The sequence below is a fragment of the Taudactylus pleione genome, unplaced genomic scaffold (assembly GCF_031769625.1).
Source record: "Taudactylus pleione unplaced genomic scaffold, aTauple2 ptg000758l, whole genome shotgun sequence".
NCBI lineage: Eukaryota > Metazoa > Chordata > Amphibia > Anura > Myobatrachidae > Taudactylus > Taudactylus pleione.
Window position 1 is genome coordinate 4,007,368 of NW_028285160.1, and position 72,089 is coordinate 4,079,456.

The window sequence follows — 72,089 nt, forward strand, 5'->3', positions numbered from 1 at the left end:
CCTTATATATCTTTTTTAATTTACCCCCAACCCTTTCCCTTATATATTTTATGAATTTTACTCCCAACCTCCCCCCCTATATTTATTATATGAATTTGTCATCTTCCCCCTTCCCTAATTTCTCTTTGTCTTACCTCCTGGGACTGTGCTCAGGCTGTCCAGGACATTCACTTGGCTCTTTAACACTCCTCTTCTTGGGAAGAGATGATTTCCTTTATAGGAGGGCTAGAGGTACCAGCAGGCCCTTAATGCCCCATATTCTGGTACTTGTGGTTCTCCAAGTACCAGCATGCAGGGGAGGCTTGCTGGGACCTATTGTCTCCATGTACAAGCCAATATTAGTTTAATTTATTTTTACACCTATCAATCCTGCAGCCACCTCCCAGGGGTGTGGGAGATAACCCTGAGCTTCAACCCTTTTATTGTGGGTCCCCACCTCCCCAGGAATCCCTGGCCTGCACTGACTAGTTGGTGGTGAGAATGTTTTGGCTGGGGGACCCTGTCAACTGTGTCCCCTGGCTGCAGCATTACACCCCCGCAAGTAGAGGCTGGTGCAGGTTGTAAATATACAGGGGACCCCTACGCAAAATTTTCCCAGTATTTTTAGAACCAGTTCTGGCTCACGAAGCCCGCTACTGGTTCATTAAATACAGGGGACCTCTACACACTTTCTTCTGCATATTTTTTGAACCAGGGCCGGCTAAAAGAGCCCAGGGCTGGTTATGCTTTTGGGAGGGACCCCACTTCATTTTTTAGTTAATTTTAATACTTTAATGGCTTTATTACAGTCAGAAACATGCACGGATCACACTTATCTGTGTATGTTTCTACTAAACATGCCTAGAGGTAGTCTATTTAAAACTTCTATTTTGGACTGAGTTCGCTTAATTTACACCTGTGATTGCAATCAGGATTCTTGGTAAATTTTTGTGTTGTATTCCTGTTATGGAAAGTACTTGTGAATTTGGCCAATGGCGCATTCATTTCTATTTGTGCGTTCAGCCGTGTTTTGCAGAGTCAAATGATTTTACACCTGTGTTTGCCTTTAGTTAATCTCCGTGTTTGAAAAAATTGCCAAACACACCCGGATGCATTTCTTGGACCAACACTATTCTTAGTAAATTTACCCCTAAGATTAACATCGAACTTCACCAGGAATCCCCACAAGTGAATATGGGCTTCATTCAGTGAAGACCCAGGTCACAGCCCAGTGTAGTTGGCTCCCACCATGAAAGCAACAGAGTACTTAGCTAGTATGAAAACTCTGCCTGGAAACACCACAAATAGAAATTAGGGTATATATGTGCTGCTATTGAGGAAACTAAATACTGGAGTTTAAACAACACTGGAAGAAAACTATATGGGAGAGTTCAGTTCTGGAGCAGGAGTACCTGTGTAGACACAATTGATACTCAGGCAAATGGAGGAGTGCATTGAGCAGGTTCTTATAGTGGCTGGCTGATGGGATATTCCCCGCATGAATTATCAGTGTTGGAAGCTAGTGGTTACACCTGAGAGAGGTGTTATGTCATCGCTAAACTGAGGCTAAGCTCAGCTGGGTTCTGTTAAGGATTCAACTGTACTTGGGAAAGCCAGCAATCAGTGGCCTGCTGAGTGTTGAAGGCAGACCAGTTGGGTGTATATATCCCAATACTGACAGTAACAATTAAAATATTACTTTTATTCACTTATTTAAAAATATTTATACATATAGACAGCAAAATATTTGTTAAAACATAGTAGTAATAGAGAAGTGTAATGGTTAGAAATACATGTGAAATAAAATGTAATCCAATTTAATTGTATGTCCATATCTGGTCTTCTTTTAGAACACAATACATGTTTGTATATGTTTGAAATATCAGAGTTCAATTATGTACACAAAAAATTGTGCTTGAGTACCTGGATCTTACCACAGAGTTAAGGCAACCTCAGTAAGATTGAATTAATAAATGGACATATTATTTTAAGCTGATTTAGCCATTAATAGGTTCTATCTATCCATCTATATATATATATATATATATATATATTTATATACATACCCGCTCATTATAATTACAGAATATCTCTCTAAACATGAGAACTGGCATACTAGCCGTAATATAATAGCAACGATAACCCTCTTACTGTTAATGGTCATATATATCCCCCTAAACTAGATTTGCTATTCATTTGATTAGAACTGACAATTTATCAATTAAAAACTAAAGTTTGTTGTTTGTTCAATGGTATATCTATGTGAGTGCAACACAATACTACAATTAATATATGGGCATACATTAATATCAGTTTAGAAATTTAAACATAGTATTTGGTTTTGTTGGTATTCAATAAAATAAATACTGAAACTCAGCATCCAGTAATAAATGATCAGTGGGCCTGATTCAGACCCGGACGCTATATGCGGACGGTTGTTCAAAAAGAGGGGCCGGCTATTTAAATTGTGCGCTCGCTCATTGCGGTTTGTTGACGCCTCTATGTCTGAGCGAGCAAACAAAAAATGCGCTCGCTATTTTGTAAAGACGCCCCTTTACCGTTCGCATCACACGTCATCTCCTGTATTTATTTGATTAATCGGGTACATCGAAAGGCATCTGAACTGCTCGCAGTGCTTGTGGTAAGTTTGTCCTACCTCAATCACTGCGAGCAGTTCAGGCTAAAAGACAACCAAGTGACGTGGTCGATGACGTTCCTTTACTAATTATGCACTCCCATTAAACGCCCTATTTACCGGTTGGCATGCCTGCGTTCGGATCTCCACTCCCCCGTTTTCAAGCACCTTCCCCTGTTACCACCCACAAACGGTACATTCTGTCAATCAAATTAGCAGCCCCTCGCTGTTTTGCGAGCGCTCGATTTCCGACCGCAATGATTGGTTTGCGCATGCGCATTACGACCCATACGCATGCGCAGTTGTGTGAACATCGCTCAGAGCGAACGAGCGGCCGCTTACGAGTGGCTCTGAATCAGGCCCAGAGTTCAGTATCATGAATGTTCAGAAAGTAGAAACCATCTCTTGTCTATTAGATCTGTAACATCAGACAACCAATTAAAACACAAGTTACAGTGTATACAGAATTTGTAACATTTGTTTGATACAGTAAATTCTTCAGCAAACTGATGCTACAAACACGCTTTGATAATCAGCAAATCTGCTTTTTTTTATAATGTTATAAGAATTTTGGCTAGATACAAAGATTTCTCATATAGATGAATATATATGGACATAAAAATATATAAATTACCATATTCTATTACTATTATTGGTATACATACAACCCACTTGATCTATGCCATTTGGTCTGGTAGTCTTATTAGAAGGAGTGTCTCACTCTGGACTATGGGGTCTGTAACACATTAAATAGAGGGAACCTCACCTGTGTTAAAATATTCAATGACCACTAATTACATATTTGGTCCTTCTCCACAGGGCTGCCATCAGGACCAGGGCCGCCATCAGGGGAGAGAGAGGGGGCCCGGATGTCAGCGGTGGGGATCAATCATTTAAATTTACTGGCAGTCAGGGAGAAGAAACATCGTGCAGGCAGCATTCCATAAGTTGCTGGTCACAAGCCAAAGACAGTTCGCGGACCGGCAGCCAATCAGGAGCATCCTCTCCTGATTGGCTGCCGGTCCGCGAGCTGTGATTGGCTAATGACCAATGTCGTATTTGAAATGATGCCGACGCTGTTTCTTCTCCCTGGCTGTCGATGCAATTCACAACACTGACATCCTGCCCGGTTTCCTCCATGCCTGACTGGCTGCCAGTGACAGGTAAGCATACTGACCCTTCCCTGCACTCGCTTTTTAGTCCACCCAGCCTTCCCTGCACACCCTTCCCAGTCCAGCCATCCTTATCTGTCCTTTCCCCCCTCTACTCCAGCCAGCCTTCCCTGTCCTGTGCCCATCCTAGTCCAGCCATTCTTCCCAGCCCTGTGCCCCCCTAGTACAGCCAGCCTTTCCTGCCCTGTGCCCCCCCTTTTCCAGCCAGCCTTCCCAGCCCTGTGTCCCCCCTTTTCCAGCCAGCCTTCCCAGCCCTGTGCCCCCCCTAGTCCAGCCAATCTTCCCTGCCCTGTGCCCTCGCCTAATCCAGCCAGCCCTGTGTCCCCCCTCTAGTCCAGCCAGCCTTCCCAGCTCTGTCCCCCCATCCCCGGGAGGGGGGCCCTGCCTATTTTGTCAGTACCGGGCCCCATCATTTCTGATGGCAGCCCTGATCAGGAGGATACAATCAGTACTCCCGTACCGGTCCTGGACAGTCGAGGAGGCCCAGCCATCAGCAAAGTTATTGATTTATCAATAGAACACATGGTGAGTAGCTGATGCATCATTAATACCACTTTCATAAATACGACCCAGGAATTTCCCTGCTCAGATCTGGGTGTTTGCTTGAGACCCCCTTTCACATTACACCTGAGCCCGGGAAATTCCAGGGTTCACACTAAACCTGGGTCTGCCCTGGAATTTGGTGTGGATTTAAAGGGGATACATTTTTTTTTGTTCACAGTAATGACATAATATAGAAATTAGCATTTTTAGAGTAAATACCACAAAGTTTGTTTATTTTCAATGTTTTTTTTAATTGAAAACTAATAAATGTTTACATTACAATATAAGAAAATTATGAATATAGCCTCCAGAAAGTTGCGGTCTATGCAAAGACAAAACTTTCACATAAAAAAGTTAAGCTAAAAATAATACACACTTAGGGCCTGATTCAGAGCCGGACGCAATTAGCGCTCGCTCGTCCAAAAAATAGGGGTGGCTATTCAAATCAACCGTTCGCTCTTTGCGGTCTGTTCACGCCTCTAGGTCTGAACGAGCGAACAAAACTTGCGGTCGTTTTTTGGGAAACTACGCTCGCATCCTACGTCATGTCCGCTATTTATTAGATTAATCGAGTACATCGACCAGGGTATGAACTGCTCGCTATTCTTGTGGTTGGTTTTTGCTACCACAATTTTGTGAGCAGTTCTGGCTATTAAATAACCCAGTGACGTGGTCAATGACGCTGCTGATTTAATTATGCACACCCATAAAACGCCCGTTTTGACCTTTAAGCACGCCTGCGATCGGATCTCCACTCCCCGTTTTCAAGCACCTTCCCGTTACCACCCACATACGCCTCATTCTGTCGCTCAAATTATCATTCGCTATTTTGCGAGCACATGAATTTCGGCCGCACTGACTGGTTCGCGCATGCGTATAACGATCCGTACGCATGCGCAGTTGGGCAAACATCGCTCGGAGCGAACGAGAGGCCGCTTACGAGTGGCTCTGAATCAGGCCCTTAAATTTGTTTGCTCCCCTGTCATGTGGTCTGCGTGACTGCAGTTGATGTCATCTGCAGCCAATGAGAAAGTTTTCTAAAAACCCAGGTCTAAAACCTGGGTTGGATGCATTCACACTAGAGGCTACCTGGGTTGCACCCTGGAAAACCCTAATATAAAGCAGGGTCATGGACCCGGGACTTTGTCCTGGGTCGTTTCTGTTCACACATAGCAAAATCCCGGGTTGATGCACGTTCACGACCAAAAACCCAGGTTTTTGCTGTATATCTGAAAGGGGTATAATTAACACTGCCATCCAATGCCAGTGTCACATGACCGCTGTCATATGTGTAATCAGAGGTGCTGCTGAATTTATATGGGGGACGGGGTTTGTGTGTGTTTCTCTACTTCCATCCATTATATGTGCCCCTTGTCCCCCTCACTTTATGTCCCCCTTCCCCCTCTGTGCTTCTACACCCTTCCTCATCTGTGCCTCTACACCACCTCTCCTCCACCACTATCTGTGCCTCTGTGGCTTCCTGCCCATAACTGGTAGCTGGCAATCAGAAGAGGCGCAGATGAATGGAGACAAAATCATTTCAACCTGCTTCATTGAACTGAAGTATGTCAGGTAAGCACAATTTACCTTTAATAAATAATTTTTTAATTTTTTTTCTTATTTCAAAGGATTAAAATATATACTGTATATATTTTTTTGAATACAGCTTTTTTAAAACTTTACAATTCTTTTTAAAGAATACTTTAATTTTTATATTTTTAATTTATTACTTTTTAAACATTTTTATACAGCAGTGCTGAGCCCTGTTTCATCAAGAAAATGTATTCCTTTCTCCAGCAGTGTCCTTGATTAGTATTAAGGTGCCCATACACGGTGCGATGCACCGTGTAGAGCTATTGCCGATCCGTCGGCAGATGGATCATGCTTTCCCAGTGCGATCCCCACTGACCAAACGATATGCCGGCTCCCCCCTCCTCCACCTGAATTGTACATCGCATCCCAGATCTGATGTACCTGCGGGAAGACCTGGGGATGCGATGTACGATCCCGCAGGAGTGCGCAACACGATATCAGGTACGATATCGTGCCCATACACGGCATGATATCGTGCCGTGTAGGGCCATGTTTAGAATCGCGTACCCATACACTAGAATGGGGAGAGCGATTAAGAGAATAGAAACTTCTCAATTTAATTTCACCATCTAGAGATGGCGAAATGAGCTGTATCGTTTTTCTGTAGATGGAGAGGAGTAGTAAAGATTACTGCTCCTTCCCCGTCACTCCACATCCTGTGCCCAGCACCTGCCTTGTCACATGAGTGAACGCTCGAGTGCAAGGCACTACCGCTACAGTGAGGAGAAAACATATCGGACTTCCAGTATATCACATGGAAAAATAGCAGTGCTAGAACAATGTATAATTGGATGCACAACACTGTATCTTCACCAATAAATTTGCATTTAATACATAAAAATGAAAGGGTTAAAATCAGTTAATACATCAACTGGTTGATACTAGAACTGATACATACAGAAACACTTGTTCCTATTCAAGTAGCTGGACTCTAATATGGCTGATCAATTATGGGAGCTTATTTGCACGAGAGCATAATCGATATAAAAAGTCCACCACTGACGCGTTTCGCTGCTGTTCTGATGCAGCTTTGATAAATTTTTATATACAAAGAACCTTTATACCTCAATGGGAAACGCTTAAACCAGGACTGGACTCCTTATTACACATGGCTAATATCCTATTATACATGGACTTATGTTCATCTACTAACAACAAAAGGCTCCACGAACAAGACATCGCACCCTGGTGAGAAATCTACAATCCCCCTTTTTCTATTTGGAATATTATTACCACATATTACGGGACTGTTTCTCCAGCAGTGTCTATATGGATACCTATTATATAGATTATGCCCTCATGTGCAAATAAGCGCCCATGCTTATTCAATTCCAACTTGTTATCGGAAGAACAGCACCGGACAGGTAGGGTTTCCTGAATGGCTACAAAATATTACCATATATCACATTGATATGATGAGAAATATAGTGATAGTTTCTGATAGCCATTTCATTATATACATAAATAGAGCCCTTATACTGGGTAGGCACCACATGATGTGTGTACCCAGCGACGGTACGATATATAGCGCTGTCTGTACACACTGCAGCGGACGCCGGTGCGATGTGTAATTCCATGCTGCATATAGTAGCATGGCATCGTTTATTGCATTGTCCCATCTGGCACGATACATTGCGCTGTCCATACACACTGCACGATGCAGCGGACGACGGTGCTATGTGTAGTTCCAAACTGCATTTAGTAGCATGGCGTCGTAAATTGCATTGTCCCATCTGACACGATACATTGCGCTGTCCGTACACACTGCACGATGCAGCGGACGCCGGTGCAATGTGTAATTCCATGCTGCATTTAGTAGCATGGCGTCGTTCATTGCATCGTCACATCTGCGGTGCGATTAACGACCCACAGGTACACGGAACTGGGTGTACACACTGGGCCTGATTAGAGATGGACGCTAATGCGATTGCAGATGCGATTTTGCACGGAACACAGCTGCGAAAATATGTTAATAGTTCCAAAGCTTAGCCGAGCATAAGGACGCCCACCTCTGCTTTTTCATCTGAGTACGAAGTCGCTTACATACATAAATATGGTAACATCGACGCACATCGAGCAGCCATCTTGGCCTTGCGGCAGGTCTGACCAACCGCAAACACTGCAGCTCTGCTGACACACAGAGGGCTCGCATGCTAATTTATGCATGCCCATGTAACGGTGTTTAAACTGTAAGGCACACCTTCATTTTTCTGACCACCCCCTCGGTACCTTCCCCCAACGCAGACTACCTGTCACTCAATTTGCAAATGGGTTCTCTGTGCCTGCGGAATCGCAATACAATCGCATTGTGGCTTATACAAATGCACAATGGCAAACAATCACTAAATCTGCGTAAAAATCGCCCTTGCGAATCAGGCCCACTATACGATCCGCTCGATATATCGACGGATTAGTGGCTGGCTGTAATTTAAATGAAATCAAATCAAATGAGTGAAGACGAGACGATTTGGTCTTCGAAAAAATGGCCGCGGTGACGTCCTTCAGCGGAGAAATAGTGAATGTGGCAGTTTTCCCACTAGTGTCCCGTGTGTAGGGCAGAGTACGTCAGCAGCAGTCGCCTGTGTGTAAGAGCCATGTGCCCGGTTCGGCAGCAGCATGGCTGAGCCGGACACTCCGGCGGACCCTGCCGTAATAGGGGCCGGACAGAAGCCCGTGGCCCTATCCTGCTTAGAGCGGCCGTCCTTCTCGGACGCCTGTGCCCTGGTGAGCAGCCGCTACTCCTGCCTGGAGATTCGGACACACAGCCGGCACCTGGCGCTGTCTCCCCGGTTCCTGCAGAGGAAGCGGAGCGGGATCAAGGAGCAGCTGGATGCCGAACTACTGCGGTACAGCCCGGTGTAAGTGTCGCAGCATGGGGGGGCGTGGTATGTACAGCTGCCTGGCACAGGGCATGCTGAGACTTGTAGTTGCCGGCTGCTGGGGAACACGTTGCCCTCCTACCATTTAAATGTTTGTTATACATTAGTTTGGGTATCGGGATAATAATTAACGTGTCCTCAATTGTACAGAAAACCACAGTTCCTAATGTGAAAGTCTGTATTAAGTAGCTGTGTGAATTGCCTAATTATGTCTGTTCCCCTTTGCCGTGTTATCTACTAGACCAGTGGTTCTCAAACTGCGCCGTGGCACCCTGGGGTGTATCGGGACACTTGCAAGGGTGTCTCAGGTTGGTGGTCCAGCACCAAATAAAATTATGGTCAAAGTAATGTAAATATGTGAACAAACAGCAGTGCAAACCTGTCCATCACCACATAACTGAACCTAAGGATGAGAGGTCAGCCCAACTTACTGCACTTTACTATCTTACTAGATTTTTTTTCTTAATATCACAATAACAAACTTAAACTTAGGGGTACAGTGAAAACAATGCTGATACTCTAGGGCACCATGATTCAAAAAAGTTTGGGAACCACTGTACTAGACCAATGGTTCCCAGACTCGGCCCTCAAGGCCAGGTTATAAGGTTATCCATGCTTAAACACAGGTGACTTGATTAGTACCCCATTCATTTTCATTGAGCTGTCTGTGCTCAAACATGGATATCCATAAAACTATTAGGGTGCCTGGCGGGCTGAGTTTGGGAACCGCTGCAAGCAAGAGTGTGATGTTGGCAGTCAAAGCAGTTTATTAAAAATAGTTAATTACATAATTGGATTTTTCTAATTCATGGATTGTACGATCTAAGTTGCCCATGTGCATCTAAAGGTACCCATCCACTAGGTGATTAAATTGAACGATGATATTATTGTTCAACAATTGTTTGCTTATTGTTTAAAAAATGTCTAAAACGGCCAGTGACGCACGCTCCCGCTGGTTGTTTAGACATCTATCATCGGGCAAACATGCTGGACAACCTGACGTTAATGTCAGGTTCAGCATGTTTGCAGATGATTGTGCCTACACTGAACGACTGCTCGTTCAGTGTAGGCACATTACAGACTGACAAACGACTGCATGATTACAATGTCGTAATCTTGCAGTCGTTTTGAGGTCTGCTATTGGATGGGCACCTTAAGTTTTAAATGTTTACCATGACAAGCCCACTGTCTGTAATCATTTACTATTACTTGGCCATTATGATGGTGCTAGCCCCTAGACATCTATTTTTTAATAGTATCCAACCTACTAAGTATGTTATATCTTATTGTGTGTATCCACTTGCTGACTAGGAAAGACAGTACGACATTGTAATCATACAGTCGTTCCCCATCCCCTGTAGTGCCTACACTGAACCATATGTTGTTCAGTGCAGGCAACCTTCCCTTATCTCTGAACATCGCCAATCTGTCGTTATCGGCAGACTGACCGGCATTTTCAGGCGAAGAGTGATGTCGGAAACGACCACAGGGAGCGCGCATCGCTGGTTGTTTCCGACATTAAACTGCCTGATTTATGCACGATTAATGGACGACTGAATGGTAACGATGTCATTGTCGTTCAGTCTTCCATTAATATCAGCATGTGGATACGCGGCTTTACACTTCACGTTAACATACAGCGCATTGTACTTCAGTATATTCTTGGAGCGAAGTCCCCTGCAATTTGCCTGAGAACAGGTTGGAAAGGGTTGGGATGCCGGCACTCAGGCTCCTGGCGGTCAGAATCCAGACGCCGTCATCCAAACTGGATTTAGGTTACCGACACCTGCAGGTAAGTATCCCCCCTCCCCCCCGTAATGCTGCAACATTACAATAGCCCCAGACACTTTCTCCATAAGCTACAATTGTTATTCCACTACCTCATGTATCAATGGTTCTGTACACCTCTTCAGCTGGGTACACACCATACGATGATGCCACAGTGTGATGTAATAATACATCACCAGGGTTTGCAAAATACCCGCTATAGCGCGTTTTTACGTGCTACAGCAAGATGGGGACCCGGTTTTTAAATCTCTGCGGGTCCCGCAAGAAGTGCTGGCTGAGTGTGCTGCCTGTGTTTGTGTGTATGCAGTGCTGCAGCAGCCTATCGCCGGCAGCGGCGTTTTCTCCACCCATCGCCAGATGACTCTACATCCAGGGACAGTGGTCAGGAGGACTCGGGTAAGGAGGTGCTGGGACGACTCTCAGCATGTACAGGGGGATGTGCTGCTCTGACGGCTGGTGACAGAGAAAAGACTCTGAACTCAGACAGGTCAGTCACTTACAGCCATCACTGTGCAGAGCCACTGACTCCTACTGTGTGACCATGTGCATCCCCTATAACCCTCCCTGACTGTGTAACTGTGGCCACCCCCACCCCCCACCCCTTAACCCTGACTGTGTAACTGTGTGCAGCCCCCTTAACCCTGACTGTGTAACTGTGTGCAGCCCCCTTAACCCTGACTGTGTAACTGTGTGCAGCCCCCCTAACCCTGACTGTGTAACTGTGTGCATTCCTTCCCTAGCCCCGACTGTGTAGCCGTGTGTATTTCCCATTTGCCCTGACTGTTAACTGTGTGCACCGCCCACCTTACCCCAACACTGCCTGTCCCTAACCTCCTCCTTGACCCCAATACTACCCAAGCTATCTACCCTAACTGCCTCCCTACCCTTAGCACTGCCTGTCCCTAACCTCCTCCTTGACCCCAATACTACCCAAGCTATCTACCCTAACTGCCTCCCTACCCTTAGTACTGCCTGTCCCTAACCTCTTCCTTGGCCCCAGCACTGCTGCAACTGCTGTCTGCACTTACCCCTCCCTATCCCCAGCTCTGCCTGCCCCCTGGCTCCAGCTCTAACCCAACTTCTCCCTGCTCTTCCCCAACTGCTGCTTGCCCTTAACCCCCATAATATGTGATGGGACCCAAAAATAGTGGAGCAGGACACCAATTTTACAAATTTTATCGCTGATTGTGATCACACAAGCTGTATACTCTGCATGATCCGAAGCATGATGCCGCAATGTACTGTTACATGCTGCATGTAACAGCACTGTGTCGTTGATTGCATTGTCCCATCTTTCATGCAGAACAGCAGGTGGGACGATGCAATGAAAGGCCATCATGAACCACGGATCGGGTGTACACACTACACATTGTGTACGATATATCGGTTCCAAACCTTCTGTTTTGTGTCCTTGTAAATTTATATGTATCCTGATCTGCTCGGTGTACAGTGCTGCATAACATGTTGCTCTATAAACAATGATAATCAAGGTGTTCTGTATGCTGCAAAATGTTCTCACTGTGTTGTATCTTGCTATTTTCTTTAGATACCTTATCCAGGCTATGGTGTAAATTGTGTGAAAGACAGAAATACTGACTAGTTAAACAGTGACTATACAGATGTTCTCTCTTGTCTTTGCTGCAGTTACGTGAAACAGCCCCTCTTGGGGCGCCTAGTCCCGTAAGACGCTGCTAGCGCCGGGCATCTTTTTTTTTTTTTTTTGCTTATCTTTGCTGAAAATGCAGATGACTTTGAATAATTTGATGTGTAACACTTGTATATCTATGTGCGACTTCATCAAAGTGCTGCGATGCAGAGGACACAGTTTTTTTTTCCACGCCAAGTTCTGTTTACAGTCTAAGTCGCACACTGATATACAAGTGTCACATATCAAATTAATCAGCTGTCCTGCTGTGTCTTAGGCGTATCGCATTGCTAGACGATAGCAGGATTGCACGGGACCTGATGGCTCCGTCACACCAGGCATATCGTGTTGCATGACGTATTGAGGCTAGATGAGCAAGGACACATCTGTAGGTTTGCAGGAGAATGGATTTTGGAGGATCCAATTTATTCGGAAACTAGAGCTTTGAACAATTCTTCATTTTGGAATCTTTCTCTTGGGAGCTGTGGAGTTTTTCATTTGTGGTATAATTTTTTACTCCTTGGGAATAAATAAAATTCTTTAGAGGCGATTCAATTCAAAGGAAGTTGAATAGCGCCAGGAGGGAGCTTCCTAAGCTATAAAATTTTCCGCGATGCTTACTCCTTCGGGTAGTAAAGACTGAGAATGCCGATTCCTGCGACTTAACCAGGTTGTATAGTCGCGAGAGCCGGCCTTCCCTGACTAAAGTGCCGGCTGCGAGGCCGTCAACGCCATTTTAAGCTGCTGGCACTTCAGTCGGATTTCTTCTCGCGCCCTCAGCGGAGGGTGCAAGAAGAACTCATTAGTCAGACTAAACAATGCGCTGAATTGTATAGCTCCTCGAGCTCCCTCTCGGCGCTATTCAATTCCTGCTGAATTGAATCGCCCCCTTTGACTGTTTACTTTTAATGTCTGTTCTCCAAATGGTAATTTTTTTTTTTTTCTTTCTTTCCCTTTCATTTTTAAAAGGTTGGAAGGAGTTCCAGTAGCTTATGATAACATAAAACTGATTGGTGAATTGGGTGATATATATGATGATCTTGGATACATACATATAAATATTCAAGCAGACTTTGTTGTATTCCAGCCTAAGTGCGGACAGAAACTTGTGGTAAGCAATAATGTTTAATTTCTAACCTTTACTGAATATAACAGTATGGAAGTAACTGCAGTTATTCATGTCGTGTAATGTGATGTTCTTGACAAATATTACTGCATTTGACAGTGGGGTTAAAAAATAATTAAACCATCTTTATATATTTAAACCCAGTTCATTGTCTGGTACAATTCCCAATATGGCTGTTAGTTTGAAGGGAATTGTGTTCTATGACTATTTTGAGAAATACCTTTTAAAAGTTGATTCTCATAAAAATAACTCCATTTCTCCATCGTGTGTCTGATATTTCTCAGCATTAACTCACACATGCCGACTATCTGGCTACCCCTTCCGGGAGGGAGCAGCCAGATCGGCATTACTGGGGGGCGTGGCCAGCAGACGGGGGCGGGGCCGGCAAGATAAGTTTTTGCGGGCGGGGCCACGCGAGCACGTCATTTTGGCCCCGCCCCCGCTACACACTGCCGATATTACAGGCAGTGTGAAGCGGGGGGCGGTGCCAAAATGACGGGAATCGCGTCACCGCTCCCCTTCACTGACGGGAGACTTGTGGTGGGACAGGAGGGGTCAGCGGCAGCCGGGAGACTTGCCTGCCATCCCGGGAGGTCGGGAGCGGCACCCGATTTTCGTGAGGCTCCCGACCAAATTGGGAGGGTAGGCAAGTATGCATTAACTAGAAAATGACAAAAATTATACAAAACAACTAAATTTATTGTAATGGTTTCCATGCTGTTAACTCTAGAAGCTAGTCAAACCTTTTAAAAGTTCAGTCAATTTAAAATCTAAATGTATCCAACTTAGAAAGGTTATGGTCATGTGTCCTGGTGGAACCCAATATAGTTATCATGGTTGTTTACACATTTGTTTAGGAGCTGTTTGAGTCTTTTATGCAGGTCTTTTTATACATGGAAGTCATTGCGTGAATGTACTCAGCTGAGATTCAAATAGAAATGCCAATTTGCCTGACTCGCTGTAAGGTTGCGTGACGTCTACATAAAGCAACCTGTGATAGCGTTCCCGCTAGGTTGTTCTAGTAGGGTGGATGCCATCCCAACCCGGGGGCCCGCAGTGGTGCAGCGATCACCGCTGGTGATGCTGTGGGCATGCGCACGGCATCTATTCATGTAGAGAGGAGCTTGGGGGCAGCCCGGCATGTCTGTAAGTGCCAGACACACCCACAAGAGTGATGAAAAGGTGGTGTGTCTTAATGACACACCCCCTTTCTCGTGGTCACTCCCCCTTTTTGGGGTGCACCCTTTCTAGGTTCGGTGCTTTGCCCAGCACCAGACCTAGAGTGATCACTACTGTGAGAAGTGCATGGAAAAGTGGGGGATCATCCTGGGAAAAAGTTGGAAAAAACTTTAGCTCTCACCTGCAAGTTGTAAGACCCCTCTCCCATCAATATGACGCCTTTACCCATGTCATGAAACCCATTATTGAGCTTTTTTAGAGAGATTCACCTGAAAACTAACATGTCTATATTGGCTAAATCATGGTATTTCTACATCAATCAAGGAGTAGATTTACTAAAGCTTATAAAACAGGCAAGTGGCGGTTTTGCCCATAGCAACCAATAAAATTTTCTAGGATGCAATGGCGAAAAGAGAGCTACAGTCTGGTTGCTATGGGCAACACATCCACTTGTCATTTTTAGAATCTTTAGTGAATTTACTCCCAAGTGTGTGACTATTTATTGGTGTGCAAAGGTTCTGCATTGTATCCTGACATTTTTACCATTTAAAATACCTCCCTACCATTTCACCTGCTCAGTGGGCAGTGTGAAAAAAATTAAAAAAAAGCAAATTTCCTCAGAAAAGACAGTACAAGTCTGGAATTGAATTGCCAATACAATTTGCGGTCCAAGTTCATGAGAACGGCCTGAAGGACCCAACTGATACCTAATTGAATTGACCCTGATGTGTTTAGTTTTAAGCTGGGCATCCTCCTATACAATTTTCTGTCAGATATCTGTCCAATCTGGCTGGTTGGAATAAAAACCTGGTAATGTATGGGAGCAAATGACAGTCGATCATATGGTTTTAAACACTGGAAAAAGGACATAAAAAATTGTTCAAATTGGATAAATTTGTGTGTTTTAACCAATTTGTCTGAACAACTATTTTTGGCTATTTTCCAGTGTTTGTAAGCAAATGGGCAACTGTCATTTGCTCCCATATATTACCAGGTTTTCATTCCAACCAGCCAGATAGGACAGATATCAGACAGAAAATTGTATAGTGAATGCCAAGCTTAAGACTGCGAAAAGAAAAAAATTTGCTAATTCTTTCCAAGTGTGGATTTTATTATGAAAACCTAAAAGTTGAATTCTACTTTCTACTTCAGGGTCAATAGGGTATCCACAGGATACCTTGGGGTATAGGCGATGGCGGCAGACATCCAGGCACCACAGAGTTAAATTTTCAGCCTCCCAAGATGCACTGGGGTCCCTCTCCCATACCCCGCCCCCGAGCCTCAGGCCACTCAGTTTTCGTCGGTGCCTGGCCGGACCAGTCGCACCGTACAGAGGGGGGTCTTTTCAAGGCCCCTGACGATTTCTTCGCAGCTGTGGCTGCACAACTAGAGTGCTCCAGCATAGGACAGTCAGTATTGACGTCCATGCTGTCACTCCTACACCCCGCCGGTACCAGAACGCCGGTACCGATCCGGGGATGCTGGTTGGTAGCTGGGGTCACAGCTAGCGGTGACCCCGGCTACCTGGACTGTGGCCAGATGCACGGGGGACAAGGTAAGCGGCGGGTCCCGCGGTGGGCACCCGCCGGTAACACAGTCCTTTTTGGTCCCCAGGCAGGGGGCTCCCTGGGGACCGGCTGCGCGTGGGGCCAGGTACTGATCCTGCGCCTTCCACTAGACCACCAGGGACAGCGGACCGCAGCATGTGCGGTACAGCGCGGCGTCCCAGGGGTTAATAGCAGGCCAGGGGAGAACGCCTTCCCTGTCTCACAGCCGGCGTCTCCCCCGCTGCACAGTGCCATTCCACAGCGGCCTGAGCGGGCTGTGTCAGCGCTCCTCCCCCGGGCCCTGCCTCCTCTCTGCTCCTCGGTGGCCATTTTCTCACTCCATGTGCTGGGAATGACAAACGCTGCTGGAAGCTGTTACAGGTGCCATTGCGGTCCGGGTCCCCCACATACCTCTCTTTCAATAAGGTCAGTGTATGCAGCACTGTTTCCTACCAGGCTCTGGTCTGTGTAGTTGATCGCAGTGCTTGTAATGCAGGATGTTATCTGTGCATTGTATGTGACTTAAATGCTAGCGCTATTTGCCTGTACTTTCATTTCTGACTGTCAGCCTTTTTTCCTATCCCTGTTCTTCTGCTACAGCCCTTGCGGTGCGGTGTCGCAGGGTGTTTATTACCTCACAGTAAACGTGGTTTTTCTGTGTGGGAGGTCACATACGCTCCGTTCACAATCCTCATGTCTGAAAGTGAACCAGGATATCCTCTTCCAGCTATAATGTACTGATATCATGTGCAGTTAGCGGAGGGATATGTAGACGCTGAGGGTTTATGGAGGGCATGTTGTATTATATATCACGCCCCATTTCTGTCACTGTGCCTGCACAAAAAGGGACCGCCCTCGGCTGGCTAAGATGCTTACAGCCCTTGTGGGCAACGCTCCCTGCGGTTCCCCATAGGGGTTATCGCAGAGAGTGGTGGTCTCATCACATGCAGGGGTCCCAGGGCAGTTGATGGTACCCCAGTGTATCCTGTTTTTCGCCTCCCCAGGTCTCGCAGCAGCCTGTGTGGGTGAATTTATTGTCCAAATGGTATAGCACCTGATGGACGTTTTGCAGGGGGAGTCACCATTTCGGCCTTCTAAACAGCCTTTCGGGTCTCAGACAGGTAAGGACATGACGTCTGATGACGGTGACATTATTGACTTTTTCAGACACGAGCCCCTTAGTGCAAAGGAGGCGTAGTCTGGGTCTAAAGTCTGTATACCTGGCCTTATACGGGCAGTCCGTGCGGCTTTGGTTATTACATATCCCCCGTGGCTAAATCCAACTATGCCTTCTTTAAGGATAAGGGTGTTGCCACTGTAATTCCTCTTATCTGGTCAGGTGGATCATTTAGAGGAGGCGTGGAAAATCCGAGTAAGCGGTTCCAGCCTCAAAAAATGTTGACCTTTTGCATACCCCTTTGCGGATAATTATTTTTCCGAATGGAAGTTACCTTTACGGGTAGATTCTCATGTTACACGCCTAGTGAGGAGTGTTACGTGGCCCATGCCCTCCAGGTCCTCCTTGAAGGAGGTTACACATTGCAAGGTGCAAATATATCTAAAAGCCAATTATTCCCTTGCTGGAGGGGCTTCCAGGCCGGCTATGACCGTGTGCTGGGGGGCCAGATTCATGGAGCGCTGGGTAGGTAACTGGATCTCTGCACACTGACTCTCAAGCAGAGCAGGTGGATAGTGGCAAATTCTCAGAGACTTAGCCGCGTTCATAATGAGACAGTCTTACATATAGCCTACTCCTTTCCAGAATCTCCTCGGCAGCAGTAGCGGCTCGGCAGCAGTAGCGGCTCGCCGCTCCCTGTGGTGGCACTCTTGGAAAGCGGACGCAGATTCCATTTGGAATGCTTTGCCTTTTACGGGACAGGTCCTGTTTGGCCCTCATCTGGACACAATTGTGGCCCCGCAGGCAGCAGCTACGTCTGCCTGTCTGCCATCGGCTACAGTCCCATCGGGGTCTGGGGTTTTGTCTTTTCGGCCCTGTGAGGCCAGGGTAAGTCTAAAATATAGCTTTCCAAGACAGTCAGTAGCCAGGAAATCTGCTCAGCCATAAGAACAGGCTTGGATTACAAGACGTCACCTTCAGCCTCACGGGACGGGCCTCCTCTCGGGGGACCCCAGAGTTGGAGGCCGGCTTCTCCAGTTCGCCCAGTGCTGGTGTCTGACCTCCACGGACACTGGGGTAAGAGAAGTATTTTCTTGAATGTATGTCCTCTCCTCCCGGTAAAAGCCCCTCAGACGGTTTTTCATTACAGGTCTTCTGTCAATTCAAGACAAGGCCCTGTAATTTTTGAGGGTGTTACACTCTATGCTACAGGCAGGAGTTATAGTACCTATTCCGTTGCCCCAAAGGGGAACGAGATATTACTCCATCCTCTTTCTGGTACGGAAACCCAATGGGTCTTACCTGGACATCCTCAACCTCGAATCCTTCAACAAATTCTTAAGGGTTCCTTGGTTCAAGAGGGGGACCCTGCATTCAATCATTCAATGGAGCCTGGGAATTTTGTGGTGTCGTTGGATATATTCAGGGTGACTACCTGAATGTCCCTATTTTCTTCGAACAACCAGTGTTTTTCCTCAGGTTTGCAGTGGTCAATAAGCATTTCCAGTTTTACCAGGGTCAGGGCAGTTATGGCAGCCCACCTGCAGATGCAGGGGGTCCGCTTGTTACCCAATCCGGGCGACCACCTGGTGTTACCAGAGTCTCCAGAGATACTTCAGTGCCATCTGCAACAGACAATATCTGTGTTGCTACGTTAGGGCTGACTGATACACTGGAAATGGTCCTCTCTGATTCTTCACAGAGGATGCTCCATATCCCAACATCTGAGGATCTTTGTGATTGAGGAAAAGATCTCTGCATTACAGGCAAAGGTACGCAGTTGCCTGCAGAGTCGCCGAGTGTCTATTCACTCGGCAATGTGGTTCCTGGGTTCCAGGGTGTCGCTGTTCGACATGGTGGAGAGTACCCAGTGTCACTCTAGAAAAATTGATCCTCTCCGGATGGGATGGGTTGCCCCATAGGATAAAGTCAATAGTGCTTTCCCTGAAGGTTTGTCTCTCTCTGGCCTGGTGGCTGCGGAAAGCTTACCTAAACAAGGGGCACCCCCTTTGGGATTGCGTACCGGGTCCTTCTGACAACGGACGCCAGTATCCGTGGCTGGGAAGCAGTGACGGGTCCACACTTGTTCCAGGGCAGGTGGACTCCAGTAGTTTTTGCGCTTTCCATAAACATCTGAGAACTCTGAGCAGTATTCACGGTTCTCCAGCATGCAGGACAGGTCCTCCACGGAAATACCGTGCAGGTACGGACTGACAACGTCATCATGATGGCTTATGTAAACCACCTAGGTGGTTCCCGAAGTCGGGCGACACTAACAGTGGTGTCTCGAATTCTGGCTTGGGTGGAAGGCTATATCCCTGCCGTCATCGGCAGTGTTCATTCAGAAATCCTCAGATGGAAAGCAGGCTTTCCCAGCCGTCAGGACGTGCATTCAGGGAAATGTCCTCTTCATCAGGAGGTGTTCGATCTTCTGGTGAACAAGTGGAGCCTTTCAGAGATGAGACTCTTATGGTAGACGTATGTTGGTCCAGTGGACCTTCTAAGTTGTGTACCTCGCCCCTCCGTTATCCCTTCCTCCAGTAATAACAAGAAAGAGGAGTGCTCCTGCTGATAGCTCGTGCGTGGGCCAGACGGCACTATTACTCAGATCTTTGGAGTGTTTCAGTTAACACTCCGCAGCTGTTACCTCTACGACCAGACCTGTTGTCTCAGGATCCTGGCTGATACCCAGACCTGGGTTGTCTGTCCTTGCCGGTGTGGCGGTGGAGACTGCCCTCTTAAGGTCTAGGAGTTTTTCCAGCTCTATAGTTAACAGGGCCTATGTCCATGCTAAGAGCTCGGAAGATTTTATCTGCAAGAATTTACCATCAGGTATGGCATACTTTCTTTCAGTTGTGTCACCCTACAGGCTCTGCTCCTCGGGTATTCCGGATATCCAGAGTGTTGGCTTTCCTACAGGTGGGCTTAGATAACGGTCTTCGCCTTGCTTACCTGAAGGTGCAGGTTTCTGCCCTGTTGGTTTCATCGTAGGATTGCTACTCTTCCAGATGTCCGCACCTTTGTGCAGGGTATACATTATATTCAGCATCCCTTTGTTCCTTCTGTGGCTCCTTGGGATTTGGCTGTGGTCTTTAGGGCTCTCTGAGGACCGCCATTTGATCCACTGGGCTCAGTGGACTTCAAATGGCTTATGGCTAGGAATGTATTCCTTCTGGCCATTGATTTGGCCGGTAGGATCTCAGAATGGGGGGCTCTGTCATGTAGACCTCCCTCTTTCTCATCTTTCCTAGGAACAGGGCAGTGCTTCACACTTGCCCTGGTTTTGTACCTACGGTGGTGTCTAGTTTCCACATCAATGAGGAAATTATAGTACCTGCCTTTACTTCCCCAGTCCTTTCTGCTGGTGAGGCCTTTTTGGATGTGGTACGGGCTCTAAGAATTTAAGTTCACCGTACCAGTCCATTTAAGAAATCAGACTCTCGGTTTTGTTCTTTCTGGTTCCATCCTCTTTTAAAGCTCTTCCACTAGGTCTGTGGGTCCTTCGTGGGCAGCTCGACGTGGCGCTTCAGCGGTTCAGCGGTGATCGGCAGCCACCTGGTCATCTGTCCATATTTTTGTAAGGTATTATGTTTTTGATACCTTCGCCTCTCAGGATGCTTCCTTCGGGCGGCGGATTCTCCTTACAGCACAGGAGCGTCCCCACCCTTAAAGGATACTGCTTTGGGACATCCCCAAGGTATCCTGTGGATACCCTATGGACCCTGAAGTAGAAAATATGAGATATGGTAAGAACTTACCCTTGTTATCTCTATTTCTAAGAAGTCCATAGGGTTCCACAGGACTCCCGCCCTGTCGTACCTGTGCTGCAGATGGGCTTTGATCTGGTCACCGATTTCTCCGTCTCCTTCTGGTGAGAATGTGATTCTTGTGTGTTCCAGACTTTCTTCTCTCTCTTTTTTGCTCCTGCTCCGGCCTATGGCTTGTTACGAAACTGAGTGGCCTGAGGCTCGGGGGCGGGGTATGGGAGAGGAACCCCAGTGCATCCTGGGAGGCTGAAAATTTAACTCTGTGGTGCCTGGATGTCTGCCGCCATCGCCTATACCCCAAGGTATCCTGTGGAACCCTATGGACTTCGTAGAAATAGAGATAACAAGTGTAAGTTCTTACCATATCTCATATTTTTTTGCTTTTATTTATTTTTTTTTAAAGTAGGTTAACAGGAACCACAAAGAGGCATATTCAGTTTACCTCAAGATTTTTGCAGCAAAATAAATGTGGCTATCGTGGCTAATTTTGGATTAATGCGGCTATGCGTGCTTTTGTTAACTTTTTCTGCAAAAACCCGAGGGAAATGTAAAAAAAATATTTTTATTTTTTTTTGGTCATTTGAAGTAACTTAAAAATTCTTTAAAATAAAAAACACCCGGAACTCCGACCTGCTATCTTAATAACACCTGTTCCATTCATACAGCATATACCTGTCTACATGTTTTAACCCATTATTCTGCACTTTGCAGAATCACTCCAAACATTACATGTAATTATTTACTCAATTAAGCTAAAAGAAAACTTCGAATTATTATTTGGGTGGGGGGGCCTGTTATCCCAGGAGTTTTGAACCAAGTCATGTTTACCGTAATAATTTTTCACAACTTTGCACCTGCTCTGGGACTGTGAGGGGAAAAAAATCCTTTTAAAATGACCGCAGCTAAAATGCTAGCGGCTAAGTGAATAGGAAAAAACCTCACGGTCGGTTAATATTTCATGTGCTGTGGGGAAAAAAATATGAATGCGGCCACTTGAATATGTCCCAAAGTTTCTTTGTGCGTAGTGTGAGGGTTTTTTTTTTTTTTTATGCATTTTAGTTTAACTTTCTTGCAAGTTTGATTTTTTTTTTTTTTTGCCTTGGGCATTTTCTGGAAAGTCTTAAAAAAACACAATCTACAATTTGTGTGGGTACTTCATAAAAATTATGTTTGAGTGTGACCAACTCAAAAACTGCTAAACATAGCTCTGCCCATGAATGAGAGAACCCTTTGTTGCAATGGGGTTAAGTAATGCAATATGTTCATCCCCTTACTTTAGTCAGTCTCTACATCTATGACCTATGGCTGAACCTTTCACATAATCATGATCCTACACCCACAACACTATATACCAAGCTAGACAAATTTTTGTAAAATCTAGGAGCCAGACCTTCGTCCATTACCAAAATATATGAAAGCTTGTATAGACCACCACACATGCCCTTTCAGTACCCCTCAACCACATGCCAGCAAATCACCACACGTCTCTTTAATGGTCATCAGATTCTTCAACATAACCATACCAGCCCCCAGTAGTAAACCCCCCCCCCCCCTCCCCTATAATAGACCCGTGCAAACGCATACACTACTTAAACCTCGATCCTGGGTCCGCTGTCATCCGCCATTCTTCGAAACTATGGAAGAGATGTCATGACATCTCTCCCATAGTGCCCGTGGGGGGACGCCGGAGCTTGAGTGAGCTGCCGCTGCGGTGAGTTGGGTGCCCGCTGGTAAAATTTCAGTGGCCCTCGGCAAATGGAGCTTTTTTTATGGTTTTTGGTGATTATTTTATTGTAACACTTCGCCAATTTGTAAGTGCCATGGACTCGGACGCAAAATGGACTGTTTCCAGGGGGAATTGCAAGCTGAGCCCTTATAGATGCAAATGATCACTATTACTCCGCCTCACCGTCTCCAAGCCTCCCACCAATCAGCGGCTGCTGGCATCTCTCGTGTAAAGCAGAGGAAAAGGGGCGTTGCTTTTGAGGCGCAAACTCAGTGCTGATTGGAGTTGTGAGCCTGGCATCGACGTGTTGGACAGGTGAGGGAAGAGCTGTCCCCTACGGCAGCAGTTTCACGTGTTGTGCGCCCTCCCTCATTATCTAATAGCTACTTCACGTAGCCATACGTAGGTGTGCGGCCCCTCCCTGCCATTGCAGCCGAGTCCTGGCACTTATTGTGACTGGTTATCTCTGCTAGACAATCTGTCACCGTTCAGGAGAGAAAAAGGTGTTGAAAGTCCATGTGGTCCTCGACTGAATGGTATTTACCTAAAAGAGTTTGTGCTGTTGGATCCTTTTCTCCAGCTTCAGTCATAATCGTGGTTAATCAGCTAATGGTGGCTGGTTGAGATGATATGCTAGTATGAAATATTCCTTGTTCATTCACCTTTTCCTTGTATAATCTTCTCTGTGTATGTCAACTGAAATCTAGATTAATTTTTTTCCTTCTAGGGAGATATCAACAAAGTTGCCCCCAGTCATATTGGTTGTCTAGTTCATGGCTGTTTCAATGCCTCCATACCGAAGCCCATGAGGATGGAAGTTGAGGCGTGGCAGCATATAGGGGTGAAGATTGGTGACCAAATAGAGTTTGAAGTCTTCCGATTGGATACAGACGCTGTGGGTTTATTTTGCATCCGTGGCAGATTGGATAAGAAGTAAGTAGATGGTTATATTCCAGCTGTGTCTACATTGCAAATCTATTTGCTGCTTTTAATAATTAAGAGCCTGTGCGGACTAATGCATTAGGTGATGCACTTACATGCTGTTTGTAGGGTTCTGTACTATTTATAAGGGTAAGCTCCTTTTTAAAAAGTAACTTATTAAATAAACGCTAAAAATAATATAATGAAACATACGACAGCAAAATATCGAATATGATTAAGTGAAAATTAAATATCTAAAACAGACAACATAGAGTTAAAACCACGTAAAGTAGTTAACCGTATGAATATATTTTCCGAACATTACTAATATTGGCAATAAAATAGTTCCCTACTATACTAGTAAGTGCTGCTTAAGGTACAGGTATGTAGTGTACGATGTAGTGCTAGAACGCTCCAATGTAGTACAGAGAACTCTGTCCTATTATATATACTTGAATCAGAGCATACTGACAAAAGATGAAAATGTATCTGGAGATCCTACAATAGTGTCAGAAGGACAGCACAGACGGTGTAATGGTTAGAATTACTGCCTCACAGCACTGAGGTCATGGGTTCGATTCCAACTATGGCCCTGTGTGGAGTTTGTATATTCTCCCTGTGCTTGCGTGGTTTCCTCCCACACTCCAAAAATATGCTGGTTGATTAATTGGCTTCTAACAAAAAATTGTGAGCATGTGGTAGGGAATATAGATTGTAAGCTCCACTAGGGCAGGGACTGATGTGAGTGGCCAAATATTGTGTGTAAATAAAGTGCTGTTGAATATGTATGCGCTATATAAATAACGTAATAATAGAGTCAAAGACTTGCCAACAATATTTTAACAAAAAAGCAAATGCTTGTAGAGACAGAAACAATAAGCAGTTAAAGAATTGGTAAAATTGAGAAAATGTTTTACTATTCAAGTAACCACAGGATGATTATTATTATTTATTGGTTGTGCATTGAACCAATTTGTAAATTATGTATGGATCTACCGAGTAATCCTATGCATAGTAAATATGACATTCATTAAGTCTCCTGAGTAGTGAGGCAAATGCTCATTAATGTTTTTTAAATCTCCACACAGAAGGATGGTCGCACAATGTTGTGCTATGGATAAGGTTTCTATGATAGATATCCTGTGATATATGTATGTAAAAAAAAACAGCTGACCAAGTATAATACTGGTATTGTTCAAATATGTATAGGAATCGTGTTCACGTAGCCGTTAGTGGTATCCGGTAGAAATGAGCTTGGAAACTGTTCATAAATTTGTAAACATAATATAACTATGCTGTGCTTTCCAATAGCCCAGCTGTTCCTATTGAAATTTAAAATCTCCAACTATACATCTTATTAAAATAATTGTTTTTAAGAAAACATACATGTACTGTAATGACTTTAACACGCCCAAAATGGTCAATAGTTCTACAATAAGTACCCTAATGTCTGGATTTTCTCTTCCATGTTAATTCTCAAAAAGGAGTCGTCAGTCACTTTCTCAGTAACCTGCTTCTGTTAGGACTTCAGAGTACTATGAATAGGAAACAAAAAACAGACTGGGTTTAACTATGGTCCAAGTCTCATGCAGAGCAGCCTTACAGTGCCCACCTTGCTCTGCTGCTGAACGTTTATTCTAGTCTGTCGCGTTTGTCCTATTGTGTCTTCTTCTCATCGTGTTGTGGTTCATTCTACACCTTGTTCCTGTGTCTCATATTCTGTGTGGGTGCTGACATATATTTCTGCTTTAAGTTTCTTTTTAGTAATGCATCTATTGCACTGATGTTTATATTGATTACATGTTACGGTAAAGTTATATAACGACCGCTCTGTCCGTTGATTTTGGTAGGTGCAATTCATTGCATAGGTGAGCTTTTTCCTTTTTTTTTTTTCTTGGCAGAGTGGTAAAAGCAGCCCGACCCCAGATCCAATTCTTATATAGGTTGTTAAATAAAAACTCACGTTTATTAGACTGGAGCACTCCTAGTCTATATAACTGCACCTATGCATTTGTTAGGCATCTAGAACATGAATACTCATACTAGCAATTTACAGTGCCTTGCAAAATTATTCACCCCCTTTACATTTTGCATGTTTTGTAGCCTCACAACCTGGAATTAACATGGATTGTTTGAAGGTGTGCATCATTACATTCACAGAACATGCCTACAACTGTGAAGTTGTGTTTTTTTAATATTGTGAATCAAACAACATCTAGAACAACATAACAGAAAACTTCAGCGTGCATAACTATTCACCCCCCTAAAGTCAGTACTTTGTCGAACCACCTTTTGTGGCAATTATAGCTGCAAATCGATTTGGATAAGTCTCTATGAGCTTGCCACATCTTGCCCCTGGGATTTTTGCCCATTCCTCAAGGCAAAACTGTTCCAGCTCCTTCATGCTGGATGGTTTCCGCTTGTGAACGGCAATCTTCAAGTCTGACCACAGATTCTCAATTGGGTTGAGATCTGGGCTTTGACTAGGCCATTCCAACACATTTAAATGTTTCCCCTTAAACCACTCGAGTGTTGCTTTAGCAGTATGCTTCGGGTCATTGTCCTGCTGGAAGGTGAACCTCCGTCCCATTCTCAAATCACAGGCAGACTGAAATAGGTTTTGCTCAAGAATATCCCTGTATTTAGCACCATCCATCTTTCCCTCGACACAAATCAGTTTCCCAGTCCCTGCTGCTGAAAAACATCACACAGCATGATGCTGCCACCATCATGTTTCACTGTGGGGATGGTGTTCTTGGGGTGATGGTGTTTGCACCAGACACAGCATTTTTGTTGGTGGCCGAAAAGTTAAATTTTAGTCTCATCTGACCAGAGCACCTTCCTCCATACATTTGGGGAGTCGCTCACATGCCTTTTGGCAAACTCAAATCGTGTCTTCTTATTTTCATCACTAAGTAATTGCTTTTTTTTCTGGCCACTCTTCCATAAAGCCCAGCACTATGGAGTGTACGGCTTATTGTGGTCACATGCACAGATACACCAGTCTCTGCTGTGGAACTCTGCAGTTCCTTCAGGGTTACCTTTGGTCTCTGTGCTGCCTCTCTAATTAATGCCCTCCTTGCCCGGTCCGTGAGTTTTTTTGGTGGGCGGCCCTCTCTTGGCAAATTTGTTGTGGTACCACGTTCTTTCCATTTGATGACGATGGATTTGATGGTGCTTCGGTGGATCATCAAAGATTTGGATATTTTTTTTTTTTAGAACCCAACCAAGAATTGTACTTCTCAACAACTTTGTCCCTGACTTGTTTAGAGAGCTCCTTGGTCTTCATGGTGTGATGCCTCTTGCTTAGTGGTGTTGCAGCCTCTGGGGCCTTTCAGAAAAGGTGTGTTTATACTGACAGATCATGTGACACTTAGATTTCACACAGGTGGACTACATTTCAGTAATTAGTGACTTCTGAAGGTAATTGGTTGCATCAGAATTTTTTAGGGACTTCATAGCAAAGGGGTTGATTACATATGCACATGCCAATTTTTGGAATTTTATTTATAAAGATTCTTTTTTAAATATATTTTTCTCATTTCACTTCACCAAATTAGATTATTTTGTGCAGATCCATCACATGAAATTCAGATAAAAAAAATTACAGCTTGTTATGTAACAAGGGAAAAAGCCAAGGGGGTGAATACGTTTGCAAGGCACTGTAAGTATTAATGAAAAGATGAGCTTTAGCTATCTCTTATAACTTTATAACTGGTCTGACTGGAGTGCTTACAGTCTAGGCAGTAGGGCTATGATATTGTAAAAACATAAATCCTCCTCTCGGATACAGTATATAATTGAAGGGCTATTCTGTATATAACTCAGGTCAGACCTGCTGCAAAGGACGCTGGGCAAATGGAGGCGGAGCCAGCGCTGGCTGACAGGCAGCCAGCAGGGAAGTATGCAGCTTCCCTACTGTTCGGCTTGCGGTACAGATTACGCCATCCTCAGCTGAGCTTTCCGTTCCTTTAGGAATTTTACTTGCCATACAAAAGTATGGTAATGCAATTCTTACAGGAAGCGGGGGTGATGCTGGAGAAGGAATAACCTCCACGGAAACCCCCAGTATGAATTTCAATCCAGGCCTTCCACTGTGTTGGGGAATACCTTCTCACTGTATATGACCAGCCCGGGGGCCTGGCCCTCAGATCAGCATTTCCCCAGGGTGTGATGCCTGCCTGCCTCTCACCTGCTCCCGGGGTCCAGCTCTCACACTCTGTACAATCTCACCGCAGCTCCACACAGGAGGCTACTGCTGCACCTGACAGTCGGGTTTTTGCTTCTCCCCGCTGCCTCTGAAAGGTCCCCCCCACACAGCACCGGCTCTTCCGCTCACCCAGGCCGCTCTGACCTAGCTAACTCCTCTAACGGCCGCCAACGGTCAGCTGACTCCCTGGACCTCTCCAGCTCTTTGCGCTTGAGGCTCCCCCACAACTACAGGAGCATGGGGCAGGCTGGTGCATGACTACCTTACAGATGCTTAATAAGGCTACAGCCCAAACAAGCCTTTTATAAGTGATTCCCCATTTTGGGGGTTATCGCACAATCTCTCACTTACAGCTAATTACCAGTTCTTTGGACAATTATTTTGGTTCTACACCATTTTGCTCTTTCGATTTTATATGGAAACCTTTCTAAAACCAGTATCTTTCATGTGTTCATTTAGCAACTCTGTAACATTAGGATACTTTCCCCTAGGACTGAAAATTCAGTTTTGAGAGAGATATACTAAATATATTCCATTCCCAAACAGTGATTTATATAGTAAAGAAGTATGATTATCAATTCATATGTAAAAGGTCATATGCCAACCCCATTTACATTTGCACTTGCTGTAAAACAAAACTATAATCCCCTCTATTACCACTTTGTACCTGCCTTTGGGGTCTGCGTTTGCAGCAGACACTGTGTGTGAGTGTGTGTATATAGAGTTTAAGACCTCTCCTCCTAACTAACTAAAAGCTAACTATTGCAAATGATTCAGGTAATCTGCAGACAGTGATGATCAATAAAGTAGAAATAACAGGCTTACTGGTCCATACCCTGCACTTAATGATTCATATATATTATTTATGCAGTGCTTTACAGACACGTACAATCATTCGCACTATTCTTTGACCCAGGGAAGATTACATTGGTCTTTAAATTGTAATCGTGCCTATTTTGGTGCTGATTTCAGGTTTGCACCTTATCCTTTATAATTCTGCACCTAATAATGCCATAGATTATGATTGGATTTAACTGGTTGATGTTTTGTAATATGCATGGTCGATTTAATCCACACGATACAATCGATGGCTTTCATGTGAGAAATCTGGTATTGCAGGAAATGCCTCCATTCAATTAGGGGCGATGTGTCAATGTAATGAAGTTGGATGCCGGCAGTGGAAACCTTTGTCATCCCTAGATCGCCATGAGCGTGCATTATATAGGGGTGTGTATTAAAATGCACAATTTTACGGCTACCCTATGGTACCGCAAGGATGCACATTTCATCGCCAGCATCACGCATACTTGAATTGGCCCTTTTATAGTTTAAAATGCATACACAGAGAAGATGTGACCATCTTGTAAATATTAAGTCTGATGTGATGCTTTGATTGACTTATGCTTTTACTCTCTTGTGAATGCAGAATGGAAGCTGAAGCACTTGAAAGACTGAATGAAATGACTGAGGAGCAAAATGCTAATGAACCTGAGACTCCCCCAGAACACACCGAGGAAGAGGTAGATTTTGAGACAGCAGTAAGCTCCGAGGTTCGCAAGAAGAAAAGCAAAAAACGTAAATTTCAGGAGCTTTCTTCAGAAAATGTATCTGAAGGAGCAGAGAGCCAAGGAGAGGCTACAGTAAGTTTGGAGGAAATCCCCAAGAAGAAGCGAAAGAAACCAAAACACCAGGAAATGGCTGCAGACAAGGAATATATTGAGGCTGATGGAGAGCATTCTGCCACGGAGGACACCATTCAGGAGAGCTCAAGCCAGTCAATGGATGAATCTTTTAAAAAGGCGAGAAAAAAGAAGAAATATCAGGATGCTGTGCTCATTCGTGACCGTTCTTCTGAAAGATCAGACAGTAGTATACTTGGATTTGAAGGGGAATCATTGATTCCTTTAAATCGGCATAAGACAAAAAAATCCAAGAAAAAGAAGCATAGCCACCTTTCCGAGATGGACATTAGCTTTCAGAATGGAATAGTCGATTCAGATGTTGCAGAAAATAGTACATTAGAGGAATTAGGAGTAGAAACCGTAACTGACCTTCATACCATCAAGAACAAACACAAGAAAAAACACAGGCGCTCTTCTACGGTCCCGGATCCCGATCTAGAACCTACTAATGATGATGAAGTGGCATATGAACAATCTCTGGCTGAGAGCCTCGTGATACAACAGGAGACCCCAAAGTCAAAGAAGCACAAAAAGAAGCGAAGTGATCATTCATTAATGGAATGTGACAACAGTGGTTACCAGGTTGAAGACCGAAACGGGGACAATATTTTGCCTGGAGACTGTCAGGAGTTTTCAGAACCAAAAGTAAAAAGGAAGCGAAAACAGTGACCGTCCAAATCTTTATTCAGAGTTTTGTAAATTTCTTATTTTCCTATTGCAAATGTTTTTTTTTTTTTTGCTTTGATTTATGCTATCAGTCTTAAAAACAATATTATTTTGATGCCATATTTACAAATCTAATATATCCTGTAAATGTTGAACATCAAACATAAACTAGGCTTATCTTTTATAAACAAAAAGTATTCTGTATAAATCAATTAGCCGTGTATATACTGCATTTGATACACCTGTGGGCTGTGTTAATTTTACAGTGGGCAGGGGACTTGGCAGCGCTTGTATTTGTGTTGGGTAACTGGTAATTGCCTTCAGGCATTCAAGAGGATAATATGAATTTGTTGCGATGTTTTCTTTGTGACTGAGTTTGTCGGCTCTGTTCAGTTTAGGTATTTGACTTTTCTTCATTAACTCTGTGATTTATTTTATTTATTTTTATTTTTTTACACACCTAAGCCAGAATGTAGTAGGTTTCAATTTGTGCTGATTTTTTTTCAAACTCACCCAAAAATTTTAGTTTTGCCATGTTAAAACCTCTTAATTTTTCTGTGGTAATTTATGAAAGTGATGCATAATCAAAGTCTAACCTTTTTATTGAACCTCCTTCCAAACTGGCGTTTAAATCAAGGAAAATTATATTCTTGTTTCCATGATTGTTAACTCTTCTGCAATCTAGTTATCAGTTCTAACACTTCAAAAATTGTTTAATTACATTTTGATCATGGCTCTTTAACTAAATGTAATTATTTGTTTTACTAGTTCTCGATGAGAGTAGCGGACTTATTGGCAAGGACTTTTAAGGGAAGTATTGAGAAATTAAGCCAAATACTTTTACTACACTTCCCCAAGAATGAAATCTTATTTTAAATGGAGATGATGCAGTGCTGAATATTTTATGCAAAATTGGGCACAGTCATGTAAGTCCATGTTTCCCAACTCTGGTCGTCAAGACCCTGGAAAACAACACAGGTTTTGAGGACATCCATTGGTCTCGAGGACAAGTGAATTTTCTAGTGCCTCTGTTTGTTGGATACTACCATCTCAGTTCTAGTGTGAATATCTTTAAAACCTGGTCTGTTAGGGGGTACCGAGGACAGTAGTTGGGAACCACTGGTGTGAGTGGTTGGTTGGTTTCACCTTTCATTTTTATTGTTCTGTATTCGGTTGCACTGTGAGGTACTACAAAAATTATTTTGATCTTTCTAGTAACTCTTCTAAGCTTTGAAAAGTGTATAAGGGGGTATTTTTATTGCTCATTGCATGTAAGTATGCATCTTATTTTCCGGTTCCTTTTTGCTGCTTCATAGCTGGAAGGTTGTCATAATTGTCCGTAAAGAGGCACAGGGTGTAAAAAATGTCTGACAAGGAGCTTACATGCTAATCGGGTGTTAATATAATAGTTTTTTTTTTTTTATTATTGATAGTAACCAAATAAAGTTTTTACTGTTGCAGACTTCTTGGTTACTGAAGAAATGCACTGCACACTAACTGTCCCATCTTTGTTAAATTAATTGTGCTATTATAGTTTAAAAGTGTTTTTCTTTTTTTTTAGCATTTTAACTCTTAATGCCGTATAAACTTTATCTAGAAGGTCCTGTGCAATGTTGGTGGGAAAAAATAGTGTAGGAATGATTTATTGGTACAAAATACATCACACTGACAGGCTATATAACATACATTATAGTGATTCATCTCTAATTAAGTTTACTTTGTGGGAATTAAAATGATGACCTTACCCTAAGGCAGAGGTTCCCAAAGTCCACCAATACAGTGCACATTTTAGGGATATCCATGCTTGAGCACAGGTGACTTAATTAGTACCTCAATCCAATTGATTTAACCATCTGGACTCAAGCTTGGCTATTATTAAAACGTGGATTGTAATGGCGGACTTTGGGAACCTCTGCCCTAAGGGTTAATAAAACGTTAGTGAAGTAAGTGAATGAGAACACAGCAAAGAAGCATGGCTAACATCCTATTTGCCTACAGCAGCGGTTCTCAAACTCTGTCCTCAGGACCCCAAACAGTTCACGTTTCCCAGGTCACCCAGCAGGTGCACAGGTGTATTCATTACTCACTGACATTTTAAAATATCTACAGGTGGCGCTATTTATTTCACTTGTGATTCTGTGAGGAGACCTGGAAAACATGCACTGTTTGCGGTCCTGAGAACCGAGTTTGAGAACGTGTGGTCTACAGCATATGGCCATGTGCTTATGCCCAACAAACTTAATAGTGCAGTCTTTTTATTTTAGCAGCATGTTTACACAGCAGGCGTGGTATCGCAATGTGCCTAGTTCAGTTTCACATAGGTTGGCCATGGCAGCATTGCATGCTATGAAATAAATGCAGATCTTTGCCCGTTTTCAGAGTTGACCGCACCACCCCTATCTGCTTGTGAAAGTAGCCATCCTCCCTATTAGTCTGAATTTACACCAGCCTGCTCCTACTGCAATCACACGGATCTATGCTTTAGATTGTAAGCTCTCACGAGCAGGGCCCTCTTCCCTTCCCTCACTTATACCATAATCTCCTCACTGCCAACATCGGCACCAAACCTTTGGGTTTGGTCATCCCGCTGTTGCTTTTGGTCTTATGACTGCTGATATAGCAATGTTTATAAATCTAGCCCTGCACTGTTTTTTCCTATAAGTCACGTGCAGCTGAGATGCCTAGGACTTTGAATTTTCTGTAGGTTTAACACATGCACAGTGACAAACATCAGTAGATCTATTCACCAAACCTACTTGCGTTAGTGTGCAGAGCTGTCAATCTCATCCCTGCTTCCTATGCTACATGAAGCACAGGCTTGGCCAGCAGCGGGAGGTTTTCAGGGTTCTGCTTTTCGGTGTATTCTACAAAGTAGCCGAAATTTGTGACACTGCACACACTGATCCTGAAGGATTGAAAATTGGCGGAGGATCTTATTTCACTCCTGAAGGATCTGTGTGTGCAGTGTCACAAATAGTGTTAATCTATTCATTAAAAGCTACTACACTATGGTAAATTCCTCTTCCTTTTTGCATGCCTATGTGAAGATATACAGGAGATACATTACCATTGTGTGACAAGAGGAAGGTCCAAAAGACTTTAATAACCTTGTTTTTATTTGCTCTCTTTAACTTGTTTGACTGCAAGTCTGCCAGCAATGACAGCTGAATCTCCTGTGATAAGAGCCCATCTCAGACACAAAATATAAATATTGTATGAAATGAATACATATTATTTAATGCATTATATCATAATGTAACAGTGTATGTTTAAACTATAGTAAATATTGTGAAAATCCTGAATAACGAGTTTCTTTTATAAAAGCTTTGAAAATAGTTTTTACTTCATTTATACTTATTACTTTTATTGTTTTAAATATGGCATTGCTTTTATTTTCATGTATACGTGGTTTGATATAACAGTGTTAACATGTTACATCAATATTAAAGTGGTTTTGGATAAGTATTTGCATTAGATCCCCCTGCACAATCATTTTCTTGAGAAGTTCTGATGAAAAAGATATATCTGAATAGTATGTAATATTTAGGCCTGATTTTTGATTTTTATGTTAAATTTGTCAACTAATACATTAAAATGCTTTTAAATTTCCATACCCCACCATAGTTAGAAAAGTTGTGGATCGATACTAGAATGTATTTTTTAGTCATAACACAAACTTGTGTACTTTTATAAGACGGTGCTACACTTAGGGGTACATTTACTAAAGTGAGAGTTTTTAGAAGTGGAGATGTTGCCCATGGCAACCAATCAGATTCTTGCTATTATCTTCTAGAGGGTGCTAGTTTTAATGTTAAGTAGAATCTGGTTGCTATGGGCAACATCTCCACTTCTAAAAACTCACTATACCACTTACAGGGGTATTCAATTTGGAGAGAAAATTTCGGAATCGGCGATGAATTATCACCGATGTCATTTTCGCCGATTTTCAATTATCCCCGTATTCAATTTCAAAGACTTTTCGCAGGTTCGAAAAGTCTTTGAAAAAAAAACTGGGATAACTTTTCACCACTGAATAGGTGGCGAAAAAATGCAGAATTGGAGTTTAGGGGTGCAAGCTTAAAAAAAAATAGCCTGCAACCCTGGGAATGTCATTTAAAAATAAACTGTAAAATAAAAAGTAAAAAAAAAAAAAAATTAGGGACACCCCAAAAAAATTATTTAAAAATTGGGGTAAACAAAAAAAAAAAAAAAATGGAAAAAAAGTGTTTAAAAATAGGGAAACGGGTTCAGGGCTATTCTGCAAGTATGCGGCAGGTGTTTTCTAGAATAGGCTATTACGGGCAGGTGCATTTTTAAAAAATTTCTTTAGGGACAAGAAAATGGGTACTAGCATATTTTTATGTACCCCAAATTTGATGGGACCACTTGAAAAAACGAAAAAAATAACCTAAGTGCTCTTCTGCATCACTTTTTCAATGTCGGGAAAAAAACACCTGCCACGGCTATTTAAAACCCCAACTTTCATTTGCTGGCAAAAATGGGGGTACCCATAGTGATCCCCCATGTCTGGACAGCTTCAGGGGGGTCCTACAATTTATTCCAGGTAAATCCTGTTTTTCGCAGATCCTATTTCACCGGCTCCTGTTTACGTAGTTTTTTAATTGAATACGGGGATAAAGCGGGCGCGCGCCCTATACTTTATCCCAGGAAATTCAGCGATGTGGAGCGAAAAGTCTAGCACGGACTTTTCGCTCCAAATTGAATACACCTGTTAGACTTTTTTGTTTGCCTGTTCTACAACTTTTATTTATTTCTTTAACACACAAATTCCCAAGTCTAATATATATTGTTTAACCACTAGTTTTCAGATAACCTCTTGCACCCAGAAAAGACCAGTTCCTCCTTGTCCCTTCAAGAGGCTGTCCTACCTAACTTATTAAAATCAATCGGATACACAATTAATGGGTGAGGTATACTGGTGTATTAATGAAAGGTCAAACACAGATAGCATTATCCTATATATGGCACCACAAGTGTTCTGCAGCGCCTTACGAAGTACATAAACAAATAAGTGAATAAGAAACTAGTGATTTACAATACAGGACATGGTTTGTACCCATTGCTGCATTAGCACTCAAAATAAGCAGCAGGGATTCAGCAATCAAGTGTTAGATGCCCTTGTGGGGGTGTAAGGAGTAGAAGAAAGTATAAGTAAGGAGAAGCACATGAGTGAAGAGGACCGTTCTCGTGAGAGCTTAAATTTTAAAGGGAAGGGGCAGACTAACAGGTGTGACACAGATTGGGTAGACGGGGAGTAAAGAGCATGTAGCAGTGGGTTAGGATGAGAGCTGATAGGCCTTGATGAAGTAGTGGGTCTTGATAGCACATTTGAAGATGTGGAGAGAGTTCCAAAGCAGCATAGGCAAAATCTTGCAGATGGGAGTGGGAGGAAGTAATCAGTTGGCAGGAGAGACTATGCATTAGTTGAGCGAAGTTGATGGACGGGAGTGTGAAGGGAGCTGAGGTCAGTGATGTAAATGAGAGCATTGGGTGAGGACATCGTTTACACTTTGTAGGGGAGTGCAAGAACCTAGAGTTTGGTTCTGAAGGGGAGGCAGATGTAGAACGTTTGGAGAAAAAGATGACCGAGCAGCAGCATTGAGGACAGATTGTAGTGGAGAGAGTTGGGAGTCAGGGAGGCCAGATAGGAGGTTACAGTAATCCAATCTGGAGATGACCAGTGAGTGGATGAGGGTTTTAGTAGCATCCAAGGTGAGAAAGGGTCTAATCCTGGAAATATTTTTGGGATGGAAGCGGGAGGACTGATAGGTGTTGAGTGTGTTTGATGGAGAGGGAGGACTCCAGGATAACTCCAAGACAGTGCACTTTGGGGCTAGAGAAGATAGGTGTGCCATCAATTAATAAAGAAATTGGGGGAAGGGAGGTTATGCGGGAAGATGATCAGCTCAGTCTTTGACATGTTAAGTTTAAGAAAGCGCTGGGACATCCAGGAAAAGATGGCAGAGAGACAGTTGGAAATGGGGGAGAGGTCAGGGGAGAAAAGATAGCTCTGAGTTTACTCAGCATTGAGATGATATTGGAGGTCAAAAGAGTTGATGAGTTCATCTAAAGAGGCTGCATAGAGGGAGAATAGGAAAGGTCTGAGAACAGAACCTCGGGAAACGCCTACTGTTAGTGAAAGTGTGTGTGTGGAGGAGCCAGAGAAGGAATGATTAGATAGGAGGGCAGCCAGGAGAGGGCAGTGTCACGTAGACCAAGGGAGTGAAGGACTTATAGGAGGAGAGGGTGGTCCACAGTATCAAAAGCAGCAGAGAGTAGTGACCCTTGGATTTGGCAGCATGGAGATCATTGCTGACTTTCGTGAGGGCAGTTTCAATGGAGCGGAGGTGAACGGAAGTCAAATTGAAATGAGTCGAGGGAGTGGGAGAAAAGAAAAGTGGTAAGGCGGTTGTAAACAATACCCTCAAGGAGTTTGGAAGCAAAAGGGAGGAGTGGGGTCGATAGTTGGAAAGTGTGTTAGGATCAAGGGTAGGTTTTTTACGAATGGGGGAAGACAAGTGCATGCTTGAATGCAGAAGTGACAGTGTCAGATGAGAGGGAGAGATTGAGGAGGTTGGCAAGATGGGAACAGGCAGAAGGAGAGCAGTAGCGGAGTAGATGGGAAGGGATAGGGTGAAGGGGGGGAGGAGGACCGGATGAGGGCCATGACTTCCTCTCCAGATACAGAAGATTGTCATAGTATAGGTAAGATGGGTGGTTAGAGGTCATCTGGGAAAGGAGGGGGGTGGAGTGATGAGGGTCTGGTTTAATATGATGTATGGAGTTAATTTTAAATGTAAAGTAGTTTGCAAAGTCAAGGGCAGAGAGCAAAGGGGGAGGACAGAGGAGGGAGTTGAAAGTGGCAAAGAAACGCTGGTGATTTGAGGACTGGGAGGAGATGAGGTTCTTGAAATATGATTGTTTGGAGAGGGACAGGGCGGCACTGTAGGATGATAGCATGAATTCAAAATGAAGGAAGTCTGCCTTAGAGCGTGATTTTCTCCACTGTCGCTCAGCAATCCGTGAACACTTGCAGGTATTTGGTGCATTTGGAATGCCAGGGTTGAGGTATAAAAATCTAAATGTAATACTCAGCTTGGTTAATTAGCATGTGACAACATTTAGTTGCCAGCAAATGCCAATCCTGGCAAGCTGATGGTCAATCATCTGGTACTTTGTGCACAGAAATCCAGAACAAGACTTCAATGTTACAAGGAGCTCCAGGTCCTGACTAAGGGTTAAATTACTAAAATGAGAGTTTTCAGAAATGGAGATGTTGCCCATAGCAACCAATCAGATTCTACATAACATTTAATTAGCACCTTCTAGAAGATTATAGAATCTGATTGGTTGCTTTGTTAAACCTCTCCATTTCTAAAAACTCATCTTAGTAAATTTACCCCTAAATGTCTCATGAATACTGTATTATTTCTGTATCTTACTCCTCAGATGAAGCTAACAGATCATATACCTCTAAGGCTTCTATAGACTAGACAAGGGTGTAGTCTCTCCCAAGATGCATATCTGTCTAACATACTTCCCTATATGGTAATGCATATAAGCCAGACCCCATGTACATTGTAGAAAGTACTTTTGTAGATTGTACAGCTAAGTCCCCACATCCATGGTGGAAGGCACTTAGGAGGTTGTACAGCTGGGTCCCCATGTGCATGCTGGGAAGCACTTTCTACACTGTACAGCCAGTTTTCCTTGTAAGCTGTGAAAAGTGCTTATGAGTTGGGACAGAAGGATGCCCACGTATGTGGTGGAAAGTCAGGCCAGCGGCACACGGGACAGTTTGCTCTTTGTATCTACTGTGCAAGGCATGATTCATTGAACACGTGGGCACAGGCCAGCACGGGATGTAGTCCGGAAGCCGTTGGTCTAAATGCTGACCGCCGGCTTCCAGACACTAATCCCGACTAGGGACAAACTACAGGGGTCTAAATCTACACGCCTGTCATTTGACCGAAGTCGGGAGCCCGGCATCCCAATCGAGCGGATAGGGGTGCCGCAGCGGACAGCCGCAGGGGGGGGGGGGGTCTTAGGGTTAGGCTGGGGGAAGGTTAGGATCAGGCACCCCCCTGAGAGACTTAGGTTTAGGGAGCGGGGAAGGAGGGGTTATGGTTAGGCACCCTACAGGAGGGTTAGGGGGTAGAATTAGATTAGTTTATACTTACCTTTAGGACGATTGGGATTTCCTCCTTTGTCGTGCAGCTGCTGTCGGGATTTGTGGCCGGCGGTAATACATATCACACCTGGCAGCATAGAGACTTGATCCCCTTTGTCATATTTCATGATGCATAGAACACAGGAATCTGGAGTTTCTCACTTTGCATAATGGTGACACAGCAGTATGTTTGATTTATCAGCAGATTAACTATAACTGCTGCCTATTCCCAGCTGGTTGCTGAGAGAGGACAGGTTATAATTAGTGCTACATTCATGGCATACTTTCTTTAAATTATAGAAAAAAAACAATCACCTGGGATCATCTGAGTTTCTATGACATTCTGCTTTCACGATGACTATTTCTGTTATTTAAACTTTATACTCCAATTCCAAATCACACATTTCCTGTAATGGCTATTGCTCCCACCCCTTTGCAAATCAAGAGGCACCAGACCAGGTTGTCTGCTGTCTCCATTTGCTAATCGCAATTGCTTTGAGGGGCACTATCGACTGCATTGCGCAGATATTTTGTTCCGAGATATTTGGGTGGGCAGTGAAGAGCTCAACAACCCTTTATGTGTTGATGACCTGTTCATATCGAATCCAGGCTGTTCAGTTTCAATTGTTAAGAACATCATTGCAAAATTTGTCCCCTTTGCAGGCTACTGTATTAACATGATAACACTTGAAGGGTGATTCTTTTTTGTAGTGCTTTTTTTTTTAGAAAAAGTTTCTGGTACTCACCTAAAGTTAAAAGGAAACTTTTCATGCCAAGAGCATAAAAAGGGAAGGACAAATATGCCTATGTGGGTGCACTCTTCGATATAATTAAGAAATGAAATGGTTAGTATAAAATAAAACTTAACGTTTATTCTACAACTTCTTAAAAACGAAATGGCCCAAAATTGAGATGTCAATTGAAAATTATGAGGAATATCAATATATTTATCTTTATATATTTTGCCTTCTCAAGGGCATGGAAAATACTCAAAAATTAGTCCAATAAATAATGAAAGGTGATATGAGTGTTCAATAAACTAAATAGATATGTTTTAGGCGAAAATGATAACAATTCATGAGATCTCTGACATTGTGTAAAAAATGGAAGCCACACCACGTTCAGATGAAATTAAAGAGTTAATTGCTTATCAATGGTTTATAAATGATACCAATAATCAAATTAAAGGGGACCTATACACAATACATGGAATCAACAGTAAGGTGGTGACAATTAACAACAATATTAGGCATATATAATCATATTGCAACACTTTCCATGGGTAAGTAATGAATTAAAGACAGAAACATGGATACCATCTGTAAAATGAATAACAAATAGGGTAACACCTATAACACATTAGTGAAAAGAGAGACAGATGCAACAAAATAGCATGATGATATGTCAAGTAGAGAATTGTACATTAATAAATTCATAGATCAAATAACATATGTCACCTATAATGTATTCATGAGCAGAAAAGGTATCTGTATACTGAATATATGGAATGTGTTCGTGTGTATCTGATTGCAATAAAGATGGTCACGTCAAGGGATTCAATTCGAGACTTGCTGTATTTCGTGGTGAATTTGAATTTATGTTGGTTTATCATTGATATATGTACAAAACCTTGTCAATGATTCCAGGTCTCCCTGCCATATGAGGAACACATCATCAATGAGTCTAGTCCAGAGGACGAGGTTTGCGTCAGGCTCACGTTTTAGACCAGATGTATTTGTCTTCTCACCAGCTCATAAAGATATTTGCATAACCTGGCGTTAACCTTGTCCCCATCGCTGTGTCGGTAGTGTTCAGTTAAAATTAATCATTAAACCACACGTAGTTGTGAGTTAGTATGAAGAAATGCTTTTGGTGATGACATCTCTTTGGTTGGTGTCATATCAGGGTCTTTTTCAAGATGGTAGTGTATACATGCTACCCCTTATGTGTGGTCAATGACTGAGTAAAGTGAATTTATGTCACTAGTTACTAACCAGAGGTCTTTGTCCCATCCTATGTGTTGTCATTTATTTAAGATGTCAGTAGTATCACTTAGGTAAGATTTCTGTGTTTTAACGTATGGTTGTAGGAATGTATCCAAGTATTTTGATACATTTGCAGTTAGTAAATTGATGCCGGAGATTATGGGCTTTCCTTGTGGCTTAATGCGGTTTTTGTGAATTTTTGGTAGATAGTAAAACACTTTGAGTATGGGGTGGGTTACATCTTGAAATGCATGTTCTTGAGTTGTCAGGATGCCATTGGTTTGTCAAAAGTTTCTGTAATTCACACCGAAACTCCCTAGTAGAGTGTTTGTTTAATTTCTGGTATGTTCTGATATCGTTAAGCAGCCTATGTGCTTCTTTGAGATAATCAACCTTATTAAGAGTCACTGCAATAACCCCCCCCCTCCCCCCTCCCCCCCCCCCTCTCCATGTCTGCTGGATTCACAATGATATTTGTCATTCTTTAGATCTTGTATTGTATAAAGTTCTGCTTTGGTCATGTTATTTCTGTTTATTTTGGTTGTCTGGTCGCTTAATAAAAACAGGTCTTTTTCAACCATTCTTGTGAAACTTTTGATATAATTGGCAACAAAATAATGTACACCACGAGCGCAAACAGTCCTAAATCACAATCCAGAAATGTTGTGTTTAGCTGTATTGTAGCTCCATACTAACTCCTTACGCCACAAAACCTAATAGTTCTGAGTATATAATGAACAAGGAGAGCACACATGTGAGATTAATATGTAAAAACAACTTTACTATAATCCTTGCTCACGTACATCAAAGAATAAAACGGCAGACTTGGCCCAAAGATAGATCTCCAATGCCCAGCATTTAACTGTGGCTGCCGATGGTCTCCACGGATCATTGCTGCCTCTGGACAGATGACGTCAACGCCTCACGTTCCAAGCCACGCCCAACTCGTTTCATCATGACTTTGTCAGGGGGTGTGGTTACCAATTCTCCCGTCTCCCTTTTATACCAGCCGAGTCTTTAATCAATTACCGCGATTATATATAATACATACAGTATATTAATAAAAATAAGACTACACAATTATAAATCCATTAATAAGAGAACATATGAGGTACAATCCTTTCATTTAAACATTTAAAACTTCTTCATAAGGCCAAATTACACGTACCACCATAAATACTTTCTAATATATTTTGTTTTATGGCTTGGATAAAATTTGGATGGTGTATAGTTTGTGTGTCTATGTGTCATTGCTCGCTGGTTTGTATTGTGGCAGATGTGTCATTGCTCGCTGGTTTGTATTGTGGCAGATGTGTCATTGCTCGCTGGTTTGTATTGTGGCAGATGTGTCATTGCTCGCTGGTTTGTATTGTGGCAGTGGTACTTTGTTGAAGAATTTTTTTTTTTTGTGAATCTTTGGATGATTAGGTAGGATCCATATTTGTTAATTTTGGCAACTATGTCTAACACATTAATGTGGTCCTGGCTCAATGTAGTGTCACTAAGATTGAGGATGCCCTGTCTTATATTTCTCATTGCCTCAGATCTTGTCTTTTTATCTTTCTATCCTCCTCTACATCCTCTTCTAGTTTGCTTTTGGTTGCTCTGTTGGGTGTGGTGACAAGTCTTTCCTGTCTGCTCTAATAAAATGATTTGTACCTCCTAAAATGGGGTCTGATACCTTGTTTTCAGAACCTGTTGTGGTGTCTACTTCAGTGAGCAGAGTTACTCCAGCTGGCTTGTATTCTGTTGTTTGTGTGCTGAGAATTACTAAGTCTGGTTTTATATCTCTCCAGCCTTGTTCCAATGGTTTTCATGGCGGTTGGTAATATGGTTCTTCCTCTAAATCATGTACTGAGAATGACGTGTCAATGTCTGTACTAAAGCTAGAATTGCTGCATGAGATTGGGGAAGTAGCATGGGTAGCGATACACTTGTGTGGCGGTCAGATTGTTAGAGTTAATTCTTGCCAGAGACATCGGAGGGGCTGCGTGCGATTATGCGGGACCCATTCTGCACCCTCGCAGAATGAGTCCTGCGCAGATTCCTGATCAGGAATCTGCCTTCAGCATTGCTAAATCAGCCCCCTTGTCTGTTATCTGTCGGCCCCATATGTTGGTGGCTATGTCTCTTGCTGCAGATGCTGGGCAAAGTCAATAGATGCAAGAAAATCCGGTGTGCACCTACGCACTGAGTAGGATTGTCGGGTGTACTGCTCATATAACAGGGTGCCCTCCTGTTTGTATCACAAAGCATATTGTGCTCAACCGCTTAGCTACATAGATTGCATAGTGTAATGTGGGTACAGAGGATTACATTGATATATGCAGGGTATAAGGAATATATGCTTTACTTGTATAACTCCTATGTTAATTAATAGGATAATTAATGTCTGGACTTTGGCAATGATTCCAACTCACCAGAGTTCTACTGTCTTTTATTTAGTCAGACATTTCTCAAAGTAGAAAATACAAATATACGAAATGCAAATTTGTCAGAAAGCTCCATGTGGTAGAATGACAATCCCTGCACCTTTTATCCCAAGAGTTTATGAGATAGGACAGATTGTGCAGCCAGATTCCCACAATGTGCATGGTGGGAAGCGTTTAGGAAACGACAGCATGATCTCCGTGTAAATTGCACAGGCGAGTTCCCATGTGAGTGGCGGTAAAGAACTTTCTAGATTGAACAGCAGAATCCTTAGGTGCATGATGTTAAGCACTAAGCAGATCGTACAGCCAGATCTACATGTGCGTGGTGGAAAGCACTTTGGAGATGGTACATCTAGTTTGCCATGAGTGTGGTGGTAAACACTTTGGAGATAGAACTCCTTGTACATGGTTGAAAGCACTTAGGAAATAGTACAGCTGGATTCTCATGTGCATGGTGCAAAGTACTTCATAGATTGTATAGGCAGATCCTCCTGTGTGTGGTGGGAAGAACTTTGGAGATGGTACAGCCGGATCCCCATGTGCATGGTGGAAAGCACTTAGAACATTGTGAGGCCAGGTCATTATGTGCATGGTGGAAAGCAGTCTGTAGATTGTTCAGCCAGATCTCCTCCAGGTGAATTGTGAAATGTGCTTATGAGATAGGACAGCCAGTTGCCCATGTGAGTAGTGGAAAGCATGGTCTGCAGCATAGGGGACAGTTTGGTGCTCTTTGTATTAACTGTGCAAGGTATGACCGATGGAACACATGGGCTCAGGGTAGCAAAGACTTGGTCCCAATTTTCATATTCCATTATGCGTTTAACACTGGTGTCTGTTGTTTCACCCTCTGCATAATGGCAACATGGCAGTGCATTTGATTTATCGGCAGATGGACCATTATATGCAGCATAGTCGCAGATGATTCATGAGGGGTAGGTGGAGGTCGTCTGATGGAATTTGGTCTTGGTAACACAAAATTGTCATATTGTCAGACACCTGTATGGGACGTATAGGACTCCTGGAGGAAATTCTCTCTGCTCTTTCTCTTGGCGTCATCTGAGTCCTACATCTCCTTCCTTCTATATTTCCTCTTCTGCTTTCTGATAGCAGCATCTCTAGTGTCTTTACATGAGATTCATATGAAAAGATACTTATTCGTTATATTGTAGCTAGAGAAATTAGCCATAGACAGCATACACGTCAATGCTTGTTGATCATTATCATGACTTACATAAATAATATTTAGTTATTTAAGTGTTAAAAGTGAATTCAATTAAGTGTGACGTGCTGCTGGATGTCACCGCAATGTTTGGTCGCTCACATCACCATCTATTACAGTAGCCAAAATTTTACTCATGTTCCTGTACACCCCTATGGAGAATAGAGCTGAGTGAATGTGCAGATGACTGTAACCACCATCCAAGTGCCACACAGAAGGACATGCCTTAGATGGTTTTACTGCCCCAAACATTTCACCAAGATCTCCATCTCCATGTCCACGGCCCCAGCTTCTCTGGTCTTCCAGAAGCTGCCTTAACTCTTCTACTCATGTTAGTAGTCACAATTCAAATTTGAAAACTTCTAAGGCCAGACTTCAGCAACAAGTTCAGGTACTGAAGAAATGCCACTGCTGGTCCCGATTTCAGAGGGACAGTCCTGTTTTTTGGGTGTGGTCCCACCCGCATACCACAATGTCCCGTGGGTGGGGGGCACTACACAGAGCAGCAGTGAATGGATGACATGCACATGCGTACATCATCCACACACACCGCCGTCTCTGAGAGAGGCTAGGGGCTGTCCATCTCCTGGAGCATTTCCTGTGAGGACCTGCCACCCTTGTAGCTAAGTCATACTCTCTACCTTCCCTTTACAAAAGTTGGAAGGTACAGTATGTGATGACATAATGGATGATCCATACCTGACAACAGTGACATTACTGCAAGCAAGCTGGAGAAAAACAGATCCCTATTATCTGTATTTCCATGAATGAGGCTGACAATTATAAGTGCACACAATATTTCCACAAACTTTCCTGCACTACCCCATAAGGATCGTCAGGTCCGTGATTTGGGATTGTACAAGTGTAATAGTGATATTTGGGAGGTATGTCACATGGTCAGTTCCCATCTCTGTCCCATTGTGAATGTCACAGCTCAAACCTGAAATCTGCTCAATCCCAAAACATTATTCAACAGTCTACAACATACTAATTCATATGGTCCAATGGATAATAAGGTCATTGTGGAGATGGTTATTTATCTGCAGCCCTGTTTAAATATCTTCTCTGCAGCACAAAAGGTTTTCCCCTTTTATTGTTATTGCAGCAACATTGTTTCACAAACGAACTACTGCGGCAACCCCCAAAAATCAGTGAATAGGGGAGGGGAGGTCTACTTTCAAACTCCATTCACGTACACTGACATTTTCAGCTCACACACGCATAGTGTAGGAAATGCTTTAATATACTCTTATGCTTATATTGCCACCACAAAAGGAAGCAGAAAATGTACTATTATTGAAGTTTTTATATATGTGTTTTTGTTGTATAACCTCTTATAAGCCTGTGTGATGCTTTCTGCTATGCACTGATTCACAACCCTATACCTACAGTATTTCTTTATCTGGTGATTGAACACTTTCTAACGACTGATCCTTAGAAGAAGAAATGTGTGCCGACCCCATGTTTTGATTTTGGATCCAGATGCATCTGTGTGTTTTTGGTTATGGATCTGTTTTTTTTTTTTTTTTTTTTTAATTAAATAAAAAAACAGCTAAAATTACGTTATTTTGACCTGTTGGCGTACATTCCTAAACCCGAGTTCTGAACCACAGAAAGATCCGAGCCGGGGCTCTGAATGACTCTGTAACCCAAAGTTATTCCGAAGTTGGACTCTGGGCCTGATTCAGAGCCACTCGCTCTGAATCGGGGCCGGGCTTTTTTTTTTTTTTGGAGCGGCACCACCCACAGCTATAGCGAGCGGCCATGATGATAGTCAAGACGGTCGTGACCATCGGGCTTGCGACGAGACCCTTGTGGTAGGGTCTCGTTCATCGCAAGCCCCAGAGAGCTTTCGGCTCTAACAGAGCCGGAAGCTCTCCACTGACATCACTTGTGATGTCATTGGGCCGCCCCCAAACGGCAGGCGTTCTCATGGGAACGCCTCCGTTTGGGCAGCCACCCCTCGGCCCGCCCACCAAAGGGGACGAGCTGTCACTCAACATCGACAGCTCGCCCCCTTTGGTGCGAGACCCGGAGCGATGGATTGCCCATCGCTAGCCAGGTCTCGCGCATGACTGAGCCGGCTCCATTGTACGCATACGCTGTGGGCCACCATCGACCCGGTTGCGAGCGCTCAGCTCTTGCGACCGGGTCTGAATCAGGCCCTCTGTTTGACTTGGAACCCCTAAATTTGGTTGTTGTCAGTTCTCTGAGAACCAGACCCGCACATATCTACTTAGAAGAGTCTGCATTTTTTCATTAAAACCTAAAGAGGATCGGTTTTAAACTTTTTTTATATATATATATATATATATATATATATATACTTGTACTTTATACAGAATAATGTCAATAATGGACCTAACACAGCGACTGCTGAAGAAATATTGTAAATGGAACCTGTCAGTGCAGGGCTGCCCGAAGGCTACAGATTTACTTATTTATTTTCTGGGTGCCAGTCTGAGAATGGAGAAGCATCGGTGGGGAGGGCCCATAAGCAGGTGGCAGGGCAGACCGTGACAGGACGTCCAGCTGTAGAACATTACTCCTCTTCCCCTCCAATCACTGGAGACTCTGGGCCTTATTCATGTTTTTATGCAATGCCGATGTTCACACAACTGAGCGATTATACGCCGACTGCATGCGCACATGCATCGTTAACTTTGCGATGATTGACAGAGCCGAAAAAAAATCGTAATTGCGTACAAACATGAATCGGGTTCTCTGTTCTGTATGGTGGTCACTGAGTCCTGGTTGTGTTGCTTTATACTTTTTCTGTAGTGCATGTGTGTGGGGGTATTAATGTTTTATGTCAGGGGTAATTATCTAATTTTTATCCAAATATTTAATAATAATAATTTTATTTATATAGCACTTTTCTCCAGTAGGACTCAATGTGCTTTACAGCTACCACAAACATAATACAGCAGTTTATATTTTCATAAACTACAGAAACCATTAGCATAATACAGAGGTTTTGAGTACATAAAATGCAGAAACTTTATAATACATAGTTGAGGCAGCCATTTTGGGTTATCAGTTTCAAGGATTAGTCATACTACCGATGAAGGCTCTAAGGAAGGCAGCCATTTTAGTACATAGAATTACGCTGTGCAGAATATATATATATATATATATATATATATATATATATACACACACATATATAATATATAGCTGGAGTACCCGGCCGTTGCCCGGGATTTTAAGAATGTTTGTTTTACGCCACATCATCACCAAACCTCTCCTTTAGGCAAGCCCCACGAAAAGTGTGACAAACTTCTCCATCTACAGTCCTAAGGTCTTTGAAGGAAGTAGGACCTGTAACGGTGTAAAGCAATCTTCGGAGATAGAAGCATTCAAAATTTGTCGGCTGTACAGTGTAAACACGGCTAAGAGCTTCTGTTGCTCTGATACCAGGATGACCATCATCTACAGCAACTCCGTTTTCTGCGCATAAAAACTTTTCGAGAAGAATTCCAAGTGTAAAATTTTGGCAGTTCACAGTACAACAGGGTCTTGCAAAGTCATCATTTTGACACCGCTCCAAGAAAGGAGTCAATGTTGTTGTGTAATTTGGTATAGTCAGACAGCTGAGTTTGCTGGGAAAGCTTGCTATAGCTCTCTTCAATAATAAACATTAAGATCATGACAAAAACATGACAACACAAAAGGCTTGCTCCGAGGCCCTACCCATATGCCGTGAGGCCTCACAATGAGCGTACAGCAAAAATTGAGGGTTTTAATTAATTAAAAATTAACAGTAATTTCAATTTTATTTTTTTTACGTGCTTCGGCCGTGTTTTAATACGCTCGCATGTAAAATTTCACGATCTTGGCTTGTAAACTGTGGATTTGTATAGAAAGACAGAAGTAGGGATGGACATTGATGGTCGATGTTTGCCGACCATTGATGTTTTTCTTCCGATGTTAGGTTTTTTACCATTCGATGGTGGCTTATTTTCTGTAAATACTATAAGCTATGCCTCCCATGGCTGCTGTGTGCTGTGGGCCTGATTCAGAGCCGGATGCTCTGACCAGAGCGCTTGCTCTGAATCAGGGCCCTCCTCCTTAAAAATGGAGCGGCCTCTTGGACGCTCGCATTGCTGTGGGTTACCACCCACAGCTATAGCGAGCTTCCATGATGATGGTCGCGATGGTCAAGACCATCGTGACCATCGGGTTTGCGATGAGACCCTGCGGTTGGGTCTCGCTGCCGCAAGTCCTGGAGTGATTTTGGCTCTATCAGAGCCAAAATCACTCCCACTGACATCACTAGTGATGTCAGTGGGGCCGGCCCCAGACGGTAGGCGTTCCCATGAGAACGCCTCCGTCTGGCAGCCACGCCCCCGGAACGCCCACCAAAAGGGGCGTGCTGTCACTCACCATCGACAGCATGCCCCCTTTGGTGCGAGACCCCGAGCGACAGATTCCTCGTCGCTCGCCGGGTCTCACGCATGCGCACGACGGAGCTCCCTCCGTCGTGCGCATGCGCATTCGGGCACCATTGACCCGCTTGCGAGCGGGTCTGAATTAGGCCCTGTGGCCCTCATTCAGATCCGTACGCTCTGAGCAGAGCGCACGCTCTGAATGAGGGCCGCCCTCCATAAAAATGGAGCGTCCTCCTGGATGCTCGTATAGCTGTGGGTCACCACCCACAGCCTATACGAGCGTGCATTTTGATGGCCACGATGGTCGTGACTATCGCGACCATCGAAACTGCGAACCGGTGCCTGCGGTTATCAGAGCCAAAATCACTCCCACTGACATCCCGTGGGAACGCCCCCGTCAGGGAGGCACGCCCCCGCCACGCCCACCAAAGGGGGCGTGCTGTCAGTCAACATCGACAGCACGCCCCCTTTGAAGAGACACTACGAGCGAAGGAAAATCCTTCGCTCGTCGCGTCTGGCGCATGCGCACGACGGAGCTCCCTCCGTCGTGCGCATGCTCAGTGCAGAACATCGACCCACTTGTGAGCGGACAGCCGCTCGCGAGTGGGTCTGAATCAGGCCCTGTGTCTCTACCTCTGATAACCTTTCTGGCTCATGCTGCTGGGATCGTTGGAGGCTGTCTCTCACTGCCTCAGACCTGGCCCTCCCTCCCCTCTCTGCTAGCTCTGATTGGCTCTCTGAGACTGTGAGAACCAATCAGTATGCAGTCCTGGCCCAGCAGCAGCAATCACTCAGACACACAGAGTGACAGCTAACAACGTTTATCCCAGCAGAGATGGGGAGTGATTTCTCTGCAGGTGCTGTAAGAGGTTCCTTTTCTGTGTGTTATAAATATATTTAATAATGTTTTTAGACTTCAGTTTATTGTTGCTTTAAGTACCCACAGCAGCAGCAGCAGTGTGGCAGTGACAGTGTGTCTCATTCTCTTCCTCGTCCTCAGTCAGCTCTGCCTGCCTTGCCTGGGTTTTTTTTTTTTTTTGTTGCTTTGTGTCTGAGCCCCTCCCCCAACCCCGCCCCTTTGCTATTCATATGAATAGTTTTTACCAGTGAATGCTTTTGGTGGGATGGTTAGTTACCATTGCATCGACAGATTCAATGGTGGAAGCACTGCCATCATATGATGATGGGCTTCCAATGTCCATCCCTAGACGATCACTGTGATCACTGTGTGTGAAGGAGCAGCGGCGGCGGCTCTGGTAGCCGCCGCCGCTGCTATGTATCCGGGCCGCCAGCGGGAGATGCTCCCGCTGCGGCTCTGGCACTACAGTGATCACTAGGTGATCACTGTCACCCGTGCACGCAGGGGGGGTTTCCGAGTACCTAGAAACCCCCCCTGGCCGCCGCTCTATTACCGCGCAGAGAAGGAGCAGCCGGCTTTTTGCACTGGCTGGGCTGGGCTAGCTGATGAAGGGAGAGCTGCAGCTGCAGTGCGTAGCTCTTCCCAGGCTATGCCGACGGTGCATCGTGAGAGGCAGAAACCGTTGTAATTCCTACACCGTTCACCTGATTGGGTGTAATTACCCTCAAATTAAATCTGAAAGTCTGCAGTTAAATCACATCTTGTTTGTTTCATTTCAAAGCCATTGTGGTGGTGAATAGAGGCCAAAATATGAAAATTCTGTCAATGTCCCAATATTTATGCACCTGACTGTACGTGTGTGTGTGTATATGTATATGTCTATGTTCAATCGATATATATATAATGTTCGATATATCGATATCGCAGAGCCTCTGATTAGGGATGGCAACAGACCATCGATGGTCTGACTGAAAACAAGTGGTTTGCCATTGCTGGTGGCCATCAATGTTGCACCATCGATGGCAACCCTCAATCGATGTTTAGGAAACATCAGCAGTTGTGGTGTACACAGAACTCCTTGACCAATCACAAAACAATTGATGGCTTCTAACGATGGTTGAACCATCGATGGTACAGCTGTCAAAGGCCATCACTACAGTATAATATAAAAATTGCTATTTTTATGGTATACTGTGTTTTAAAAAAATATTTTTTTCAAATAAAATAGTGATGGATAAGTTTAAAATTATGTTCGTGACCTAATTCAATCATAAAAGAAACCGACAATTTTGGAGCGGTTTTTGGAAAGAGAATTCGTCAGTTAAGTGGTTAATACACTCGTATGTAAAATTTCACGATCTTGGCTTGTAAAATGTGGATTTGTATAGAAAGTCAAAAGGACAAATTTTCGCTTTTATATAGTAGATAGCCTGGCAGAAATTACACACAATGAGGAAAATAAAAATACTAGGAGGGAGATGTATCAAATCTTGGAAAGAGAGAAAGCACCAACCAATCGGCGTCTATTATTTTTCTAGCAAAATGACAGGAGCTGATTGGTTGGTACTCTATCGCTTTCCACTTTCTCTCCCCCAAGATTTGATAAATCTTCCCCTTGGTGAGAGAGATCCTTGCAAAAACATCAAAACCATGTATTATTCTATTCTACACAATAGAGGTTGTTGGGTATGAAATGCCGGCGGCTGATCCCGATGCTGGTATTCTGCTCGCCTACGGGATAGCGGCGGGATTTTGGCGGCGGCATATCAGCAGCTGGCATATTAACTACATCCCAACTAGAGTACCAGACAAGACAGCCATCTTGGGAGCAATTAGCTGATGTTAATATTGTATAGGCCTTGGGCTGGGATGCCTATTTTTCCAACCTTGCTCAAGCTTATGTCAAAAGCTGTCTACACCACTGTATAGTAAGAAGGCAGGATACATTTGTGGGGAGATGTATCAAGCTTTAGAGAGAGATAAAGTCGAGTAGTTGCCCAAAGCAACCAATCCGTTTCTAACTGTCATTTGAAAGACTGTGCTAGGTAAATGTAAATTTTAAGCTGATTGGTTGCTTTACTCCACATCATCTCTCTCCAAGACTTTGTACATCTCTCCCTTGTAATGTTAAAAACTGCTAATGCTTAGCTGGTTTGGTATTGTGAGGGACTTGAGGCGCACCCCCAATGATTTTGAAAAGTTGAAGCCTATGACAGTTATGGCCAGTGGAAAAGCTGCTAAGATTTCTCAGATGTGATACAACATTATACACTTCATATTTCTATGCAACATACTTTACTTGAGTTAGAAAAATGTTAACAGGATCATAATGATATTTGTTAGAAACAAAATATCAAATTTTTGTAGATAGCAGTTAAAAGAAAATAATCATAGAACCAATCAGCATATTTTACCTTTTATATATTACATTATATGGATGAAATATATTGTTTTTATTCCCTTTTTTGTAATATTAAATAACACTTTTCCTGTATGTTGCACAGATGTTTCTACTATACTATAACCACATGATGGCGCTGTTGGCCTATCAATCTAACGACAGAGCGATTCACTATTTAATAGAAAAATACATTTTATTGAAAAACCAAATTTCTGCCAAGTTGAATTATTTTGTTAGCTGATTTGTTATGTTTAGTTTTCTCATTAATGATATAATTGGTGAGGAATACTTGTTTTAAATTATATGTAGTATACCAGACCTTTTATTATTACAGGGCACTAAAAGACATTTTGCATAGAGCCAGCAATTTTTCCTGTGTGTATAGGGTGACAATACAATTATTTTAAGTATTTCTCAGGCATCTGAATGTGAATGATGACAATACATTTTATTATATTCTGATACTTTACAATTACTCAATGTATAATTAAGTATTCATCTTTGAACAGAATTTTTTTTGCTATCTTTAGGCAATGTCTAATATGTTATTGATGGACATTTAACATAAAGTGACAGCACGAAAAGAACATTTCATCCGTACAGGCAAATCCAGATTAAATGTGGCTATTTCATATGTATCCATCTGTATCAATGTATCAGGCAGTGATAAACCTTTATTTTCTGCATTCTCCATATGTATTAATAGGCAGTAAATGGAGATTTCAGAGATTTCTCCAGTGCCAGCTTTGTTTTCCCTTATTAATGCTGGCATCAAAGGGTCTGATCAGAGTTGTGCGCAAATCTGACGGTTTGCGTTCAACTATGATTGTTGGAGATCTGCCTATTTGCATGTCTTTCTGTCACTGCAGTCACAGTGCCCCTACGGCACACATGATTGACACACTGCAACGGTTGTGGGTAGCGACGTCCACTGTTCCCAAAAATGGGTGCGTGCTTGCCCCTTTTTTGGGAGCGGCGAGGTCGGTGTCTGCTTCTTCAGATTTGTTGGCCTCGACTACAGACTTGCGATGGCCATTCTGAGTATCCTTAGACTCTCAGATGGCCGATGCCATGACCGATAGTGATCCGATGCTGGCAGGAGGCGTCTTTTGTCCTCAGACGCCTCCTGCGGCATTAGTATATTTTATCATTGCTGCTGCCTCCAAAGACAGTCAGTGATCATATGATGATATCTGTGTCTGTATGATTTTATCATGAAAATACAACAATTATGTAATACTATATACATGTAAAGTCTGTTTTAAGATACGTGGCATAGAGCAGAATTCCTGCTAGTTCTCAACAGGAAACACTTAACACAAATGGAGCACAAGACTCATACGTATGTAGGTTGTGATATAGCAACTATATAGATATTTTTCTATTATACTGTAATGATAGTGTATTGGTACATGTATCGGTTGTATTGTTTGGCAAATATAAAGGAAAGGGTGGTGATGGGAGGGAAATTTAACCTTATAAATATTGCCAAAATAGTAATAAGTGGATGAGCAACATGTTTGATTTTCGTTGATTTTATCTCAAAGAGCAAGGGATGACTGGAATGTATGTATCCACAATCACCCAATAACCACAATGAATATAAACTCCGAAGGACGGACATCTGCATTTAAAGGCCTCCTACTCTTTCAATGCCAAAGAAGCATTTATAACGGCTTATTCGCTAATTTCATTCTTTTCTTGATCAGGACAGTCTCCTGCTCGCACGCAATAGATATTCCTGACTATCGATCTGTTTCTATTGATAATGTATCCAAAAGATCAGTGTGGACCCTGTGATTATCGCTGTGAAAGATATTTTGGGGCCAATTTATCAATTGCTGCATTTTTTTAGCGTCAGTGCTATTTAACAAGGGGGTAACAGCAGACATCAGAAATATCTGCTTCAGTCTCCTTCTTTACTATCACAAAAAGCCATATTTATCAACTGCCAAACATCTTTGCTCCATTAACTAACACCATTTTAAGATGGGGTTAGCCCATTTTAGCCTTTTTACAATTGTTTCCAGATGTCTCTAGAGTAAACAGCGACTGCACATGCGCAGTAGATGATTTGGGTCAGAACTTTTTAGCCTTCGCTGGGCTCTTTTCTGACCCTGTGGCTCAGTGTGTTAGCGATGTTGAGTAGCCCCAAAAGTAACTTCCAAAGCGCTGCAACATGCGTGACTGAGAACTGTTACTTCCTTTTTGAGGCTTGCCTGCAATATTTGTTCGATAAGCAACTGTTCTGACTAAAGCACCCGACTGAGTTACTATGCATCCCCCTGCAATGTCTCACTCTTTGGAAACAAAATTGCAAATATGTAGCCAATAGGCTAGCGGGTCATGTCCCAAAAAGCTAAGCTTTAAAGAACCTGATTAAAGGGGCATTTTTGCTGTCTCCATAGACCGCTATTGGGACTGCTTATTGAGATCATAAAGATCCCTGCTACGGTGCCCTTTTCTTAAAAAACCTTGAAAATAAATGCCCTCCTACGCATGATGAGACTTTCCTCTAGTCTCCATACCTTCAAGCATTCCCTGAAAACTCAGCTCTTCAGACAAGCTTCTTAAATTCCGGAACCACCCACCTAACCTTTATAAGTTATTCTATCCAATTATATCCCCTATATATCCCACATATAACTTACATATTTTGTCTTTCTTCACTTTCACATCCTCCTAACCCTAGGCCAACCATGCATTCCTGTGTGACTGGATCATACAGCTCACCAAGAACCCCTGCAATCTGGCTGGACTGTTATGCATTGGGGTGCACCTATTCTTGTGTATCAATGCCTATTTCCCTGTATAATGTAAGCTTGCGAGCAGGGCCCTCTTACCTCCATGTCTGTCTGTTATTATCCAGTCTTGTTTTATTACTGTTTGTTCCCAAATATAAAGCACAATGGAAAATGCTGGTGCTATATAAACACACCGGACAAAATAACATGGAATCGGTGGTATAAGATCCAACGAAGCAGGACGTGAACATGCGTGTAGATGGTGACACTAATACTATTGGATGATCAGTGTGAATGTCTGAGGTATTGATACAATGCAAATTTGTTGAGATATTGTTTCTTTTTCAGGTGGAACCATGGGTCGTACACATGATGTGACTGAGTGGTAAAAGGGAGACATTGTTTATGGCAGAGAGCATAGACATAGCTTGGAGAAGGTGGCGGTGTTTGGCATGCCCTAGAAGACTGAGCAGTTCCCATCTACAGTGGAAGAAGCATGGACACCAAGAATCTCAGCGTCAGAACAGTGGCTGAAAGTCAATCATGACAAATCAGGACCGCAGGCATTAGGGTGCCTAGCAACCACCAATCGGTTCCAAGCATGTCAGGAACTGTCCCAACAGTACAACGGTGGACCCAGCCAAATAGTATCAGAAAGAACACTTCAGTGCAAACTGCATGGGTTACGAATTTTCAGTCATATAGCCCGGGTGAGTCCCAGGTTGACAACCATCCAAAATAAAAACCATCTGTCATGGGTGAAACAGCATCGTCACTGGACCATTAAGCAGTGGAGACGCATCATATGGTCTGATGAATCCAGATTTTGCTTATATTCCAATGATGGCCGCTCCACAGTCCTAAAGAGGGCTGGGGAAGCTGTCCAACGAGGTGTGCAGAAAGGAGGTGGAAGTGTAATTTATTGGGGGGTGTATTTCGAATGCTGGAGCTGGACCCTTGGTCGAGGTGTCCAATCGCATGAAAGCGATGGACTATGTGGCATTGTTGGATCATGCGGTTTTGCCATTTGTCAAGTTTATGAAAGATTAAGATCATCTCGTGGATCCAATGTTTCAGGATGATAACTGTACTGTCCATCGCACTAGGATTGTGCAGGATTGGTTTGCAGAGCACCAGACTGACGTGCCACATCTCACGTGGCCCTCCAGTTTTCCAGATCTGAATGTTATTGAGAACATTTGGGACATGTTGGAACAGGCTGTAAAGAAGAAATACAAAACCCCTTCAAATATGGCTGCATTGAAGGACCACTTGGTCATGGAAAAGTGCTCAATGCGATATGAATGTGATCCAGAGTCATACTAATAGCTCGGATTTTCTGAGGCATGCTATCATTAAAGCAGGTGGTGATGTAACGCCATATTAACGTCTAACGTGAGCATTCCATATTATTTTGTCTGGTGTATTTAAGTAACTGATAAATAAATGTGTGAATCCTTTGAAAAAAAATAATTTTTGGAGATTTGAAAACATTTTTAGTATGATAAATTGGCCCCTTTGTCTATTAAAATTATCTCCATAAGTTTTTTTTTTTCTGTTGCATATTTTATTTAGCCAATCATCTCCTTTTATACTCCTGTGCTCATGTGGGCTGGTGGGCCTTCAGAAGTGCCTATACAGTATGTGTTCCTACCCATAACTAGTCATTAATATGCAGGTTATAGATTTGTGGGCTCTGTACTAAATACAGCCCTTCTTGTTAAATAAAACAAGTTTGTTTCCATGACAGATGCTAATATAAACGCAAAGGTTATTTGATTCTACCTAAGTTCATGTTGATGTCATCGCCTATTCCATTTAAGTATATGAATGAACTTTCATTTTAAGGGGAAATGGAGAATGGATTTCTGCCAACATTTTGAGAGAGAAAAAAAGAAACATGCTCCCCCAGCATCCTGAAGTTTGCATTATACAATAATAGCAGATCTAGGGACTTATTTTTGCTAATCCTATTTGCCCAGGAGTGATGGGAGTTTAGGCAGCATTATTCTTTGCACTGATGTCAATAAATGCTGATATGTAGTAAAAGGTGCAGCATGACTTTGTGACCAAAGATGTTCTAGGTGATAAAATCACTATACAGCAGTATCTAGGTACGCTGTCATGAAAGGTCAACCCGTTGAGGATTTCTTCTAACTATCCATTTGGTCATTTGTGCTATTGGCATTTTATTTGGAATCTACGGTATTGTATACACCTCTATGGGGGAGATTTATCAAACCTTCATGAGAGATAGTGGACAGGTTACCCGTAGCAACCAATCAGGATCCAACTGCATACCTCCCAACATGACCCTCTCCAGGAGGGACACAATGCTCTGGTCCTGGACTTCCCTGGTAAGAGGTGGGGCTGCAGCGCAGTTCAAAATTCAAATAGGGGAGCTACACCAACTGTCATTTCAACCGCTGCCAAACATCACTGGCTGGGACTCACTGGCAGTTGGTGAGACTCCCCTATTTGAATTTTGGACTGTGCTGCAGCCCCACCTCTGGAGCCGCCACCAATTATAAAATACCAGGGAAGTCCAGGACCAGAGCATTGTGTCCCTCCTGGAGAGGGTCATGTTGGGAGGTATGCAGCTGTCATATATTAGACTGCTAGATAATTGATAGCAGAAGCAGACTAGTTAATATAGGTAATTTCTCCACTTTATCTCTCTCTCGATGGTTTGATCAGGGCCCTGTGCTGGGCCCACCCCCTGAGTGCACAGCAAAATGGGTGGGACCGGCAGCACTGGTAAGTGCACCGCTGACCGGACGTTCTGAGGATGCTGGTTGGCTGCGTAGACCACAGTGTGCTCTTTGCTATCCTGGCTCTGGGTGCCATTCCAGACACCCTGCTAGCCAGAAGCGAGGGCTGTGGGGTGGCACAGTGCTGCCCTTGCGCTCTGTGAGGTGGCACTCCCTTAGTTACAGCCCTGGGTTTGATACATCTCTACTTTAGTCTTGCTGTGCTTTTCTGAAAGATCTCTGCTCTTTGTAAATCCACAGCCTTTTCTAAGGAGTTCCCTACGGCACATTCAGTCCTCTTACTATTGTACTGGGGCTCCTACATCTCATGCCAAAAGGCTAGGTTACGTCACCAGGACTAATGTATATGTTGTCTCACTAATTAATCTCCTCATTTGTCTTAACTTTTTTGCCCTGACAGAAAGTTTTTCTCTGTTCGCTCCTGATATAAAAAGCCCATAACTCTCTTTAAAAAAAAATAAAAAAAAATATTGGCTACAGCGTTTTCCCTCCAGGATACCCTTAAAGCCCCAGTTAGTTGAAAATATGTTTAAGTATTAAGAACTCTCTCATAAAAGAAAGTTCTACCCAAGTGGTGTGAAGGACTTAGCACGGACAGAACTGCATGGCATTAATTGAGCATTTCTCAGTAAGCAGACATCTCTCTGCAGCTGTTTGGAACAAAACATAGAACTTTACTAAGCATAGCCACCCAAGCTTTGGCACAGACAACAGAGGCTGCACCTCCATTTTAATCTGCATTAGAACAGTCTCCCATCTTGACCATGTCACAGGCACCTTTGGCTGTAAGCACTTTGGAAATGGGACACCTTTCTGCAAAGGCTCGCTGTTATTAATTAATGGATTTTTCTATTATTATTCTGGGATTTTTGTTTTTTTACCCGCCTCTTACAAACCCATACTAAAGAGAAGTGAAAGATTTCTGCCACAAACACAGCGAGTGAGCGTTCCATGTGATATACACATTTGTTTCACATTTCTAACACATCATCTGAGCTTTGTAGAGGAGTAAAGTCCGTCTTTGTTAGTTTACAGAGCAGTCAATAAATTCACAGCATAACGTACCTGTTTTAAAGAAACATAATGCTTGGCTATTATTTCTAAAGCTTTCAATAGAGGTCATTTATCAAAGTCTCTTTTCTAGTACTATAAAATAGAAGTATTCTACCAATGGCCACAATTCGGGAAGCTTTACAGTGTCAGTTGAGAAGGCTTTTTTTTTCAGATGGAAGATTTCTATAGTTTACTATAATAAAGTCCTATATCTTGTGATTAATAAAGTGCTGGACCTTGTGATTACTATTTCTTTGCAATCTATATCCTAGCTGTAAAGCTGGGTACACACTGAGCGATGTGTACTCAGCCGATATGTGGGGCCGACCTATCGGATCATGGGTACACATCAGAACGAGGTAATGAAGGATGGAACGATACCTCGTTCCGTCCTTCATTACCTGCAACGGGACCGCTTGCAATATCATCCGGTTGGTAAGCGTCTGTAAGGGCGCGCAGATTGGCCGTACACAGAGCGATGCAGCCGATTTGTAGTTCCGATTCGGCTGGAAAATAATATCGAGCCGACATCTCTCCAGTGTGTACCCCGCATTAGTGTCAGTGTACTTTGTGATTTATTTTAAAAAGTATAAATAACAAATCAGCAGAGATCTTGTAATACTCTAGCAATAGTGTTACAGGCCCTGGAGTAGATGTACTAAGCCTTGGAGAGAGATAAAGTACCAACCACTCAGCTCCTACCTGTCATTTTCAAACACAGCCTGATTAATTGGTACTTTATCTCTCTCCACTTTCTTTCTCTCGTAGGCTTGATACATCTCCCCCTGTGTCTTAAGCACTGTACTCAAAATAAGCGAAAAACATGTTTTAGTTTGTCGATGCAATTTTTTATGTATAGTGTCCCAGTACTTTGTATTTAAAGAGATATCTTTTTTTTTTTTTCCATAATTTTGAAAACCAATACTAACATATATTATATCGGGCCTGAATCTGAGTTGTAAGCGGGTCCAAATATGCCTGCATGTAGCAAGTTTTAGCAAACTGCGTATGCGCCATAGCAAACATCAGTACCTCTGCGTATCCCCGATATATAGAGTTACACCACATGCCGGCATGTCGGTGTACAGCACAGAGCAGCTTACCAGGGGTCACACCAGATCACTAATCACCATGCAGGTGTTAGCGTGGGAGAGGGGGGACGATTGCATGGGGGGATCGCAGGGGGGGGATAGCAGGTGGCGCAGGCATGGTCACACTCTCAGGATATTATTTTGCAAAAAATACCCTGAGAAGTGCAGGGGAGAGATTCTCAGGGACAGAACTTTCTCGCTAGCTCTGTCCCCGCATGCAATATTTCATACATCCTTACAATATTTTCAAATATCGCATTGCGATTTGGGGTGAATTTATCACATCCTATCTGCATGTGAAATGCGGATTGTGACAAATATGCCTCTGTATGTATTGCACCCCTGCATTGCAACATGGTTTGTTACAAATACAGTTACTGGCTTTTTTCTTTGCTCCCAGCTCAGAATCAGCCCCAATATCTGCGGCCAGTGCTTGAAGGAATAATCATTTTCTACCATCACATGTTTAGACATTTCCCAACTACTGTGTGTCCTGTTACCCCATGTGGATGATGATATTGCGTCAGGTCTCTGTGGCATATAAATGACGACAGCCATTGGTAGACAAGAAGTTCTGTGGTAGGTACAAGGTGTGACTACTTTAGCACTCTAAGGCCCCCATTTATTCATGATTGCTATTGCAATGCGATCTGGGCATGACATTACCACCCATGGCTGCGTTGCAATGTGCGATCTGGGCATGACATTACCACCCATGGCTGCGTTGCAATGTGTGATCGTAGCACCCGGATGTATCATCCGGCACATGCAGGGACACGGGCTCCGAAAGGAGCCTGTCTCTGCGATGTGCCCAGAGAGCTGCCGGGGGGTCCGGGTATGCACAGTCACACTGACTGCACATACATGGCCACCATTGCCGGGCGGTTCTGCACGGTGTAGCCCATAGGCTACAGCGGCTAACGCCATCTTCAGATGGCCTTAGCTGTGGGGGACAATATACGGAATGCATTGCATTCCAGATGTTGGTAAATTTGGCAGCATCCCCCATAGAAACCTATGGGGGATGCGGCTGCCTGCAGGAATGGAGGGATCAGAGCAGGTATTGGGGAAACCTGCTGCGGGTCCTCCTTCTTACATCCGGGGGAAACATAATATTTGTGGTTAACCCCCTAAAATGGGTGTTTTCGGGGATTATACCTCAAATATACAATGATAAATGGTATGTGACATTGCACAATTACAGGCTATCCTATGATGTATGAGACTTCATTCATTTATTCCATTTGTTTTACTGCATTTTGCAAAGGTAGCAAATATATTTCTATGCGCTGATGGTGGTAGAGGTGAGACCTGGAGCAGCTGGGGGTGTGCTGCACTGCAAATGGCCCTAACATTATACTTAGAGGACCCATTTCTACTGCTTATTTCATGCCAGTTACTACTTACTGTTGCTTCACTTTCTTACTGTTGCTGCATATTAGGCAATATACATTACTGCTGCTCTCAGCCAATCATTTGGTTACTTGAGTAAACCAGAGCTACTAATTGTATTCACAAATATGGGATGTAGTTTAACTCTCGGCAGTCAGAATCGTGGTGCGTCCTCCCAACGGTAAGTAGTGGGGTTAGGGTTAGGCACTAGGGGGGATAGTTAGATTTAGACAGTGTAAAGGGAGGGGTAGGATTAGAATACTTACCGAGAAGTGTCTGTATCCTGGTATCCGGTTGTTTGATCGACCTAACTGAGATCGACAATGCATACATCAACCGCAGTACATCGACTCCAACTAGTTCGACAGGAACAATTGCTCGACAAACCAAAGATCGACCAGAACCCTAGATCGACCACCAGAAGATCAACATGGATATGAGATTGACACAACATAAGATCGAAACAAAGCAGATCGACGCAACATAAGATCGAAACAAAGCATATCGACGATATGCAGATCGACGACAAACAAGATAGACAGAATAACAAATCGAAGCCAAATAGGTAGACAGTTAATAAATTGACAGATCAAAGATCGAATAGTCCAAGTTCAATGCCAACTAGGACGACAGTTAATAGTTCGACAGATAAAAGATCGACACGTTACTTTTAGACAATTCAAAAAGGTATACGTATCCTACACGCTGCCCGCTAATAGCGCATCCCCCGATGCTACTTTCAACCGTGGAACTACAGGTCCCAGCCAGCCCTTTCATCCCTGCAAGCGCTCCTGACCATGCAAGCCCCCTACATCCACTCTGCAGCCCTTGCCCCTAATTGCTGGGCACCCCCATGCGCTGCAGTGCACCCCTTCATCAACACCCTACCCCCCTATGCTCCACACTATCCTGGACGCCTGGATCTGGGCGCATCTTCTCCCCGGCAATAACAAGCCATCTAGCTGAAGACGCAGCCCCACTACTAGCAGGCAGCGTCTTAATCTAGAAGACTTGTTATTGCCAGGGAGAAGATGCGCCCAGGTCCAGGCGTCCAGGCTGCCGTCTAGCTTAAGATGCTGACAGCGTCTTAAGCTAAACGGCAGCCTGGACGCCTGGACCTGTCTTAAGCTAGACGGCAGCATCTTAATCGAGACGGCTTGTTATTGCCGGGGTGAAGATGCGCCCAGGTTCAGGTGCCCAGGAACAGCAGGGAGCACAGGGGGGAGGGGGTTGATGTAGGGGTGCACTGCAGAGCATGGGGGTGCCCAGCAATTAGGGACAAGGGCTGCAGGGTGCGAAGCCGTGCGCCGGGAAAAAGGGACATGGCCTCACGGACAGGGGGAGTGGCCTCATGGCCCAAACCACCATTTTAGTCACCCCAGAGGTGCGGACTGCCCTCGGGGACCAGTCTGTGTGCAGTGTCAGCTCCCTCACTGTGTCAGGAGCAGAGTGCTGCACATACTGCTACCGTGCAGCACCTGGCTCATGTCACTGAGGAGGAGTCAGCACTTTGTTGTCACCCCCCTGTGATGCCACTGCTCTGAATAAAAACCTTCAGGGCCATCCAGGAGTCAAAGACCTGGACAAAGAAGGTGGTCTGCCCACTTCCTACAATCAAGCTGCCCGTCTGCTGCCAGCTCCTACCACCAGTGGTATCTGTAAGTAGGGCTCCTAGTTCTAATATCTATTAAAGTCTTTAAGCCACCTCCTTATTTTACTAAAATTCTTATTTATTCCTCTTGACCAGTGGCAATTGTTTTACGCATACAGCACCCAAAATCCAGGAGATGCTCTATGGTGTTCTAGGTATAAAATACATATACAGTATGTCTATTAAACTACATTTCATGTATAATTTTTTGTAGAGCTCCTAATTAAACAATGATAGCACTACTGTATGTCTGACAGGTGTATTTTACATTCTAAGGGGTTGAAGGTCACAGAGTTCAATATTGTACCATTACCATGACAGATTGACCACTAGAGGCCCTGTTCCATTGTAGTCTTTTATTGGTTGAGTAAGAGTATTTTGGACCCTGATGGGTATTCTAGCAAGGGACCATAAACGATATTTAGACACTACCTATTTATAAACCGAATAAAATGCCCTGCTTCATAACAAGAATGGTCTGTCCCTCCGTAAATCCCCTCTGTCTAACAGACAAAGTAAGTCAGACAGATTTGTTTAGAAGTGTGGCTGCAGTTTGCATTTCTCTGGAATCCCAGAATCTTCTACTGGGACACAGTTCCTGCATGTACTTACTTGGGGCATTAAAGATGGGCTATGGGCGTCTCACACTTCTGGACACCGGGCCCCTCACACGTCATCCCCATTCCCGCCATTACTTTCTGTACATAATTGTGTATTTTTTGCCCAATAAGGTATACAATTGTTCCAGTGTTGTAGAATTATCCCATCGGAAGCTTCTTCCCCAGCTGATTCAATATTGTTATATATCTTTTCTTATTACTGTTATTTTTTGTTTGTTTTATTGTTTGCTTAATGCCATATGTCTACATGTATAGTTATTTTTCTTACTCTCTTTGATATAAGCTGTGTTACCTGTTATTTTTGGTTTTTCAGAAAATCACCCTAAGCCTTTATTTACTGCACATCTTATTGCAGAAAACTACACACCATTATAAGTCACTATTATAATGATAAGATACAGTTATCTTCCTTCATAGTTTGCTTTATGAACATTGTAATAAATAAAAACTAAAATCTATTGATAACCTCTGATAATATAAGAGAAGAATGGTATATAGGAAATCACGCACTAATTAAGAGATAATCATGACCACATTTATTATTATAATAAACAATTCTTTGTCCGGTCAACAGGATAATTCTAAAATATCACAAACATTCTTCATATACAATAAAACATAGTATAAATAAATAAAAAAAGAGGCTTAGACGTGTGAGATATTGCTGTGACACCAAACTTACTTGTTTGCTTTGCTGGATTGTCTGGCCGTCCCTCGTATGCATTGCTGGATTGTCTGGCCGTCCCTTGTATGCATTGCTGGATTGTCTGGCCGTCCCTCATATGCATTGCTGGATTCCGGAGGGATGAGCGGACGTTCTGCTGCTGGATACGCAGTGTTGGGGAGGTTGAGGCTGTGACCGTGCCGCGGCTGTCTAAGGACACACTAGAGAACTTGACAGGTATCAGCCACACTAAGGGGCATATGTATCTAAGCTTGATGTAAGATAAAATTGTGAGCTATACAGTATATCACCAACCAATCAGCTTCTAACTTACATTTTGCAGGCTGTGTTTAAGAAATGATAGTTTGGAGCTGATTGGTTGGTGATATATAGTTCACAATTTTATCTCACATCAAGCTTTGATGCATATACCCCTAAGGGGCCTATTCATCAACACTAAAATGAAGTTTTTAAGGACATTTTCCTTAATTACCTTTATTTTAGTATTCATGAAGAGACTTAATACAGGAGCTATCACTGATACACACAAAATGACCGCAGCTGTAGGTAGTGCTGCGCATGCGCTGGTTTTACAGTTATAACAGCACATATACAGCACGGATTCCAGCTGCAGTAAGTTAGTGTAGAGAGGGAAAACTATCTATTATCCGAAAAGCTATCATCGCAAAAATTACAGCTTTTCGAAATAGATAGTTATGGGGAGGAGGAATGATGAATTCCTCTGGTAATTAGGTAGAACTCCATACGAGTTCTAAACCTAATTACCTCCATCGATTTTTTTAAAGTATGATCAATAGGCCCCTAAGTCTCCAGGTAGAGATTAAGGACTCATTCAGAGTCGGTCATTGCAGCCGCACGGTCGTACGGGAAAAGGGGCCGGATATGCAAATGATGCACTCGCATGTTGCGTCCCTAAGATCAGATCGGTAGCTGGCCGACCAAGGGGAGGAAGCGGCCGGAAGACAAAAAAATACGCCCCCTTCTCGTACGCATTGCACGTCATCTCCGGGCATGTAAGGATTAATCGAGACCATCGGGAACCATCGGAACTGGTCGTAGAGCTTAAGGTTGACCATACCCTCTCTTAAGCTCTACGATCAGGTCAGTGTACAAACCTCCCATGTCACGTGTGCCATGATGCTACTTTGTTAATTATGCACTCCCATAAAACGCCATTCGCATAATTAGGTACGCCTGCGTTCTGATCTCCACTCCCCCGTTTTCAAGCACCTTCCCCTGTTAGCACCCACAAACGCCTCAATCTGTCACTCAAACTACCGACCTGGCTGTGTTCAAGGAGAGAGAAATTTCTGATCGTAGCAGCTAGTTTGCGCACGCGCATTGTGAACTTTACGCATGCGCAGTTTAGCAAACATCGGTGGCGTACGACCGTGCGGCCGCTACGACTGACTCTGAATGAGGTCCTAAGCCTCTCTCTCTCCCATTTCCCCGATCAGCGTGCAGGGGGATGACCGGATCTCCTGAATTTGAGACATATTGACACATGTACAGTATGTACCATATAGAATTATCAACACAGAGCTGCTTACATAATCACTGCATTAAATCTAACTACAAGCCACAGTTCAAGGACTGTGATACGTCTGAGATGAGGAGCATACTGTTATCACTGCAATTATTAAGAGTTCTGTGTGGATAGAGCAAATATCCCTCTTTTCAATATATTGGATTTAATAGTGTATATAAGATCAACCTCCAAATAAGCGGAGCTATATTAATTATTCAAATATTTTTTTAGTATTATTTATTTATACTATGTTTTATTGTATATGAAGAATGTTTGGGATATTTTAGAATTATCCTGTTGACTGGTCAATGAGTTGTTTATTATAATAATATCTCTTAATTAGTGTGTGAATTCCTATATACCATTCATCTCTTATATTATCAGTGCAGAGATTATCAATAGATTTTTGTGTTACACCTGTTTTCGTGTGTTTATAAGTGCAACCACAAGCACATTAGTCCTTTGCTGCTTTTTGTATATGCACTTTGTTAATCGTTTGATAACAATATATATATTTAATTCTTAGCGCCAGGTTTTTTTTGTGTATGGTGGTACTTCGTAAATAAAAACTGCTTAGTTTAAATCATTACCATTTGTAGTTGTAGTTATTAAATATGACCTTTTAGTGTTTGAATTTTTGACATTAGTTTCTCAATAAAAATGTTGCATATATTTTTTTATCTGTATATTTCTTTGTTTAATTATCTTTATATACTTATCGTTCTCACTTATACTTACAGGTTGGGTACGGAATGCCAGAGCTCAGGATCCCGGTGCTCAGAACCCTGACACTGGCATGCCGCCTGGGTTACAAATTACAATCCTGACGCCACAACGTACGTATATACTAACCCTACCCCTAAACTTTATCCTCCCCCACAGCCTAACCCTAACCCTCCCTCCCCGTAGCCTAACCCTAACCCTCCCTCTAACCCCAATACTTACCATCAGAATGTCAGCGGTCGACATGCTGGTTGCGGGGTTTTGACTGGTGTCGGGATTCCGGTGCTGGAATTCTGAGCGCCAGCACCCCTACAGCCAGGATCATAACTACATCCCCTACTTGCACAGTGATTGGGTTGTGTCACTTCCTGACAGTAAATGTATAGTTTTATTTATTTTTTCTGGTCAAAGAATTTTCTAGGAGATTTCTATGTTCATTGCTTAGATTCATTTGTCTTTGCCGGCATTTAGAATGGTTGCTCGGGATGATCGGGACGTGAAGAGTAGAAACCAATCTATACGTTTTACTTGGCAGGGTTTCAATCTGCTGTGAAATTTTGTTCAATTAATTTGATTGGGCCAGCTCAATGTCACTTAGTCTAGAGGGCAGAACAGAGCACCAGCTTCAATCAACAGATACCCAGGGGTGATAGAGGTATGCATCATCAAATTATCCTTAGATTTCACATGAACTTCAGCAATCATTAAAGCTTTCAGTACTTTAGTAACTCTCCTCTAGGAATGGGTAAAACCTTTTGATCTTCTAAGAAATGCTCCACAAATATCCTGTGGTTCTGGGGATATTCTGGAATTCCTCTGTTGAACATTCCGTGGAAAGAAAGCACTAAAATTAAATTATTTTTGACATTCCATTTAAAAATGTGAACATTTCATGGTGGAAGAAAACAGACATTCCCATCTGATGTTTGCATCTACTTTTTGTTTTAAAATTCTTCATTTCCCTCAATTATTTGACTTAATTTTCTGTATTTTCCCTTATTTCTGGAAATGCTTTGGGGAAAAAACCAGTGTACTACTATCCCAATCACATGTACAGTCGGCTGTATACCAAGCATAGTCTGAGTGTGTGTGGCTTTGTGATGCCCTGTGACGCACACAGTATTCTGCTAATGAATGTCAGAGTCCAGTGAGAACATCTGCACAACCAAATAGTATCCAAATTCCCATAAAGGAACAAAGGCCCAAAAACAAGACCTAGTACACTACTACTCAAATGACAGCAAGCAAATTCTTTAATGGTATACAGCCATGGCCAAAAGTTTTGAGAATGACACAAGTATTGTTTTCACAAAGTTTGCTGCTTTAGTGTTTTTAGACCTTTTTGTCAGATGTTACTATGGTATATTGAAGTAAAATTACAAGCATTTCATAAGTGTCAAAGGCTTTTATTGACAATTACATTAAGTTTATGCAAAGAGTCAATATTTGCAGTGTTGACCCTTCTTTTTCAAAACCTCTGCAATTCGCCCTGGCATGCTGTCAATCAACTTCTGGGCCACATACTGACTGATGGCCGCCCATTCTTGTCTAATCAATGCTTGGAGTTTGTCAGAATTTGTGAGTTTTTCTTTGTTCACCCGCCTCTTGAGGATTGACCCCAAGTTCTCAGTAGGATTAAGGTCTGGGGAGTTTCCTGGCCATGGACCCAAAATTTCGATGTTTTGTTCCCCGAGCCACTTAGTTATGTATTTTGTCTTATGGCAAGGTGCTGGAAAAGGCATTGTTCGTCACCAAACTGTTCTTGCATGGTTGGGAGAAGTTGCTCTTGGAGGATATTTTGGTACAATTCTTTATTCATGACTGTGTTTTTAGGCAAAATTGTGAGCAAGCCCACTCCCTTGGCTGAGAAGCAACCCCACACATGAATGGTCTCAGGATGCTTTACTGTTGGCTGTATATAATTATGAGTGAGTTATATTTCTCCATGTTTATATATATTTGGACATCCTGCTCAAAAGAAAGTTTTCAGTTAAACAATTGTGATGGCTTAAACTCCAAAAGTGTTGGATTGCGAATACATAAGTGCTAGGTATTTGAAGTGGACTCCCTCGACCCAGGGATCCATGTTCACCGCACACCCTGCATACATTATAGATATGTCACTGGTCCTGTTTGCAACCATACAATTTTTAGGTAAATAGGACTTTGATTCCATTATTTTCTATTTCAAATTGATCAAGCCAGATTGCATTAGGTAACAGTGCTGCATTGAAGCTATATGATCAATATAGTCATAGAAAGAGAATATGTGTTACTTTTGGCCCCTTAAAAAGTGGGAGGCACATATAGAAACTGCTGTAATTCCTACACCGTTCACCTGATTTGGATGTAATTACCCTCAAATTAAATCTGAAAGTCTGCAGTTAAATCACATCTTGTTTGTTTCATTTCAAAGCCATTGTGGTGGTGAATATAGGACAAAATATGAAAATTCTGTCAGTGTCCCAATATTTATGGACCTGACTGTAAAACGAATATACACTACTGGTGATGGATGCATTTTTATAAATTATATAGAATTGAAAGATATTTTTGAACTTTCAGCAGCAGGTAGTTGCAGCACCATAGTATCACATAGATTCATAGACATCCAACTCACAGACTTACAGCAGTCAGTGGCGCGCTCGGCTCTTCCCTTCCTTCACAGACTTCTCACCCACTGTATCTGCTGCTCTGAGCTCTCTGCTCAGTCTGCTGTGCCACACCAACAAGGTACCCAGACTGCTTTTCTGTAATCCTGGCCCCTCCCAGTCCCCGCTCACCAGTCGTCCTGGAGCATGGAAGTGGTGCCTGGTGCCCGGCCATGAGACTGAGCCTTGCGAGATGATGATGTCATCATCTCGCGAGAGCATTTGCTCCGCAGCGGCGCTGCTTCAATGCAACAAGTACGTGGCACCTGACCTGACAAACAACAGTGTGGCCGGTTACCATCCAACCCTCTTCCCCACGCGAACTACCACACGCCGGGGAGTGCATAAGAATAAAAGAGTAGGTTGGGGAAAAAGCAAAAAACACCGCAAAATGGTGGTTTGCCGTGACGGCCCGGCCCTGGGTAATCTGTACCCGCTTTCCCCCCCGCTCGGCGCCCCTGCGCTTAGGAACACCTGGCGTTTGTAGGGCAGACTAACTGACATCACTACTGATGTCAGTAGTGGACTTCCTGCTCTATTAGAGCAGGAAGTCCACTCGGCCTTGTGGCAGCTAGACCCTACTCCAGGGTCTCGTTTCAAGGCCAATGGTCGCGATTATTGTGATGGTGTCCTGGCCGCTCGCACAAGCTGTGCGTGGTCTCCCACAGCTTTGCGAGTGGCCGGAGAAAAAAAAAATACGCCCGCATTCCCTGCGAGCAACTATGAATCGGACCCACTGTTCAATATCGGGAACTTTAGGCCGAGATTTTCGTTCTTGACCGACAGATCAGATAATGGAAGGAATGTGTTTGTGGATGTTTGCTAACCATTTTATCAGTGAAACGTTCAAATGATCGATACAATAAATTAGTCCGATCACCCGATTATTCGCAAATCATCCCAATAATTTTATAGTGTGTAGGTGGCTTTAGCCAGTACATATTTGCTAGGTTGCCTGGTGGATAATGCAAACCTATCTATATTAAACATACTGTATAGGCAGGGCCGTAGAGAGCGCCGCTGGGCCCAGGTAAAGAGGGAGCATGGCCTAATTGTGGGAGGCATGGCCACGCCCCCTTGAGAAGAAAAAAAACACTTTGCGCTGTGAGCCCCTCAGCCCGGCGCAAAGCCAGGGGGGGCGCGATCAGTGTGATCGCTCCCCCCCTCAGGCATAGGAGATTGCTGTGGCTGCTGCTTAGCAGCCGCAAGCAATCTCCCACTGCTAGGCTGCTGCGAAGGAAAGAGGGGGGGGCAGCACCAGGCCCTTCTGGAAGCCCGGACCCGGGTAAATTGTACCCGCTCCCCCCCCTCTCGGCGGTCCTGTGTATAGGGATATAATTACTTGTTGTAATATACAGAGGTTGACACTAAATAGATTCAGGTGCAATTGACTGATGTCTTTAGATCTGCACATGCACAGTGGCCACAAGTTTTGGGGCGTGGAGGGTGAAGCATCTTTTTAGGTATGACGTAGCCAGCGATCTACGTCTTCTAATGCAGATTCACCGGCCTCAGTAGCTTAGAAGCTGTGAGCATTTTGAGTAACCTCAGTACTCACATGTCTGATGGTCCATGCCATGTTGCCGATGGTGAGCCGATGCTGCATCTTAGGACGCATGCAGGGGAGTAGCGAGGGTGGCTCCAGTGGAGCATGAGCTCCGGGCGCCAAAATGGACAGAGGGTGCCATCCTGAGTTCCAGAATTCATGGGCGCTACTCAGTAGGACAGCCACCTGTTAGTTTTATATCGGTTTGTTTGCTCTATATCCGAAATAAGTTACGGATCTGAGATCCGTTTCTACATTTCATGCTCCCTCAAGCTGCCCAGATTACCTCCCCTCCGGGCCTCCCTCCTCTGTGATCATCTTCTGTCACCTCCCCTTTACTGTCACATTGATTACATTCACTTCTCACCTCTTTTATTCCCTCCCCTCTCTACCCTGTGTTTGGTTCTTTGCCCCTGTCCACTCCTTTCTTATTGGCTTCTGTTACTACCCCTCTCCTTTTCTTATTGGCTTCTGTCACCTCCCCTCTCTGATTGGTACTTTCCTCTCCCCTGCCCTCTTTGATCCCCTCCCTCATTCTCTCCTCATTTATTCATTGTGGTTCAATGGACTTAAAAGTGACACATCTGAGGTAAAGTCCTAAACTTCAATTATAAGGTATTAGATTAATAAAAGTCTCTGCTTTGCTATATAAAGTAATGAATGTGTTCCCAGGCATAACCACAAAGTGTAATTTGAAAGGTCTTTTAAAAAATATTAGGAGACCTGACATGATAATAATGGTGGTAGACAGAACATGACATGATTAGTAGTACTCACATTAATATAGGTGCAATGTAAATTTGTGAAGTAGGAGCATAGCTGAGAATGGAGCTTCCCATAGGTGTTCCCACTCCAGTGAGAGCTGCTTGGGGCAGTAATTTCAGTTATAAACTGTGCACCCTGTGGAATCTCACTCTTGCACATTTATTCTGTCAGTTTAAGTTAAATGATCAGAATATATAATACAATCTCCTCTATTGACTAATAACAATGATTTAAAGGAGATGAAAGTCAGATCACAGGTGCTATACATAAATAAAGCAGTGCCAAAGCAGCTACCCTCTAATGTCAGATAGTGCATCACCAAAGCATTCTACTCCCCCAATGGGACCTCAATGTTCAGCGTGATACTGCCACTGTTTGCTGTTTTTCTCTTCACTTCAGTATTCCCCCACAGGCTGGCCATACCCCACTGGCACAGTTCAGTACAAGGAGGGGGGTGGTATGACATGCACTTTCTCTGGGTGCCATGGCTCCACGCTACTCCTCTGGACGCATGCAGCAGAACTGAGAAGCCACCGGTGGACGTCTCAGTACTAAAGACGGCACCTCCAGCATTTTCATACCTTCTCATATTTGCTACTGCTGAAGACGTAGCACCAACACCACTCATGTCCATCTCTGAATGAGACCCATAATCATGAAATATGACAGCATTCACATAATATTAATAACACAGAAAACCTTAACTATGATTTGTAACTGTGTTTGTCTAATTCTAAGCACTTTTTTGTATGTCTTACTTAAGTTACAAGGAGACTTCTGTCTGGCCCAGGTGTTAGGGGGATGTGACCAGCGGAGAGGTTACAGCTACTTCCCCCTCATTCAATACATAGCTATGGTGCATGTCAGGGGCCATGGTTCCAGGCCCCCACACAGGCCCAAGTAATCTGTACCCGCTCTCCCACCTCCTTACGCTCCTGGCTAGGAGTAATAAAGTTGCAGAATGTGTATTATATTCTTTAGTCAATTCTTTATCTGACTGAAAACTTGATCTCGGAATATTGTTGTATTAGGAAAAATACTGAGTGGAAATGAAGTAGCTCCACGTAAGTAAAGCCACAGAATTTTTAAATGCTTATCTTGAAAAATTAGCATTTTAATTTGGAACATATTAATAACACTTACTGCATAGCCAAACTTCATTCCACAGGGGAGAAATCATTTCTACTGTTCCTATAACATTACTATTGGGAAGAAC

General features: G+C 43.4%; 1 protein-coding gene across 1 annotated transcript; it reads left to right on the forward strand.

Moving 5' to 3' along the window:
- The first annotated feature begins 8,473 nt into the window (after positions 1 to 8,473).
- POLR1F (RNA polymerase I subunit F) lies at positions 8,474 to 33,767 on the forward strand. The gene is made up of 4 exons (XM_088457374.1): positions 8,474 to 8,780; positions 13,204 to 13,345; positions 23,424 to 23,629; positions 29,254 to 33,767. The coding sequence occupies exons 1-4, from the start codon at positions 8,539 to 8,541 to the stop codon at positions 30,176 to 30,178; spliced, it is 1,515 nt and encodes a 504-aa protein (XP_088313500.1). The 5' UTR covers positions 8,474 to 8,538; the 3' UTR covers positions 30,179 to 33,767.
- The last annotated feature ends 38,322 nt before the right edge of the window (positions 33,768 to 72,089 follow it).

What these genes read in the sequence shown, in the direction of transcription:
- POLR1F (XM_088457374.1), top strand. Translation starts at nt 8,539, where the DNA reads ATGGCTGAGCCGGACACTCCGGCGGACCCTGCCGTAATAGGGGCCGGA. An exon ending in CTACTGCGGTACAGCCCGGT is followed by an intron (nt 8,781 to 13,203) that starts GTAAGTGTCGCA and finishes CATTTTTAAAAG; the next exon opens with GTTGGAAGGAGTTCCAGTAG. An exon ending in CGTGGCAGATTGGATAAGAA is followed by an intron (nt 23,630 to 29,253) that starts GTAAGTAGATGG and finishes TTGTGAATGCAG; the next exon opens with AATGGAAGCTGAAGCACTTG.